The following is a 72,089-nucleotide window of genomic DNA, read 5'->3' as shown; positions in this document are numbered from 1 at the left end:
CTCCAGGATCCCCAGCCTCTGACCTGCTCTTGCAGCCACTGAACTTATACAGCTCACCCAGTTCAGTTTCCAGTCAATGGCAAACAGCACCATGAATCTGAAAATGTTCCAAATCTCAGCTCTAGCTCAGTGGGTAACACTCTCATTTCTGAAGTCACAAAGTCCCAGCTCAACGTTCAACTTCCAGAGAACTGAACAGATAAAAACCAGGTTGACAGTACTGAGGGAATAATGCTCCCAAGTATCCTTACTCCGAGAAAGTAACTAAGTCCCCAACTGAACTCTGAAATTAATGTGCACAACCATAATAATTATTATTATTTGAGAATGAAGTGAGTTCTCCAATAATTATTTGAGAATGAAGTGAGTTCTCCATGCTAGCCTGGAGCAATATTTATCTCCAATTAATAATCAAAACCTGCCTTCAGACAGAGCATGGAGGGGTTGGATGGTGTACCACACAGCCAATCATTTATCTCATTGCTATATCTTGCTGTGCATCAACTGGCTGCCATGTTTCTCTGAGCTATGGAGGGGAATGAACTTCTGACCTATGTTTGGAAGTGATCTGAAAGGTCCTTGACACTCCAAAGGTGCTTGTACCTTAGTCCCACACATGAGTTCCGTTCCATGTGATTCCAACTCTGACTGATCATTTTCTCTTTGCTTGCATCTTTTCACAGCCTCCACTCTGACCTGTTACACTTGTCTTAATCCAACCGGAAACTGTACAAGGCAGATCACATGCCGTCCAGGCCTGCAATGCACAACCTTCTTAGACACAGTAAGAATCGGTGAGCGTGCATCTGAATAATTAAAATTTCTAAGTCCGCAACATGTATAATTTGTAAATTAGAAGTCTATAATATAACATAAGACTCCAATGAAATACTGTCATATTTTTGTCTTTAAGTCTTTCCAAGAATGTAAGAGGATTGTGGTCAGTGTACATGACAGTCTCCGACACATTTATCATCACATAAACATTAAAATGTTGTAAAGCCAGAATCAAACTCAATAATTCTTTGTCAATGTTAAAAGTATTTTCTCTGGTTGGTGTTGAGTTTCTTTGAAAAGTAGCCAATATGCCGCTCAATTCCACCATCATCCTCTGCAGCAGTATAGCTCCAACTCCTATATTGGCAGCATAGTTTGCAACTTTGAAGGATTTAAAAACATTTGATATAGCTAAAACTGGTGTGGTGGTTAATACTGCTTTTAAATTCTCAAACGCCTCCGTCCAAAGTTTTGTGTTCTTCTTTAGTAAATCTGTTTGTGGCATGACCTCGCTGCTGAAGTTTGGAGCAAACTTCCGCTAGAATCCACTTAGTCCCAAAAATCAAAGCACATCTTTCTGAGTATGCATGAATATATATTGTGTATTTCATTGTTTTGTCTTTCTGTTGTAAGTCCATTCACCTGTCAGGACTAAACACTTCTGCCTGAACCTCTACCTGTTCAGGTTTTCCTGCACCATCACGTCAAACACCGTGTCAGCTAATTGTACTTCTACTCCATCTTTCTCCTTAGCATTTGCTTCTTGCTGTGACTAATGACAGCGGGAGCTTGTTACTATAGAATCTGGAAAAATTCCAGGGTATTTTTCTTTTAACTCCTCAATTCGCTGGCCTCCCTTTGGCTTTTCAACAAAAAGGGGATTCGTTCCCATCTTGGCTCCTGCTAAACTGTCCCCAAAAACAAACCATATTTCTGGAACTGACTCTGTTACTTCCTGAGTCTTGATTTGGTTCTCCAACCTGATCTTACACAGGGAAAAGCTAAATTTCTATTCCACGGATTACCATTCACTTGGATAACATGTCAGAAAGAGTGCAAATACATTTGTCTCTTACTATTTGTCTCTTACTATAGCTCCTGTGTCTCTCAAAATTTTAACTTCTTTCCCTTCTCCCCCTATTCTTCCTGAGTAAACTTTACCCACGGAGGTGAAGTTCTTATAGAGATCAGGCCATGACTCAATACTCAGCCCCTGCTTAGGCACTCTCCTGCAACTCTGACTTTTTTCGGAGTTTCCTTTACTACTTAGCCACTTTTAATGCACCTTTTTCCACAGTGCCTTTCTACAACGACCAGTATTGTGATTTTGCTCTTGCAGTAAAATCACTTTTTCCCAGGTCCTTTCTTAATCCATCGGCATGGTAATTTTCTGTATCCCACTCTATTCCAGTGAAAACACATTGAGACCTTTCACCTTTTTCCCACCCTCTTGGGTTTCCTTTTTCACCTGTGATACACTATTCCCAGTGTGATCTACTCTTTGTTTTGTAGTGCAGGATTTCCTCTTTGCCTAACTTCCAGCCCTCACAGGGTGATATTCCTGCCATAAGCTAAATTTCGTCTTAGGCACCAATGCATATTCATTTGCCATCTCTGCTTCTCTTCTCACTTCTTGAACTTTGTTCATCCACTTGAATTCTTATCATCTCAGGAAGTAGGTTTTTAAACTCCTCCAGCAGAATAACCTCTCTTAGAGTCTCATAGGTTTTGTCTATTTTTAAGCCCGCACCCATCTATCAAAATTACTATGTTTAATTCTTTCAAACTCAGCATAAGTCTGACCTGGTTCCTTCTTTATGCTTCTGATACCAATTCGCAAGCACTCAAAATAGCTTTTTTGACATCTGGATAATCTCTTGACTCCTCATCCGATAGCGCTGCAAATACCTCACTAGCTCTGCCTACCAGGTTAGTCAGAATTAGCATTACCTACAAGTTCTCTGGTCACTCCAAGTTCCTAGCCAATTTTTCAAATGAAATAAAAAGGGCTTTGACATCTTTCTCATCAAAAGGTGGCAATGTTTAACTTTCTCTCTTCATCTCCATCCTGTTAACTTGACTTTGCTGATTAATTCACAACTTGTGAAGTTCAAATTGCCTCTCCTTTTCATTTTCCTCTCTCTCTTTGCTCAGCTAAAAAAAACCTTCTTTCCCCTTCTTTTTCCTCTCTCTTTCTCCTCTCTTTTTACTCAGCTAAGAATCTTCTCTCCTTTTCTATAAGAAGTACAGTTGGTAAGTTTGCAGATGACACCAAAATTGGAGATGTAGTGGACAGCGAAGAGGGTTACCTCAGATTACAACAGGGTCTTGACCAGATGGGCCAATGGGCTGAGAAGTGGCAGGTGGAGTTTAATTAAGATAAATGTGAGGTGCTGCATTTTGGGAAAGCAAATCTTAGCAGGACTTATACATTTGATGGTAAGGTCCTAGGGAGTGTTGCTGATCAAAGAGACCTTGGAGTGCAGGTTCATAGCTCCTTGAAAGTGGAGTTGCAGGTAGATGGGATAGTGAAGAAGGCATTTGGTATGCTTTCCTTTATTGGTCAGAGTATTGAGTACAGGAGTTGGGAAGTCATGTTGTACAGGTCATTGGTTAGGCCACTGTTGGAATATTGTGTGCAAATGTAGTCTCCTTCCTATTGGAAAGATGTCGTGAAACTTGAAAGGGTTCACAAAAGATTTACAAGGCTGTTGCCAGGATTGGAGGATTTGAGCTACTGGGAGAGGCTGAACAGGTTGGGGCTGTTTTCCCTGGAGCATCAGAGGCTGAGCAGTGACCTTATCGAGGTTTACAAAATTGTGAGGGGCATGGATAGGGTAAATAGACAAAGTCTTTTCCCTCGGATTGGGGAGTCCAGAACTAGAGGGAATAGGTTTAGGATGAGAGGGGAAAGATATAAAAGAGACCTAAGGGGCAACTTTTCCACACAGAGGGTGGTACGTGTATGGAATGAGCTGCTAGAGGAGGTGGTGGAGGCTGGTACAATTGCAACATTTAAGAGGCATTTGGATGGTATATGAATAGGAAGGGTTTGGAGGGATATGGGCTGGGTGCTGGCAGGTGGGACTAGATTTGGTTAGGATACCTGGTTGGCATGGACGGGTTAGACTGAAGAGTCTGTTTCCATGCTGTGGATCTCTATGACTCTAACGTGGCTCTTCTTTCCCTTTCTTTATCTTCTAACTCCATTTCCCTCAACTGCAATTTACATTTTTCTAACTTTATTGTACTTGTCTGTTTCTCTGATACACCTGAGTGCTGACCAACCTCATTACAATTTCAGCTTTTCTTTTGTTCCTGGTTAAAACAATTCTAACTTATTTGTTAATTCTAAAAATAGGTGTTTCCTCCGACTTTCTAAACTTCCTTGACAAATCTGGGAAGCATCTTCACACCCCAATCTCAACAACCAATGCCCTCACTTCTAATTTAACTAACCGCAAGTAACTGAATTAAACAAACTTTCTCACCCATGTTCTATTTAAAGAGCTGGGGTACTAATTGGCAAGTATTTAAATCTGCAGGGATCTTTTCTACTCCAAATCTGTTCAAAACTTCAGACTGAATCTGTCTGAACCTGTCCAAATCTCCGACCCACACCCCCAAACTGTCACAACTAGAAGATGAACCCCTCTGTTAGTTAAACCAGACAGCTAGAAAAACTCACCTCGCCTCCTAATCTGTTAAAACATTTAGGACAGAGAACTCCCAAATTCCACTATTTAAAGAAAATAGCATTTTTTTAAAAAACTCTAGAAGTAAACATTAAAGAAATATTCACAATTCAAAGCCCCTCTTCCTCTTACCCGCTTATTATCTGCCTCCAAGTCTTAAACTATATACTATTCCAGCAAAACACCTTTTAAAATCACACCAACTTAATTTCAAAAGCTGCTGTCATCTTCTGTGTCTCTTTTCTTCCAGCTGAAAATCTCCCTGGCTCACCTTCTTCATTTTTACTGCGCATGAAAAGGTACCCTTGATACAGAGTGTTTCCTAATTTTTTTTGGAGAGCAAGATATTAGCCTTCCCTGCATTTCTGGCTCAGTGGTAGTTGCTCTCTGACCAATTTTCAAAATGCTGCATCTCTATACCTTCAACAGTGGATCGTCTCATTAGTTCGATGTTGGTAAAACAATAAGTTCAAACTTGATTGAGCACAATTTAAACTGTTTGGTTAAATTTGAATTGCTGGCAAAATAGCAACCAGAACTCAGGTATCTCTTTTATGGCCAAATGTTACATCTTTTCAGTTTTCCAGTACTCTCTGGGACTGCCATCTAGTCATATACACAGGGGCTTGTAATCTCTCACTTTAGAACAGCATTCACTCTCCCTTAAAGGTACAGTACACGCCTTCAACTTCATAACACTTGTCAATCTTTATTGCACCCTTTCCAGTTTAATAACTATCCGCTAACAGGGCGACCAGATTATATACAATACTCCAAATATGAGTCCTACTCGCTGCTGAGCATGTCTATTTGAAAACATACACTTTGATAAAATGATAGACAAACATGTATGTATGGAATAACAGAGGAAGTGATTGTTTGTACTGAATCAAGGACAGTCAATCTCTGTGTGTTTATAGGTTCAACAACATCCAGCTACATTGCTAAAGGTTGTGGATTCTGCAACGATGCTTTTTCCTTCAACTTTGGTTCAATCGCTCTTTTCCAGGGATCCCGTTGCTGTAATTCTGACTTATGTAACAATGTCAATTATCAAGGTAAGGTCAGAAACATGTGGAACCAAGCAGCACCTTCGAGTGAATGACTCACTCAAAAAGGAACAAGTTGCAAGGCTGTCGGGGAAATGCTCACAGAGGAACGATGGGCTGAAATGCCTCATTCTGTTCTGTGTGACTGATTAATGACAAGGGTAACTCTGTTTCTCCCTCCCCATGGCAGTCCCATTGTAATCCTTAATGTTCGATATTATTCTTTCAGTACAACAGAACACATCAGTGAATGGTCTCGAGTGCTATGGGTGCTACAGTAATTCTGTCAGTGAGTGTGTCAACAGCTTAACCGTTGTGAAATGTACAGGGATCGAGAATCGCTGTGGATATACTGACATTCAGCTGCCCATTGGTAAGTTTCTGAACTGATATCCCAAGAGACGAAATGTCACTCAGTGCCTCACTGAGGAAAACACTCTCAGGGAGGGAAGAATGAAAATGAAATTCAAACATGAAATCAGGTTATGCCATGCAATGTTATTTCAGGAATATTCCTGCTGATGGTGTGAATCCTACAATCACAACCCACTCTGCGATTCTTCTCCAAACAGCCATCAAATGAACAATGACCGTCTTCCCTTCCACGTAATTCAAGCAGACAAAAAGGGAATTAGTGTCTTCAAGGAGCAGAGAGATGGAGAGAGAGAGACAGATAGGGACAGGCAGAACTGAAAATTGCAATTTCGGATGATCATCACGTAGAAAGGAGGAGTAAAGAAATCTTGAGTGGTTGTAGGGGCAGGAGGAGCTTATGGTGATAGAGATGGATATAGAGGCTGAGGAGGTTGCAGAGATAGGGAGGGGTGTAAGGGCTGGAAGTGGTTACAGAGATGCTGGGTCTGGAGGTGGTTACAAAGATATGTAGGTGTGCTGGGGCTGGAGCAGTTTACAGAGGTAGGGAGGGGTGTCAGGGCTGGAGGAGGTGACAGAGGTGAGAGAGGTGGCGGGGCTGGAGAAGATTACAGAGCTAGGGAGGAGTTAGGGGCTGGGATGGGAGATGAAAGTGGTTTAAGGCAGGCTACAAAGATAGGGAGTACTGTCAGGTGTGGAGGCAGTTACAGAGATAGGGAGGCATGATGGGGCTAGCAGAGATTACAGAGTTAGAGTACGGTATACAGACGGGGGGAATTTACAAAGGTAGGGAGGGGTACAGGGGCTGGAGGAGTTACGTAAATAAGGATGGCTGTAGACACGAGGAGGTTGAAGGAAATAAGGAGATGTAGGGATGGAGCAGGTTTGAGACAGTGAAGGGCACAGATGCTGGAGGAAATTACGGAGATAGGGAGGCAGCTGACAAGATTACAGCGATGGGGAGGGTTTTGGCAGTTGGAGGAGATTACAGTGATAAGGCTGGATGCAAACACAGATCTAGGGAATGTTGCAGGAAGTGAGGAAGTGACACCGACATGGACAGGTGGAGGAGAAATCTCACGTGTGGATTCAAATTTCTCCTGAAGTCTCGTCCCAATCTTTGCAACTTGTTTTGTTTTATCTTTAGAAGAATATAAATGCATGTTTGAGTCTAAAGACCTTTTTCCAGGATTGCTGCTGGTTGTGATTTTGCTTCAGGAACAAGCAAGTGGAATGAACAGGTTATTATACAATTGCTCAATTGAAAAAACCTGGAACTTTCTATCACCAACAGTTGGAGGACACAGTTCGGTTATCGTCAAGGGATGTGTATCTGAGAGTGCCCGTCAGCTAGTCAAATCATCATCGGTTTTCGGAGTACAAACGGTTTCTGACATCCAGTTTTGTGAAGGGAATCTGTGTAACAATGAAAGAACTCTCCCAGGTACGAATACAGCATGGGTAGGTGGGAAACTGAAATCTACATTCATTCCGTCTAATATTCTGTCTTCATTCCCTGTGAAGGACGAAAATGTCAATCCTGTGACAGTGCGTCTGGAAGCTGTGAACCCACTCCAATACAATGCATCTCTTCAGACTGTAAAGCAATCTTGATCAAAGAAGACAGTAGTAAGTAACCCAGGAACAAAGTCTGCTTCAAATAGCTGAAGATTCTTTCAGTCTAAATCATTGATACTTTATATGTTTGACTCTGGGATACATCACTTTTTAAAATTAATTCATTCATTTGTGGGACGCGATTGTCACTGACTGGCCCAGCATTTACTGCCCATCCCTGGTCGTGATGTACTGCCTTCTTGAACCGTTTGTAGTCCACATGCTGTGGGTTGACCCACAATTCAATAGGGAGAAATTCCAGGATTTTGACCAAATGACAGTGAAGAAACAGCGATATACTTTCAAGTCAGAATAGTGAGTGGCTTAGAGGATAACTTGAATAAATGTCTTGAAGCAATCAAGGAGTGTGCCAACACCAATCTCTTGCATTTATAAAACACCTTTAACATAGTGCAACACCTTGAAGGAATTTGACATGATTACATAATACTTGGTTTGACACCAAGTAAGAAATGGAGATATTACAACTGGCCACAGAAAGCAATGTGGAAAATGAAGGACCTTTGGAGCATCTTAAATGAGATAAAGGTGAGAGAAAGAGGGAGGTGCAGCGATAGAGTAAGAGACAGAGGTAGGGAGGAAGGTGCAGAGGTTTTTGGTGGGAATCCTAGACCTTGGGACCCCAGGCAGCTGAAGAGATGGCTACCACAAGTGGAGCGATGGGAATTGGGGACAAGGTAAAAGGAAAGAACTGGAGGGTCTGAGGGACCTCTGAGGCTTGCTGGGGCTGGAGGTAAAGATCTAGACCCCCATGAGTGGTTTGGAGGGGTGGGGGGGGGGGGTTCATCTGTTCCGTGATCGGTCAATAAGCACTCACAATCAGTCCAGGTCTTTAAGACTTCATTCTTTATTTCTTCATACGGCTGTGAAACACAAAAGTTGTGTACTTCCGTATTCCTCAGAGGAGCGGCACACATGGCTTAACACAAAGACATTTCTCTACTTTTCTTAATGAAGGGTACAGGCCATGATCACATAGTATATTCAAACAATTACCAATCACTACACGATACTGCTTTATTTGACAGTTACTTCCTGGGAACCAACTATATTTTCCAACACTCAGACCACCCTTATCTCACTAACCGCGCCATTTCACCTGCATCTGAAGGTCAGTTAGGATGGCCAATAGAGTTATTTCTATGCCTTAAAAGGCACATTGTCTGCTAATCTCTATTGAAGCAGACTGAGGTTAATCACTTATGCAGCTATAGCAGAATTAGCAGTTAGTAACTGAAAAGCCATTTTATGCAGCTTTAGCAGAATTGTCAGTTTGCAGCCTAGAAGCCATTTTGTTACATTATTTGTTTTGAGAAGCCATCTTGTTGCCACCTAGGTTATTGACAGCATCTGTTAAATGGTTACCCCTGATAACAACTAGTCACCTCCACCTGTATTCAGGTTTCAGACCTTCAGAGGAAGTTACAGGGATAGAGAGAAGTTTAGGGGCTGGAGGAAGTAACAGATAGGGAGGAGTCTAGAGACTGGGGAAGTTACAGAAATAGGGAGGCATGTAGTGCCTGAATGAGGTTACACAGGTATGGAGGGGTAGAGAGGCTGCGGGAGTTTACAGAGATCAGGATGAGTGGTGGGACTCGTGGAGGGAAGCCTTTAATATTGGAAGTACAATATTCCAGGAATGAACTTCAGCCAGAACAATAGGGCAGCCATCTGCCTGCATGATCCTTCCTCTGGGTTTTGTCTCAGTTAAATGCCTGACTCTGTTTGTACAGGTGGGACGATCAGACAGTTTGGCGTTCGTGGTTGTGGGAACTGTACTGGCAATCTGTCCTTTAATGCTGGGACATTCTCAGTGGAAACATCTGAGTCCTGCTGCCAATCAGAGCTCTGCAATGACACAGTAATCACAGGTAGGTCATAAACACACACACACATACATACACACACACACACACACACATACATACACACACACACATACATACACACACACACACACACACACACATACACACACAAAGGTAGCATGCTATGTCCATGTCAAAATGTGAAAGTATCTGTAGCAAAGATAGAGGCCATTCAGTCCATCTGCTGCACGCTGGTGCTTTCATGCTCCACATGGACATCCTCCATCCCCCCCTACACCCTCCCCCCACCTCAGCTCACCCCATTGCTATAGTCTTAGATTCTTTTCTCCCCCATGGATTTAATGGAGCTTCCAACTTAAACTGACATGATACCACTTTCAAAGGTGACAAGCCCACAGTCTCCTAGTCCCTCAATAAGGACGATTCTCCTAAATTCCTGCTTGGATTATTGTGTCTCTTATATTGATGGCCCTTGGGTCTGGTGTCTCCCACACCTTCTCTACCCTATCAACACCTTTCATTGATGTGAGAAAATAAACAGAATTCCCTCTTAGCTTGCTCCCTTTTAGAAAGAAGAGAACCAGATTTCTACAGATAAATCCAATAGCTTCTGAAGGCAATCTTCGAAATCTCAAGTTCACCTTCTCCCATGCCTCTACATGCTTTGATGACGGAGACCAGAACTTTTCACAATGATGCTGTTGTGGCTAATGCAAATATGGCTACATCATCTGACCTTATCCACCTGAGTGCTCCCCTTAGCCTTCACCTCTATTTGGACAGCTATTATCCAATATGAATATGACTTCCTTATTATTCCAACAAAGGATGCTCCCTTAGGATTTTTGACACAAGGACGCATTGAGGAAATTGCACAGTGAAACTGACATGTGCCTTTCTTTTCTGTTGCTCAGGAAAAATAAACACCACCTTTAATGGGCTGGAGTGTTACGGATGCATGCCATTTAGGAACACGAGCTGCGTAGATCGCAGGAACTTGGTGAAATGTGTCGGGCATCAGACACGCTGTCTTCACTACTCAGCTACAGGTGAGTCTTGGGTTTTACCGTATCAATTGTCTCCCAACGTAACACTGACGCAGCATCAACGTATCATTCGCCTCACACCGACTTTACCTCTTTTCAGATTTCCCAGAGCACAATGTAATCGTTAAAGGCTGTGCATCTGAGAGCTTCTGCAGAAACTCAGACGTCATGAAGTTTTACAACCTGCAGCCAAAACAAGACTTCTACTGTTGCCAAGACAACGGCTGCAACCTTAGGAATTCAGGTGGCAGCACAGTACAGACAGCAATGCCCACAGATTCAGGGGGCAGCACAGTACAGACGGCAATGCCCACAGATTCAGGGGGCAGCACAGTACAGACAGCAATGCCCACAGATTCAGGGGGCAGCACAGTACAGACAGCAATGCCCACAGATTCAGGGGGCAGCACAGTACAGACAGCAATGCCCACAGATTCAGGGGGCAGCACAGTACAGACAGCAATGCCCGCAGATTCAGGGGGCAGCACAGTACAGACAGTGACCTTTCTGCTCCTGCCATTAGTTGTCCTTGTACAGGACTTGTTTTAGTCAGGGGTGTGAGAGAATTCTGCTGCGTTGTGGGAGATTAGCAGATGATCCTGTCAGAGAGGGGAAGAATTTGGTTTTCCTGAGTTGTTGTGTAACTGGAACATGCTGCCTGAAAGGGCAAGGGATGCAGATTCAACTTGACACAGGGAGAATTGGAGAAACATTTTATCATGAAAAATTCACAGGGTTTGGGATGAGTGGGACTTGCTGCATAGCACACTTGAGCTAGCACAGTTATGGCTGCTTGAAGACTCAATGAATCATCTGTTGGAATCACTAATATAACATGGGGATGTCTTTCTTCTCTCGTTTCAAACAAAATTTTATTTTTGGGTCTCCATCTTTCAGTTGATTGGAATCCCTGCAGATTCTCTGTACTTAGCCTTCCATAATGTTTGTACCTTGGCTTTAATCCAGGTCAGTCATTCCTCTGTTCCTCTGACAATATTTACAGACATTCTCCTGTGTTGATCATGGTTCAGTTGGTGACTGAAGCCTCTGATTCAGTGGATGGTGGGTTTGAGTAGCACTGCAGGAAGTTGAATAGAATATGTCGGCTGATACCAACAGTGAAGAACAGCACACTGTAAGAGGAACAGTGTGGAGAAAATGTCGCATCATCAGAGAGTCAGCACAGAGAGAGTGCCACACTGTCAGAGGGACAGTACTGACACAGGGCTGTAAATATTGGAGGTTCATGCAAGGAATTGAGGTGTGGATTGGGGGCAGGGAGGGAAAGTTGGTGGTGTAGTGGTGGTGCGTTCATTCTCTGAACTGTGTACCAGCTCTGTTTATCATTCCCATAGGAGATTGCCTGGAGATTTACAGTTCAGGATAATTTCAAGATGTTAAAGTAACACAATTATTGAATGCAAATCACATTCAGAAAGCTGATCGTTAAACTTCGCTGGACTCTAATTGAATATTCCGCAATAAACTGATCAATGCTGAATTTCATTCAGAAGACATGAGAGTGGTTGTACAAATGGGCCATGTGATTATTTATCTCAGGCAAGATTTGAAAGCACAAACAAACAATTCACAGACACGCATTTGCATCTTGGCAATATTCCATAAACAATGAGTTCTGCAAATGAGCCTGAATATGCATCATTTTTCCATACCCCTGTAGGTTACAGTGAGGCAGGAGGTTACTCTGCAGGCGTCCTGCAGTGAGGAATTCACCTCCTGACTCCCCAAAGCCTGTCCACCATCAACAAGGCACAAGTCAGGAATGTGATGGAATACTCCACTTTTGCTTGGACGAGTGCCGCTCCAACAACACTCAAGAAGCCTGATACCATTCAGGACAGAACAGCCCACTTGCTTGGCACCAAACTCACAAACATCCACCGCCTCCAATACCGACACTCAGTAGCAGCAGTGTGTACTATCGACATGATGCATTCCCGAAATTCGTCAAAGATTCTTAGACAGCAAAAGACAAAGGACAACAGGGACTTGAGAACATCATTCCTTTCAAGTTCCCCTCCAAGCCACTCACCACCCCATGTGTAGCCTTCTGTGTTGTTGGATCAGAAAATGAAAATTCCCTTCCAAAGGGCATTGTGGGTCTACCTGCAGCACATGGACTGCAGTGATTCAAACTGGCAGCTCACCACCACCTTGTCAATGGGGCAATTAGGAATGGACAATAAATGCTGGACCAGACAGCAATGCCCACAGCCAACCAATCAATATAAGGATATAGAAATGCACCAGCAGAAGCTGAAAGAGAAGTGTGTGTCACAGATTATAGTGATTGAAGCAAAAAGATAAGGACAAATGGAGAATGTGAGTTAGTGCAATGTTGCAGAGACAGAGTGAGTGAGAGAGATTAATGTCAGTGGCAGATAAAGACATTCCTAATTTTGAACTGAAATCTCAAGGAATATAATAAACCCATCAGATTTGAGAGAAAAGGGGTAATTCAGATATCCGATGGAGGGCTAGCCAAGTTAGTAGCCAAGTTGGTGTGACATTGACACAGGATTGTTACTTGCGGAGGAGATGCAGAACAGCTACAAAGCTGTTTCTAAAAATAGAGAAAGTTCATTTATCCCACAGGTTCCTAATTCACCAACTGCTGCCCCCTCTCTCCTGAAGACTCAGCTCCCATACAATCAAGTCCTTTACCTCTCCTGAGGGCCCAGATTGGAGTCCCAGCTGACCCCTGGGGGTGACACTGACTGAGCTCCCTGCTGACCCCTGGGGGGTGACCCTGACTGAGCTCCCTGCTGACCCCGGGGGGTGACCCTGACTCTGACTGAGCTCCCTGCTGACCCCTGGGGGTGACCCTGAGCTCCCTGCTGACCCCGAGCTCCCTGCTGACCCCGGGGGGGTGACCCTGACTGAGCTCCCTGCTGACCCCTGGGGGGTGACCCTGACTCTGACTGAGCTCCCAGCTGACCCCTGGGGGTGACCCTGAGCTCCCTGCTGACCCGAGCTCCCTGCTGACCCTGGGGGGTGACCCTGACTGAGCTCCCTGCTGACCCCTGGGGGGATGGCCCTGACTCTGACTGAGCTCCCAGCTGACTCCTGGGGGTGACCCTGAGCTCTTTGCTAACCCTTGGAGGTGACCCAGATTGAGCTCCCTGCTGACCCTGGGGGGTGACCCTGACTGAGCTCCCTGCTGACCCCTGGGGGGGTGACTCTGACTCTGACTGAGCTCCCAGCTGACCCCTGAGGGTGACCCTGAGCTCCCTGCTGATCCCGAGCTCCCTGCTGACCCCGGGGGGTGACCCTGAGCTCCCTGCTGATCCCGAGCTCCCTGCTGACCCCGGGGGGTGACCCTGACTGAGCTCCCAGCTGACTCCTGGGGGTGACCCTGAGCTCTTTGCTAACCCTTGGGGGTGACCCAGGCTGAGCTCCCTGCTGACGCCTGGAGCTGACCCTGATCTTGGACCCTGCTGACCCAGGGAGTGACTCTAACTGAGCTCCCTGCTGACTCCTGGGGGTGACACTGACTGAAGGCCTGACTGACTCCTGGGGGTGACCTTGACTGATCTTGGTGTAACGATAGCCAACCTATCCCCAGAAATAGAAGCAGAGATGTCGAGAAAGGGAAGGGAGGAGTCAGAGGTGGAACAGGAGAGGGTTAGGTAGGATGGAAAGTGTAACCAAAATTGATCATCTTTGCCAATTCCAGGCGAGAAAGGGAAGTAGTGCCAACAATGTCATCAATGTCTCAGAGAAAGAGATGTGGGTAAGGGCCAGAATACTACTGGAGCAAGGAATGTTCCACACACCCCACAAAGTGAGAGGAAAAAACCTGGACCAGGAGTCCGTGGCCATCCCTCTGACCTGAAGAAAGTGAAAGGAGTGAAAGAGAATTTTTTTCAGGATAAAGCCTTTTTTTTCCAGGAAGAAGCGGAGATCTCTGAGGCCATCCTGATGGACGACGGACATGCAAAAGGATTGCATGCTCATGGTAAAAAGGAGGCAGCCTGGAGTCAGACAAGTGAAAATTCTGAAAGTGACATCAGAGGAATTGTGGATGGAAGTGGGAAGGGACTGAACAAGGGGAGAATAAGTCCGGTTGAGTTAGAAAGAGATGAGTTCTGTGGGGCAGGAACAAGCATAGGCAATGACTTTGCCCAAACAGCCCTGTTTGTGGATTTTGGGAAGGTGAAAGAACTGACTTGGTTGGGTGGGCTCTGAGCTGGGAGGCAATTGGGGAGGAGATTACCAGATAAAATGAGATTAGTGACCACTGAGGACACAATACATTGATGTTCTACATTGGGGTCATTGTCAAAGGGGAAATGGAGAGAGGTGTCTGAGAACTGGTATTTAGCTCTTGCAATGTAAAGGTCAGTGAGCCAGTCAACAACAGCACCACCCTTGTGGGTCAACACAATTAGAAAGCCAGGGTTGGATCTGAGAACACAGTCAGTTCAGGGTTAAATAGGATTGAATGGGTGAGTTGGCTGGAAGGGAAATTAAAGTGACCAATATCATGTCGACAGTTCTCAATGAACAGGTCAAATGTAGGTAAGAGGCCAGAGGGAAAGGTCCCAGTGGATGGGGAGTGCTGGAGGAAGGTGAAGATGTCTGTTGGACACTGGAAAGCACTCCTGTCTTACTTTAAACTGTTCAGCTGGTGAAGCTCCAAGAACTTTATATGTTTCAATGTCATCACCCCACATTGTTCTAAACTCCCAGAGAATACAGGCCCAGTCTACTCAATGTCTTCTAATATGGCAACCTGCTCATCCCAGTTATCAGTCTTGTGACCTTTCAATGCATCATGCTCTCAGGTAGGTAAAGAGATTCAGATAAGGATGTCAAAACAGTACACTGTACTTTAGGTGTGTGCTCACCAAGTCCCTGTAGAGTTAAGACAAACGTATGTACTTCTATATGCCAGCTGCCTTGGAAGGGACGCTGAGTGAGAGTGTGAGAGGGAGAGCGAGCGAGAGCGAGAGCATGAGAGCGAGAGCTTGTATACAACATGTACACAACGTGTATGTTGAATTTACTGCTTTTGGCGAAATGTTGCCAAAATGAAGTTCTTCTGTCATCGTGTGTAATGCCATTGCTTGATGCAAGATGTCACACAATTAATCTTGAGGCCCCTGCTGTAAACGATGGAGGTTACAGAGTGTGGAAATTGGCCATTCAGACCAACTGGCCCACACTTCTTGTGTGTCTTCACCCACAACTCTACCACATCGTCAGACCCTTATTTAAAGATTGTTGGGTAGGACAGGCATAATCATTGCTCAATAGTTGCATAAATGCTGAAGCATTCTATCCTGCATTCATCAGCTCTAGGATGCAAGAAACCGGAATGTGGATTTAGATAACACGCTGTTTACACCGAACATGAGTTGTCAGAGCACAGCATGGGAATGATTTTCTCACAGTCATTTTGATTTTTGCAATGATGACATGCCATCGGCCATGTGGCAAAGATGATTCGTCGATTTGATGGTTGACCATTTGGACCGAGAATGATATCCGTTTGAGAATTCTACATATTCAGCTTTTTGTTTTCCTGCCTTTTCCACTCAGGGAGAAAAGGGGAAAAGAGCGAGAGAGTGCTTCTTTCCCTCTGGTGCTGTCCTGGCCCTGGGAACATGTAAGCACTCTGCAGCTTAAACAGAGGGATGTTTTCAGGCAGAATTGTCTGAACTCAAAGACTCATGGTGAAAATCATCCCTGAATTCTCCTTCTTTCCGCTACAAAAAGTGACATTGTACCACACAGCTCAACAGAGAACACGATGTTCAAGTTATAAAATGCTCCTTTTTTCAGCTTTGAAGTCCAACATCTCTTTCAATTCATAGTTCCAAACAAAGTGTGGCATTTTACACTCAAGAGCACACAAGCAAAGTTCTTTTTGCCAGATACTGGATAAATTTTATGATCGATCGCAGATGGAACTTTGTGACTGATTCTATGTCCAACTTCTGGAAGGATATCATGTCCTTAGAGAGGTTGGAAAGATGTTTGAACAGAATGGTACCAGGGATGGGGGAAGTTTGGTTCATGTGGAGAGATAGGGGATGTTAGAATTATTCTCCTTAGTGCACAGGTTGTTAAAAGGTGAGATCGTTGACATTTTTGAAATCATGGCAGATCTTAACAGAGAAAACAAGGAGCTATTTCCAGAGGAAGGAAAGTCAGAAACCAAAAAAAAAACACATTTTGAAGATGGCCAGCAGAACAGCCAAATGATATGAGGGGGAAAATTATTTAATGCAGGGATTTGTTGTCATCTGGAATGCAATAACAAAAACAGCTAGGAGGAAGATTCAACAAGAATTTCAAAAGACAGTTGCATACTTACATGAAGGGGAATAAACATGCAGGTCCTGGGCCTCCTCCACCGCCGTTCCCTCACCACCCGGCGCCTGGAGGAAGAACGCCTCATCTTCCGCCTCAGAACACTTCAACCCCAGGGCATCAATGTGGATTTCACCAGTTCCCTCATTTCCCCTTCCCCCACCTCACCCCAGCTCCAGCCTTCCAGCTCAGCACCATCCTCATGACCTGTCCTACCTGCCTATCTTCTTTTCCACCTATCCACTTCACCCTCCTCTCTGACCTTTCACCTTCATCCTACATTCACCCATTGTACACTTTGCTACCTTTCCCCACCCTCCTCTCTGACTTATCACCTCCATCCCCACCCCCACTCACCTTTTTTCTCTATACTACTTTCTCCCCACCCCCACCCCTCTCTCATTTATCTCTCCACTCTGCAGGCACCCTGCCTCTACCCCTGATGAAGGGCTTTTGCCCGAAACGTCAATTCTCCTGCTCCTCAGATGCTGCTGTTCTTTTCCAGCACCACTCTATCTACAGTCTGGTTTCCAGCATCTGCAGTCTTTGTTTTTACCTTGAGGAAAGAAAAGATGAGGGTGTGAGGAGAGGACTTTCAATGAGACAGCAAAGGAATGAAGGGGGAACAATGCCCATCTTCTCTGCTGTATCATTGTACAGGAATCTTCTCGCTACAAAAGCCAACGTTCCATTTGCCTCTGCACCACCTGCTGCAACCTGTAATGGTTACTCACAGTGACTGGTGTACAGGCACACCCAGGTCTCATTGCATCTTCCCCTTTTCCAATCTATCGCCATTCAGATCAATATCTGCCTTTTTATTTTTGCTCCCAAGACAGATATCTTCACAGTTATGCACACAAAACAGTATTTGAGTCTGCAACACTCCCTCAGAACTCACTGTCTGTCAGTGCAGCACTGCATCAGTACTGACCCTCCATAATGCACCACCCATCAGTACTGAACCTGCAACCATGCATCACTATCTCAGTCTGCCAATCATAGAGTCACAGATTTGTACAGCACGGAAACAGATTGTTTGGTCCAACTCATCCATGCTGACTAGACATCTTAAATTAATCTATCCCCATTTGCCAGCATTTGGCCACTAAACCTTTCCTATTCACGTACCCATCCAGATGCTTTTTAAATGTAATTATACCAACCTCCATCACTTCCTCTGGCAGCTCATTCTATACATATACCACCCTCTGAGGAATTAAGTTGCCCCTTAGGTCCCTTTTACATCTTCCCTCTCTCACCTTAAAACTGGTTTTGGACTCCCTGACCTTGGGGAAAAAGGACCTTGGCTATTCACCATATTTTTGACCCTCATGAATTTATAAACCTCCATGAAGTCACCCTTCAGTTTCTGATGCTCCAGGGAAATAGCCACACCCTATTCAGCTTCCCCCTCTAGCTCAAATCCTCCAACCCCAGCCATATCCATATAAATCTTTTCTGCACCCTTTCAAGTTTCACAACATCCTTCCGCTAGCAGGGAGACCAAAAGTGGATGCAGTATTCCAAAAGTGGCCAAAATAATGCCCTGTTCTGCCTTCAAGGAATTGTGAACCTGCACCCTACGGTCTCTTTGGCTGGCAACACTGTCCAGGATCCCACTACTAAATGTAGAAGTCCTGCCCTCATTTGCCTAGTCAAAATGCAACACTTCACATTCACCTAATTTAAACTCCTTCTGCCAGTCCTCAGCCTATCGGATCAAGGTACCATTTTACTCTGAAATAATCTTCAGTGTCCACTACGCCTTCAATTTTAGTGTCATCTGCAAATGTATTAACCGTACCTCTTATATTCACAACCAAATAATTTATATAAGTGATAAAAAGAATGGACCTAGCACCTATCCTTGAAGCACACCGCAGGTCACAGGCCTCCAGTCTGATAAACAACCCTGTACCACCACCCTCTGTCTTAATTAGATTAGATTCCCTAAAGTGTGGAAACAGGCCCTTCAGCCCAACCAGTCCACACCAACCCTCTGAAGAGTTACCCACCCAGACCCATTTCCCTCTGACTAAAGCACCTAATACTATGGGCAATTTAGCATGGCCAATTCATCTGACCTGCACATCTTTGACTGCGGGAGAAAACTGGAGCACCCAGACAAAACCCACGCAGACACGGGGAGAATGTGCAAACTCCACACAGACAGTCTCCCGAGGCCAGAATCGAACCTGGGACCCTGGTGCTGTGAGGCAGCAGTGCTATCCAATGAGCCGTGTCTTCTACCTTACAGCCAGTTTTGAATCCAAATGGCTAGCTCTCTATGGATTCCATATGATTCCAACTTTGCTAATCAGCCTACTGTGTGTAACTTTGTCGAACACTTTACTGAAGGCCACATGTCCACCCCTCTGCTGTTATGAATCTGCTTCAAAAAACTCAATTGAGTTAGTGAGGCACAATTTCGCACGCACAAAGCTATCCTCATTGTCCCTAATCAGTCCTTGCCTTTTCATATATAATGTCTGTCAGAAGCACTTCCAACAACTTACTCACCACTGATGTCAGGCTCAGCAGTCTATAGTTCCCTGGCTTTTCCTTACCATGTTTCTTAACCGATGGCACCACATTAGCCACTCTCCAGTCTTCAAGCCATTGACGATACAAATATCTAAGCAAGGGACCCAGCAATCACTTCCCTAACTTGCCGGAAAACTCTGGGAAATACATGATCAAGTCATACAGTCATAGAGATACAGAACATAGAATGTCACAGCGTTCAGCCCTCGATGTTGTGCCAACCTATGAAATTAATCTGATGGCCATCTAACCTACACCGTTCCATTATTATCCATAGGTATGTCCAATGACCATTTAGATGCCCTTAACATCAGCGAGTCTACTACTGTTGCAGGCGGGCTGTACCATGCCCTTACTACTGAGTAAAGAAACTACCCTGATATCTGTCCTGAATCTATCACCCCTCAATTTAAAGCTATATCTCCTCATGTTAACTTTCACCATCTAAGGAAAAAGACTCTCACTATCCACCCTATCTAACCCTCTGATTATTTCATATCCCAATTAAGTCACCTCTCAACTTTCTCTCCAACGAAAACAGCCTCAGTTTCCTCAGGTTTTCCTCATAAGACCTTCCTTCCATACCAGGCAACATCCTAGTAAATCTCCTATGAATCCTTTCCAAAGCTTCCACATCCTTCCTGTATTGTGGTGACCAGAACTGTACGCAATACTCCAGGTGCAGCCTTAACATTGTCTTGTCCAGCTGAAGCATAACCTTGTGGCTCTGAAACACAAATGTCCTACCAATAAATGCCAACACAGGATATGCCTTCTTAACAACCCTATCAATCTGGGTAGCAACTTTCAGTGATTTATGCACATTGACACCAAGATCTCTCTATTCATCTTCACTGCCAAGAATTTTACCATTACCCCAACACTGTGCATTCCTGTTACTCCTTCCAAAGTGAATAATTACACTTTTACATATTAAACTCCATCTGCCACCTCTCAGCCCAACTCTGCAGCTTATCTATGTATATCCGTAACCTACATTATCCTTTATCACTATCCACAACTCTACCGACCTTAATGTCTTTGCAAATTTACGAACCCATCCTTCTACGCCTACATCCAAATAATTTACAAAAATGACAATCAGCACTGGCCCCAAAACAGATCTTTGCGACACACCACTGAACTCCACGATGAACATTTTCCATCTACTACCACCCTCTGTCTTCTTTCAGCTAGTCAGTTTCTGATCCAAACTGCTAAAGCACCTTCAATCCCGAAACTCGGTATTTTGTGCATTAGTCTACCCTGTGGAACCACATCAATCGCTTTACCTTCATCCACCTTTTTTATCACCTTCTTGAAGAACTTAATGGATTGTGAGGCACGACTTACCCTTCACAAAACTGTGTTGACTATCCCTAATCAAATTATTCCTTTCCAGATGATTATAATTACTATCTCTTATAACCTTTTCCAATAGTTCACCCACAACCGAAGTAAGGCTCACTGGTCTATAATTACCAGGGTTGTCCCGACTCCCCTTCTTAAACAGGGGAACAACATTTGCTATCCTCCAGTCTTCTGGCCCTACTCCTATCGACAATGACGATATAAAGATCAAAGCAAAAGGCCCTGTAATCGCTTCCCTGGCTTCCCAGAGAATCCAAGGTCAAATCCCACCTGGCCTAGGGGTCGCATCTATTTTCAGATCTTCCAAAATTGTTAAAACCGCCTCTTTGTCAAACACAATCCCATCCAATCTAGTAGCCTGCATCTCCGTATTCTCACTAACATTGCCCTTTTCCAATGTGAATACTGATGAAAAGTATTCATTAAGCACTTCCCCGATGTCCTCAGAATCCACACACAGCTCCCCACCTCTACCTTTGATTGGCTCTCATCTTACTGTAGGGAAAAAGTGAGGACTGCAGATGCTGTAGATCAGAGCTGAAAATGTGTTGCTGAAAAAGCGCAGCAGGTCCGGCAGCATCCAAGGAGCAGGAGAATCGACGTTTCGGGCATGAGCTCTTCTTCAGGAATCAAGTTTCCTGAAGAAGGGCTCATGCCCGAAACATCGATTCTCCTGCTCCTTGGATGCTGCCTGACCTGCTGCGCTTTTCCAGCAACACATTTCCAGCTCTCATCTTACTGTAGTCATTCTTTTATTCCTGATACATCTGTGATCCTATCAGCCAACAATTTCTCATATCCCTTCCTCTTCTTAGCCCTCTCTTTCGATCTTTTCTAGCTAACTTATAACTCTTAAGCCCCCTAACTGAGCCTTCATGCCTCGTACTCAACATAAGCCTCTTCTTCCTCTTGACAAGAGCTTCAAATTTCTTTCGTAAACCATTACCCCTCTCTCGATAACTATCTCCCTGCCTGGTAATTGCATACTTATCAAGGACCCGCAGTAGCTGTTCTTTGAGTAAGCTCTACATTTCAAGCGTGTCCATCCCTGCAGTTTCCTCCCCCATTCTATGCATCCTAACTCTCGCCTAATCACATCATAATTGCCTTTCTCTCAGATATACCTCTTTCCCTGCGGTATATACCTATCCCTGCCCATTGCTATTGTAAACATAACCAAATTGTGGTCACTATCGCCAAAGTGTTCACCTACCTCCAAATCTATCACCTGACCAGGTTCATTCCCCAGTACCAAACCCAATATAGAATCGCCCCTTGTTGGCCTGTCTACATTCTGTGTCAGAAAACCCTCCTGCGCATATTGAACAAAAACTGACCCATCTAAATGACTTGTACTATAATATTCCCAGTCAATATTGGGAAGTTAAAGTCACCCATAACAACTACCCTGTTACTCTTGCTCCTATCAAGAATCATCTTTGCTATCATTTCCTCTACATCCCTGGAACAATTCAGACACCTCTGGAAAACTCCCAACATTGTGACCTCTCCTTTCCGGTTTCTAACCTCAGTGGATGAGTCTCGGCTGCTGTAATACTACCCTTGATTATCAAGGCCACACCTCCCCTGCCTTTACCATCTTCTCTGTTCTTACTGAAACATCTAAATTCCAGAATCTGCAACAACCATTCCTGTCCCTCCTCTAGCCATGTCTCTGAAGTGGCCACAATATCGAAATCCCAGGTACCACCCATGCTGCAAGTCCACCCACCTTATTCCAGATGCTCCTGGCCTTGGAGTACACACATTTGAAACCAACATCCTAAAGGCCGGTTTTGACAAGATTTGTAGCTCAGTTTGAGGTTCTGGATGTAAGTTTGGGCGCTGAACTAAGAGGTTCATTTTCAGATGTTTCATCACCATACCACGTAACATCATCAGTGAGCTGCCGGTGATGCACTGTTGGTACGGCCCGCTTTTTATTTACGTGTTTAGGTTTCCTTGGGTTGGTGATGCCATTTCCTGTAGTGATGTCATTTCCTATTCCTTTTCTCAAGGTTGTAAATGGGATCCAAGTCAATGTGTTTGTTGATGGGAGTTTTGGTTGGAGTGCCATGCTTCTAGGAATTCTAGTGCATGTCTCTGTTTGACTTCTCCTATGATGGATTTGTTGGCCCAGTCAAAGTGGTATCCTTCCTCTCTATATCTGAAGATAGTAATGAGAGTGGGTCATTTTTTTTGTGGCTAATTGAAATTCATATGTCCCGGTGGCTAGTTTTCTGTCTGTTTGTCCAATGTAGTTCTTGCAAAGTATTTTGCAAATTACATTACTTTTGTTTGTTGTATGCATTGGGTCTTTCAAGTTCATCAGCTACTGTTTTAGGGTGTTGGTAGGTTTTGTAGTAGTTCCTCGCTTCAATAGTGCATGGCATGGGCAACAAACCAGAGATAACAACTCTATGTGTTTTAGCTCTAAGCTTCCACCATACCTCTCTGAATTCCTGCCTTAGATCCCCACCTTTCTTCCTATCTATGTCGTTGGTGCTTATGTAGACCACGACTTGCGGCTGCTCCCCTTCTCCCTCAAGGATCCCAAAAACACTAGACACATCACGAACCCTGGCACTTGGGAGTAACACAACACAGAAACAGACGCTTCAATCCAACTTGTCCATGCCGACCATATAGCATAACTTAATCTAGTCCCATTTGCCAGCAATTAGTCGATATCCCTCTAAACCCTTCCTAACCATGTACCCATCCAGATGCCATTTAAATGTTGTAATTGTACTGGGGATTAATCCATCTTTGTGGGTTTCAAGACATCAAGCACCACCTCCACTGTAATATGAACGCTTTTCAAGATATCACTTTATTTCTCGAAGTTCTCTAGTTTTGATACCACATTCTACAGAGGGTTCATTGAGAGTACCCAGAGCTGATGCATCACTGTTAGTTCGTGAACTGCACCATCTGGATCGTAAGACCCGACAATGAATAGTAGGACAGGTCGCCATACTATAGGAAGGATGTGGAGGCACTGGAACGGGTGCAGAGGAGGTTTACCAGGATGTTGCCTGGTATGGTAGGAAGATCGTATGAGGAAAGGCTGAGGCACTTGGGGCTGTTTTCATTGGAGAAAAGAAGGTTTAGGGGTGACTTGATAGAGGTGTACTTGATAGGGGTTTAGATAGGGTTGACAGTGAGAATATTTTTCCTCGTATGGAGTCAGCTATTACAAGGGGGCATAGCTTTAAATTAAGGGGGGGTAGGTATAGGACAGATGTTAGGGGTAGGTTCTTTACTCAGCGAGTCATGCGTTCATGGAATGCCCTGCCAGTAGCAGTGGTGGACTCTCCCTCATTATGGGCATTTAAGCGGGCATTGGATAGGCATATGGAGGATAGTGGGCTAGTGTAGGTTAGGTGGGCTTGGATCGGTGCAACATCGAGGGCCGAAGGGCCTGTACTGCGCTGTATTCTTCTATGTTCTATGTAAATGTCACCAATACACATGCCATTTTTTATTACTTCAGAAATAGACTTTATTCACAAAAAAATTTAATATACAGCTAAACTCACAAATGCAGTTCAGTTCTACATGTCTAATAAACAAACAAACATTTGAGTTAGACTCTATCTCAATAAACTAACAGCATCTTTTGCACATACAAGACTATATTTACATGCACTGAGGCCCTAAGAAGATCCAATAACTGAATAGACCCCCAATTAACTTCAGCAGGAAGACCTCAGTGATCATAGCTGAAAATGTGTTGCTGGAAAAGCGCAGCAGGTCAGGCAGCATCCAGGGAACAGGAGAATCGACGTTTTGGGCATAAGCCCTTCTTCAGGGGCTCCCTCATTATGGGCATTTAAGCGGGCATTGGATAGGCATATGGAGGATAGTGGGCTAGTGTAGGTTAGGTGGGCTTGGATCGGTGCAATATCGAGGGCCGAAGGGCCTGTACTGCGCTGTATTCTTCTATGATCTATGAAGAAGGGCTTATGCCCGAAACGTCGATTCTCCTGTTCCCTGGATGCTGCCTGACCTGCTGCGCTTTTCCAGCAACACATTTTCAGCTCTGATCTCCAGCATCTGCAGTCCTCACTTTCTCCTCAGTGATCATATGCCACTGCGCCTTGCCTAAGGTTCTCCCAGGATGCATAAAAGCTTGGGACATCTGCTGCCAAGGTACAGTGGGGAAAGACCACTGACTGAGGTCTTCATGAAATTAACTGGGGGTGCTTTCAGTTATCAAACCCTCCTAGTGCCTCAACATCTGAATATAATCTTGTGCATGAAAGAGTTGCCTTTGGTTTGGTTTGTTGAGATAAAGTCAAACTCATACATTTGTTTGTTTACTTGATATCCTACTGTACAGAACCAAACTGAATTTGTGACAATGTTTATATGCATAGGATTTTTTTTATGAAAGCTCTGGTTTCCTCCCACAGTCTAAAGATGTGCAGGTTAGGTGAATTGGCCAGGCTAAATTGCCCGTAGTGTTAGACGAAGGGGTAAATGTAGGGGAATAGGTCTGGGTGGGTTGCTTTTCAGAGGGTCGGTGTGGAATTGTTGGGCCGAAGGGCCTAGTTCCACATTGTAAGTAAGCTAATCTAATCTAATATTTTTGAAATTAAAAATACAGTTTTAAAATCTAAACTTCAAAATGATAACAAAATGCAAAGGAGAGAGGGAGGAAAGCTTCACAAATCCAAACCGGAAGGACTTGACCCAGAAGTCTTACCTGCATTCGCAGTCTCATTCAGCAAAAGCCCATCCCCGGCTAATACTTGGCTGAAAAGAACTGGAGGAGAAAGTGAGGTCTGCAGATGCTGGAGATCAGAGCTGGAAATGTGTTGCTGGAAAAGCGCAGCAGGTCAGGCAGCATCCAGGGAACAGGAGAATCGACGTTTCGGGCATAAGCCCTTCTTCAGGAATGGAAAGAACTGGAGTCTTGCTGAAACAAGTGACATGGCGTCAGGTTTTTCATCTTGCACTCATCAGGACAGATGCAGGAATACCAAGTTTCAAAGGGAACAACAATTTATACTGTATGAAAATATAGGGACCAATTGGTTAGCAATGTGTTGAAATGTTGCCATGGAGAATACACCAGGGAACAGCTGCCTTTTTACCTTATCCTTTTGTTTAAAGAATGTGTCACCTCCTTCCCTCTCAGACACATCCCAACAAAAAGCACCCATCGCTCACAAAGCTTACACCTCACCACACCTTTCTCCTCACCCCCACCGCAAACACCACACAGCACCCTCCTCAACAGTACTAGTCCTTTCACAGACACCATTGTGAGAAACAAAGCTCACTCACGTCAATAATTTCAGTCCGAGACAAGATCTGAATCAGTAGTGTCATTTACTCTTGCAAGAGGGTGTGGAGTCCACTGTCTGCAAGGCAGGGACACACACACTGAATTCAACTAGTACACAACATTTATGTAATTTGGTTCCTATTCTCTCCTCCCATTGCTCCCCTGTTTACATCCCGCACCTCTCTAAGACCAGCGCCCATTACTCTTGTTCATCTCTTGCCTTATCCAGCCTTGTCTGTGACAAAATGCTTATTTCTGGCATCATGAGGCCGTTTGACCACATCCTGCTGTGGGCCATCGTTAGGTATATCCTCCCTTACTTGTATGACCTTATGACCTCATGACCTCTTGATTGTGGTTTGTTCTTGCTTTTGCAGAAGCGGGAGACAGATGCTTATACCTACTGTTTGTACAGGCGTATCTAGCTTAACCCCCTCCCCTCACAGTACCTTATCTATTTGTCTGTAACATCTATCATTCTTTATAGGCACATTTCAACTAATACAAAAACAATTATGTATTTCCTTCACATAGTTTCCAATCTTGTTGACTCAGCTCTTGGCTGAAACAATTATACACTGGTGCGAGTTCATTTACCTTGCATAAGTAAATATGATTGCAGAAGTAACATTACCTATATCCCACAATTTCCCCCTTTTTCTTTAATTATCATTTGTTACCTTCTGCATTTTTCTGATGTCACTTCTTACACAAAATTTCATTTATTTTGGAAATCTCCCTGAGGTCACTTATTCTTTCATTGTTTAACAGGTAGAGCCCTTCTCTCCGAATGCTCTTTAGGGACATTTGTTTCATTAAGGTTGTCACAATCAGTCTCTGGGTTAGCCCTTGTAAATAGGGTATGATACAACAGCCAATGGCTACCAATACCCCTGCTACTACTCTCAGGGAAGTAAGGACGGAAACCACCACCCCCTTCAATTTTCCAAACCGTGATTCAAGCCATCCTGTGAGAGATGTGTCTACTCCTGACTTCTCAGCCAGTTCCTCTGCTCAGGAAGTTAATCCCCTTAAGGCCTAAGTAATTGAACCATCAGGCACAGTGCTATTAGGAATAAAGGTACAACAGCTTCTTCCTAACATCACACACACACACACACCCTTTTCCCCCTAGAATTATATCAAGGGCCATTCTGTTTTCCCATGCCATCCTACTTGTCACATCAAGCTGTTCTGATATTCCTTTAACCGCATCTCTTGTATAATTTATAAATCACTGTTGATTATAGAAAATGGAATGTATCCAATCTACATTTTTATTAATTGTTACCCACCAGAAGAGAGCTGACGCAAAGCCTGCTGCAGTCTGGTTGAGAACCTTGAACTCATTAGGTAACCCCCCAGGGACTCCTATAGAGTCTAGATAAATCCTGCCATCGAAAGAGGTGTCTAACAGTGATCTCTTACTCCTTCCATTTTTCTCTCCTATCTTTTCCTTCTCAAATGCCAGGGTAAATGGAATTGCCAATTGCACATATCCCTCTCCAATCCGGAGGGAGGGTGGGTCTCTATATTTTGCCTCCACAGTACCACCACAGATCCGCTCGGGGAACCTTTAGTGCTGAGTAGTTCCCTCCCTTCTCCGTTTTGGTGACATTCTTAATCTCTGTACACAATTTCAGCTCCCCCAAATCTCTAGACCGATTTGTACCTCGTCTATGCACACATGACGTGTGATTTCCAACTGTGGCTGAAAACGTGGGGGGGGCTTTTAAGTCTTTTTTCTCCAAGGGAGGGAACATCAGAGATAGGGAGGTACAGTTCCTGTCATACCATGCAGCCTCATCCTGATACAGGGCTATCATACATTTCATGCCCTTCCTGTCTCGCTTCCACCCGAGCGGAAAGGGAACCACCTGGGCCACTGGCCTACCGGAGGCACATGCATAGCAATGGCACTTGTTCAGACTTTTTACAGTATACTTTACCCATTCAACCTAGGCATTTGCATCCCCGTACCCAGTTTCTATTTTGATGGTCTGTTTCAAGTCCTTTACCTCTATAATTTTGACTACTTTAGGGTCATCGGGAGGGGTGAAACGTTGTACCTTATTATCAAGTAGTTCTACCCATTTTCCCTGTCCTACACTAATTCAAAAACAACAGCCTGAGAAATCATTCCCGTTTGCTTTCATTTCTATCCCAAATGTTTCATCTAATTGTATCTCATAGGTGCCCCCCCAGAATTGCTTCATGCCATGTGGTTTTCTTTATCGTTAGGTATATTGGGTTACGCTCTTTATCGGGACAATCGCGAGCTGGTCGGAAGGGGGCCCGGTGTACTGTGACGAGACCATTATATCAAGTACCATCCCCAAGGCCTTCCCCATAGGACGTAAGATGTATCTCTGAGCTTAGTGCTGTCTGTGATGATCTACATCCCCACAATTTACTAAGTTACATGCATCAGTGTCTATTACTTGTGGATTATCAGACTCAGGAACACATATGGAAATAATGTTTGACAATATCCCAATATTAGGAGAGCTTGTATCATAACCCTAAGCATCCCCAGCATTCTAAAAAAAAGTGCTGACGCACAAAAAGACTTAATATACAATCCTACAGAAATAATCCCACGTTCATGTCGCCACTGTATAATCAGTTACTCAAAGTCTCTTTAGCCTGAGTTTCAGTGGTTCTTGCATTAATTTGGCTGTCCAGACTTCTTCCTCAACTGGAGATTCCACTGGCCCTTTGATCAGAGTGTCCAGGGCCAGCCACTCCCCCCGGCGATGGAAGAACATCCTGGACGAGCCCCCAATTGTGAGAAACAAAGCTCACTCACGTCAATAATTTCAGTCCGAGACAAGATCTGAATCAGTCGTGTCATTTACTTTACTCTTGCAAGAGGGTGTGGTGTCCACTGTCCACAAGGCAGAGACACACACACACTGAATTCAACTAGTACACAACATTTATGTAATTTGGTTCCTATTCTCTCCTCCCATTGCTCCTCTGTTTACATCTCCCACCTCTCTACAACCGGCGCCCATTACTCTTGTTCATCTCTTGCCTTATCCAGCCTTGTCTGTGGCAAAATGCTTATGTCTGGCCTCACAAGGCCGTTTGACCACATCCTGCTGTGGGCCATCGTTAGGTATATCCTCCCTTACTTGTTATAACCTTATGACCTCATGACTTCTGGATTGTAGTTTGTTCTTGCTTTTGCAGAAGCGGGAAACAGATGCTTATACCTACTGTTTGCACAGGCATATCTAGCTTAACCCCCTCCCCTCACAGCACCTTATCTATTTGTCTGTAACATCTATCATTCTTTATAGGCACATTTCAGCTAATACAAAAACAATTATGTATTTTCTTCACATAGTTTCCATTCTTGTTGACTCAGCTCTTGGCTGAAACAATTATACACTGGTGCGAGTTCATTTACCTTGCATAAGTAAGTATGATTGCAGAAGTAACACTACTGTACCTATATCCCACACCATCCACATGGCACCCTCCTCCTTCCCGCTCTCTGACATTCCCTCTGTCCTCCCCCTCAGGTACCTCCCTCCTCACTTCCCTCATCCTCAGTGCTTTCCCCTCCCCCTCTGTTCCACCCTTCATGCTCACCTTCCCCTCCATGATGCTCCCTCCCTCACATCTCCAACGCATCCATTCCATCCTCGACTCCCTCATGGTCGTCATCCTCACATCCCGCCCCTCGCCTACACCCATCCTCAGGTCCCTCTCTTTCCCTCACATCCTCCTCCCTCGCTCACATCGAAATGAACACATGCATACCTTTGAGGGTCAAAGTGTGCTCAATTCCAATCACCTGCCGATTTTCAAACAAACTCCTCCTGACGTTTAAAAGTTTCACAATCGGCTGCGCAAACCCTCTCTGCCCTCATTCCTCAGCAAACTCCGAATGAGGGTCAACCCAATCCCAATAGAGATTGAAAAGCCAAAATGTGCCTCCATCCACTCACCCTCCTCAGTTATCAGCATGTTGAAGATTGGGGGGTGTTGCCATTGATCGGTGGGTGAGAAATGCCCAGTTGTGGGGGGGCATGGCTCTGAGGTCAGTCACAATCAGTGACTAATGGGAATGCCAGGAGAGCTTGGAGTTGGCAGGAGAGCTTGGAGTTGGCAGGAGTCAATGGTTGGTTCAAAGTGCAAAAGTCAGCGGATTTCACCTGCAGCAACATGGCCAGCTGGAATTGGCAAACATTACCAGTTGGATGGGATGGTGAGACCAATGGACTTTTATCCTTAAGGCCCAACCCGTTCCTTCCAGGGGAGAGAGCTCTGTCGGCACTTAAGGGAAACTTGAAATGATTCAGGAAGGGGAGCTGAATGGATTCAGTGTAAGTTCCAATAAAGATGGAGAAAATAACCAGACTGAAGCTGGTAAACTATTCTGGATCTAATGATGTCCAGTTTAGGATTCCATGAGAACTCAATGAGGAAATTGTGAACGTTTATCTTTCGAATGTTCATTATTCAGGAATGGCTGCACTGAGTGACAAAAATGAACAAGGCCATTGCAACGTTTAAGGGAACGGTCTGGTCATGGGTGGGTCACCCATAACCAGAGTTCGAGTTCTCATCTTCTCTGGCTTTCATCAAACCTCCCTCAGTCCACGCCTCAATGTTATCCAACCATCTGATTTTTTTTCTGCTCTTACTTCTGCTTTTATTCCGAGGTCTCTTTCAGTTGTTAGTCTTGTTGTTTCCTGAACTTACACCCTTGCTTTAAGAGTACAGAGGGATCACTTTGAAATTATTAACCTGGTCATGAACAGCTTCTCTGGAGACATGACACGAAACAATTACTGAGTGACTGGGAACTTTGGGGGAATCTGAGATGATCAGTGAGGATTCATAAAAGGTAGGTCTTAGCCAATGAATATCGTTGAATGTTTTGAGCAGGATTATTAAAGTGGATGACAAAGGATAGCGTATGACTTTTACAATTATTGACTTCAAGAAGTCACTGCATTTGGATCCACAAGAGAGACTGATAGCAAAAGTGAAAGCCCAATGAATTGGAGATAACCTCCTGATGTATGTAGGGAGGAGACAGAGAGCGGGAGTAATGTGTGTGCGTGTTGGATGACAGGCTGTGATGAGGTGGTGGCAAGAAAGACTGGCAGCCGCCATCTCTATCAAGATAGCACACTCAACATCAAGGCCCTAATCACCCAGATAACTACAACAATATCTCCACTGGCAACCCGATTCCCACCAGAGATCCCCAGATGAACAGTGGAAACACTGATGGAGCTGTGGGTGGATAAATCTCAAGGTCCTGATGGATTTTATTCCAGGGTCTTAAAGGCAGTAGTGAATGAGATAGTAATGTGATGGTGTCAATTTCCAAAATTGCTAGATTCTGGAAAGGTTTGTTTTGGAACAAACCAAACCCCCTCAAAATATATTAAGAAGATAGTCTTTGCTGTATTTTTTTTTCTTATTTAAAGGCAAGTGTCAGGTGTTGTATTCCGGAACCAATTCAATTGGTCAAACTACCGGTCATGAAGCACAACACACTTTATTCATATACTCTAGTCAAAATACAACAAAATAAAGACGAAATCGGAATAACAACTCTATTGGACAACTTAACAGATAATAGATTATTTAAATATTAAACAGTAATGTTCCAATATAGTAACATCCCATAAACTTAGGCAGTAAAATGGACTGTCTTCCATGCAGTTCTCCTGTCCAGGAGGAAAAACATCAACAGAAAATTCTCAGGGAGAATGCAGCAGGAAGCGAAGTCTGACATCTAAACCCAGCTTCAACACTCCAGAAAATGCTGCTGCTGAAAAACTAAAACTAAAAATCTGTGGGAACTTGACCAAACCATTCAGGCTATTTCTGTTGTTCCAATTTTTCTTACTAAAAAACCCCCAAGGCCTCACAAATTGTTTCTTTATTGGCTCTGAGTAGACTGATTGGCACCTCTGCCTCAACCTTTCTTCATTTTAAAATAAAGGACAAAATATATCTCTTAAGGCAAAATATCATCACAGGTTCTACTTGACTGGTAAGTTGCAAATATAACTGCAGTGTTCAAGAAGAGAGGGAGGCTGAAAACAGGGGACTGCAGGCTAGATAGATTAAAATCTCTAATGAGGAAGGGGTTTCAATCGGTCATTGAGCAAGTTATAACTGGTCATGTGGAAATTTCAGAGTGATCATAAACATTCAGCATGGTTTTGTGGAGCGGAAATTGTGTTTAAACAATTTATTGTTGTTCTTTGAAGGAACTGTAGATAAAGGTGAGCTTGTTAATGAACTGAACTTGGACTTCCACAAGGCATGTGACAAGGTGTCATACAAAATGTTAACTTACATGCACCCCCCCACACACAAACGCAATAAAGACAGAGTCCCCATTGTCCTCACCTACCACCCCACCAGGCACTACATCATGCTTAAACACTTCCGCCAACTCCAACTAGACCCCACTACCAAGGACGCCTTCCCCTCCCCACCCCTCTCTGCCTTCCGCAAAGACCATTCCCTTTGCCAATCCTTGGTTTGTGCCCCTCTCCCCATCAACAACCCTGAAATCCCAGGTACCTTCCCCTGCAACTGGAAAAGATGCAAAATCTGCTGCATACCACCCCCTTCATCTCCATCCGGGGCCCCAAACAGTCCTTCTAGGTGAGACAGAAGTTCATCTACCTCTCCTCCAACATAGTTTACTGTATCTGGTTATCCTGATGTGATCTTCTCTACATTGTGAGACCAAACGTAAACTTAGGGAATGGTTCGCTGAGCATCTCAGCTGGACCAGGGGCTGACTGAACCTCTCAGTCACCATCCATTTTAATTCCCCTTCCTACTCCCTTTCTGACTTGACCATCCTTGGTCTCCTCCATTGCCACAACAAGTCAAACCACAAATTGGAAGAACAACACCTCATCTTCCGCCTGGGGAGCCTGCAATCCGGAGGACTCAACATTGAGTTCTCAAATTTCAAAAAAACCTCCCTTCCCCTCCCTTCCATTTCTCTCAGCCACCTATCTGATTCATCCCTCACATCGACCAACCAGATTGCACCCTGCACCTGTCTCCACCTCACCAACCTGTCCCCTCATCCCCTTTATCTGCAGCTCCCCTTACACCCACCCCCAGTCCTCAAGAAGGGTTACATCTGAAACAGTGACTTCTGTACTTCCTGATGCTGCCTCACTTGCTGAATTCTCCCAGCTTCCTGTTTGTCTACCGTACACACAGAATTATGGCAAAAAGTCAAAGCATATGATGTAGGATTTGTATATTAGCATGAATAACATAAAGTTAAAGTCATTATAATTTTAGCAGACCAAAAGGCTGCTCTTGCTTAGCTCATTGGCTGATCAGTTGATTAGAATGGATAAAAGACTGGCTGGCCAGTTGAAATCAGAGTTTGCATAAAAAGGTCCTTTAAAAATTGACAGGATGTGATGCATGGAGTTTGTTGGAGACTGTGCTGATGCCTCAACTTTTTGCATTCTATATAAATGATTTAGATGAGGGGACCCAAGGCATGGTAGCTGAATTTGAGAGTGGCAAAAAGACAGGTCAGAAAGTATAATGTGGAATGGTCATGAGGAGGTTTCAGGCTGATTATAGATCAGCTGAGCGAGTGGCAAAGGGCTGGCAAATGAACTACAATGTAGGAAAAATGTAAATTAGTTTCCTTTGGCAGGAAGAATAAACAAAAGTAGCTTAAACAGAGAACAACTGCAGAATTCTGGAGTGCAGAGGGATCTCAGTGTTATGATGCCTGACTCAAAAAGTATGAATATGCAAGTGCAGCATGAAATTTGGGAGGCTAATGAAACACTGTCCTGTATTATGAGAAGACTTGAAAGCAAAGTTAAGAATATTATGCTTCAATTATACAGAGCATTGGTGAGACCGCATCTCAATGTAGAGAGTATAGACTGAGTGAATGCTACACTACTGAGGATCATTACTAAGACAGTGGTGCGTTGTTGGTGGGTCAGTACTGCTATTGGCTTAACTCTTTTTTATCTTCAATTTATCCATTGTGACTTCAAAATTATTAAATACAAAATTGCAAACTTGATCTGAATGCATTGCTACGAGTAGTCCGTAATGAGAATGTTCTTCAGAGCTTAAGACTTATAGCAGAAATTAGGCCATTCAGCCCATCGAGTTTGCTCCACCATTCAATCATGGCGGATAAGTTGCTTAATCCATTCTCCCACTTTCTCACCATAACCCTTGATCCTTTTGATATTCAAGAACCTATCTGTTTCAGCCTTGAACATACTCAATGACCTGCCTTCCACAGCTTTCTGTAGCAATGAATTCACGACTCTCTGGCTGAAGAAGTTTTTCCTCATCTTTGTTTTAAAAGGTCTTTCCTTTACTCTATGGCTATGCTCTCGCATCCTAATCTCTCCTACTAATGGAAGCAACCCCCAACATCTACTCTGTCCAGGCCATTCAGTATTCTGTCAGTTTCAATTAGAACCCCTCATCTTTCTAAACTCCATTGAATATAAACCCAGAGTCGTCAAATTTTCCTCATACGTTAAGCTCTTCATTCCTGGGACCATTCACATGAACTTCCTTTGAACACCCCCCAGGGCCACTACATCGTTCCTGAGATATGGGGCCCAAAACTGCGCACAGTACTCCAAATGTGGTCTGATCATATTTAATTTATTCATTACTATTTCAACTGAGATTGTCCTCAAAAGGATGGCCTTGGGAAGTGATTTATAGAATCATAGAGTTATACAGAATGGAAGCAGACCCTTTGGTCCAACTCGTGCATCCCAACTAGATATCTGAAACTGATCTCATCTCATTTACCCTTATTCCCTTCAACCTTCTTATTCATGTATCCATCCAGATACCTCTTAAATGTTGTAATTGTACCTGCTTCTGTGTCTTCTGGCAGCTTCTTCCATACACACACCACCCTCTGTCTGAAAAAGTTGCCCCCTCGGTTCCTTTTGAATCTTTCTCCTCTCAACTTAAACTTATGCCCTCTATTTTTGGACTTCCCTGCCCTGCCCTGGGAAAAAGACCTTGGCTACTTAACCTGTCCATGCCCCTCATGATTGTTTATACCTCTAACAGGTCACCCCTCAGCCATAGTCATAATAATAAGAAAATGCTGGTGTCTTGTTTTCCTTTTTAAAAAATTAATTCACAGGATGAAGATGTTGCTGGCTAGATAGATGGTTTCAACGTCATCATTAGATTCCTAATTCCAGATTTTATTCAAATTCAAATTGCACCATCCACCTGGCAGGATTTGAACCTGGGTCCGCAAATATTATCGGGATTAATAGGCCAGTGATAGTACCACTAGGCCACCATGTCCCTGACTGATTTGGTAATAAGCTGGAAATGTGTTGCTGGAAAAGCACAGCAGGTCAGGCAGCATCCAGGGAACAGGAGAATCGACGTTTCAGGCATAAGCCCTTCTTCAGGAAGATCTGGTAATGATTTGGTAATGATCCTGTCTATTTATTAACATCTGACTGAATGGTTCTGTGATATCTGGTATGCGTATTGAAAATGCTGATTTGATTACATGTTGAGGTTCACCCACAATGTGGCAAGGATGGTATGATTTTAAAAAAGTGCACCACATCATTGTGAATGCCCATCCAGTAAAAATGAGGGCTTATCAATGTTTGAGATTTCCATGTTCTTTACCTCATATCAGAGAAATTTGATCTGCTGCCAACAAGATCTCTTGATGGTGTCCAGATGGTATCAGTATCTGAGGGACAACCGTCCATTCTTCTTTTCGAAGTCTGTGAGGAAGTCTCCACTGACTAATGTTGAACTCAAGAGAGAGAGATTGACTACAAACCATAAAGGCTTACTTCCACTGAATCAGTGGTTTTTGAATTGAAAAGCAAGATTACAAAGAGTTGCTGGACAATTATTAATATAGAGTAAAAAAGGAAAGGACAGGTAGATAAGAGTTTAGGTTATTGGAGAATCTTGAAGGAGGAGAGGGAGAAGCAGGAGTTTTAAGGAGGTGAAGAGTTGATGTTTAGAGGAGAAGGGAGTGAATAGGAGACTTAAAAGAGAAAGGACCAGTTCCTGAACAGAGAACAAACACACTGTTGACTGGAATGAGAGCCAGGAGGTTATGTTGGGTGATCAATGGTTTAGTGGGAACTGAATCGAAGGAAGTGGAGCAGGCTTTCATTGACGGTGAGCTCAGAGAGGACTTGAGAGACCATAGGAGGGAAATAGTGAGAAAGGAGAGTTCTGGGTGAGGGGAATAGTCACAGATCATTGATCCAGTGGATGAGTGAAAGGGAGGGAACCAGCACAGAGTCTGTCTAATCCTGATAGAAGTTTGATAAAATTCAAAAGACATTGACAATCATAATGGAGAGACAGGACCTTGCTGTTGGAAACAAAGTTGTTTAAAATTAAATCCAGACAGAAATATCTAAGATGCCAACACGCAACTCTGTGAAATGACATCACCTCTAAGAAACTCCAGTATATGATCTCGAGAGATTTCAAACTATTTCTTGGGAGTGATTTCGGCAGATTTTAGGAAGATAAGTTGGAGTTTTAAATGGTTCCCTCGATCTGTGTTGCCCCACATGAGTGTTATTTAGTTTTGCTCTAAATATTCCCATACACAGCCTCCTCATGAAAATTCCAGTTCGCGTAGATTTCATTGTCCTGACTTGCATTGATATGATGATTCGTTTTCATTTCCTCAACTTGCCTCTGAAATAGAAACCGAGAGGAGAGAAGCAACAACCAGAATGATCAGTGTTCAATATTATTGACCGCAATAAATATTAATTATCAATACTGAATGAGGGTGAATATCGATACTAAATGGTGGGGGGGTGTTGATTATTGATACTGAATGGTGTGCAGTTTGATTATCGACACTAAATGGCGTGAGGTTTGATTATCGATACTGAACGGTGTGGGCTTTGATGAGCGATTCTGAACAGTGTGGATTTTATTATCAATACTGAATGGTATCGGGTTTGATGATCGATACTGCACAGTCTGGGATTTGATTATCCATACCGAATGGGGTATGATTACCAATATTGAACAATGTGTCTGATGGGTGCTCCTGAACACGTGTGGCAATAAACTAATGAGTGGGAGAATGAATTTTGATACTGAATAGTGTGGGAATGATTATTGATACTGAATGATTATCGATTATCGATGTTGATCATTGTGAGATTTACCAATACTGAATTAGGTTTAATTCTTGATACTGAAACAGGTTTGATTATCGATACTGAATGATGTGGCCTTGACTATTTATAAAGGCTGGTATCTGGTTAGAATGTTCATGCTGTATGGTCTGGGTTTTGATTATTGGTAAATAATGGTTTGGGGTTTGATTATTGTATGGAACAGTGTGGGTTTGATTATTTATACTGAATAGGGTTTGTTGATTGATACTGAATGGGCTTTGATTTTCACTGAATGGAATGGGGTGTGATTATCAGTACTGAACTGTATGGGATTCAGTTATCGCTACAGAATGCGGTTCCTTTATTGATACTGAATAAGCTTTGATTAGCGTTACTGAATGGTGTGGAGATGATTATTGATACTGATCAGAGTAGGGTTTGTTAACCAATATTGAATGGTGTTCAATTATTGTCACTGATCGAACTTTGATGATCAATACTGAACGGCATGGGATTTGCTTATTGGTACTGAATGGCTTGATTATCAATACTGAACAGTATGGCATTTGATTATCGATACTGAACAGTGTGGGGTTTGATTATCGATACTGAACAGTGTGGGGTTTGATTATCAATACTGAACAGTATGGTATTTGATTATCAATACTGAACAGTGTGGGGTTTGATTATCGATACTGAACAGTGTGGGGTTTGATTATTTATATTGAATAGTGTATGATTATTGATAGAAAACAGCATGGGGTTTGATTGTCGATAGTGAATCGGGTTTAATTATCGATACTGAACAATGTGGCTTTGAATATTCATAAAGATCAGGTTGGTGTATAAATATCACTGCTGTACAGTGTGGATTTTCATTATTGATAAATGACAGTGTGGGATTTGATTATTAATAATGACAGTCTGAGGTTTAATTATTGAAACAGAACAACATGGAGTTTAATTAATGATACTGAATGGTATGGAGTTTGATTATCGATACTGAATGATGTGGGGAGTGATTTTCAATACTGATTGGATTTGATTATTGATACTGAATGAACTTGATTATCAAACTGTGTAGAGATGATTATCAATTCTAAATGGGATATGATTATCGATATTGAACGGGTTGGGGTCCGATGCGCGCTCCTGAACATGTGTGGGATTAGATTAACGATACTCAGTGGGAGGATTATTATCAACACTGAATGGTTTGGGGTTTGGTTATTAATGCTGAACAGTTTGAGGTTTGGTTATCAACACTGAATGGTTTGAGGTTTGATTATCAACACTGAATGGTGTGGGATTTGATTATCGATACTAAATCAGGTTTGATTATCTGTACTGAAAGATGTGGCCTTGACTGTTAGTGCATAAAGATCCGTATGCACTTTGAATATTAATATTGTATGGTCTGGTAATTATTGATAAATAATGGTGTGGAGTTTGATTGTCAATACTGAACAGTATTAGGGTTTAATTATCTATATTGAATGGAGTTTGTTGACTGAACCTTGAATATTATGGTTTTAATTATCGACACTGAATGGACTTTGGTTTTCAATACTGGGTGGGTGAAGCTGTTGATACTGAACAATATTGGATTTGACTGTCAACACTGAGCAGTGTTGGGTTTGACTATCAATACTGAGCAGTTGAGTTTGATTATCGCTACTGACAGTGATGGGTTGGATTATCAACACTGGATGGGGTGGGGTGTGATTATCAACACTGGATGGGGTGGAGTTTGATTATTGATACGGAACAGTGTGGCCTTTGATTATCAGTACAGAACAAGGTGGGGTTTGATTATTGATTCTGAATAGTGTACATTCCGCATTTTGTTTTGAGTTAGAGTTTAGCTGTGCCATTGATTCCAGACACACGACTAGACCAGACACTTCAATATCAGACCCAGAAGTGGAGGTAAGTGACTCGGTCCTGTAGTACGTGACTCACCTTCTGACTCTCCAAAGCCCAATCCATCTCACAGTTTTCAGAAGTAATTCCTTGATATTCATGTGTACAACGCCTACCTTTAGATTCTTGTTTCATCATCCTTCTCTCCTGTATTAGAAACAGAATGGACACAGCAAAAATGAGCAGGATCTGGATCTGCTCTAGTTATTGTTAGAAGAAGTTACAGATTATCTAACTCCCCTTCTTGTAAAGAAATGCTTCCTGACATCGCACCTGTAGGCCCTGGCTGTGAGTTTTAAGGATTCTGTTCTTGATCCAGACTTTTCCCTAGACCTCTTCATCGGATGGGATAGGCTCTGCACTCTGGAGTCCTTAAGTAATTGGAAGCATTTTGATCACAAGGAAACCTGTCCATGAAATTTGAATGGAATGATGTTCTGCTGGATAAACTTGAACTCTATACCCAGATCACATGAATAACTAGAAACCTTTGACGGCATCCATCATTGGAAATTGCCTTTGCAAGTCACAACATCAACAAAGGAAAATCTTGATCAAGGCAATGAATTCCAATAATTATATTACTTACCCTTGACCTGTCTGACTGTTCTCCTGGGGTGTTTCTGCTAACATCCTTGGTGTGGGCTGAATGATCTCTTCCTGTAGTTCTCATTCTGTGTATTGAATTGAAAACAGTAGATGTTTCATTCTGGGTCAGATCAGGAAGTTGGGAAGGAAGTGAAATGCTTTTTGCTGATATGCAGGACCTTTATCTTTTATTTTTTGTAAAATGTTAATCCTTGCATCCTGACTCTGTGATGATATTGCAGTGCACAATGTACAACTTACAGATTGGCCAAGGACCAAAGACTAAAATACTTAGTAGAAGACTCACTTCACCCAAGAATTCCTAAAGACCATCAAAGACACTAAAATAGAAGAGGATGAAATAATGGTCTCCTTTGATGTAACAGCTCTGTTCACATCAATCAACATCAACCTGGCCAAGGAAACACTGACGACACTATTCAAAGACCCAAAGACACATACACCAAACACCACCAACTTCATCAGCAAGGACAGTTTAGTCAAGCTAGTGGACCTATGCCTTACCACCCACTTCACCTTCAACAACAAAACATACAGACAAATCAACAAAACACCCATGGGATCTCCACTATCTGGGTTCTTAGCAGAGACAGTAATGCAGAGACTCAAACAAATGCTCTGCCAACTGTCAAACCCAAACTTTGTGTCCACTACGTAGATGACACCTTTGTCATCACTAAATGAAACAAATTAGAGGAAACCTTCAAGACCATCAATAATACCCTTAGTGGCATAAAATTCACTAAAGAGGAGGAAAACAACAACAAACTGCCATTCCTAGATGTCACAGTAGAGTGAACAGCCAATGGGGAAACTTCAAACCAGCATCTACAGGAAAACTACACATGCGGACCAAATATTGAACAACAGGAGCAATCGCCCCAACATCCACAAGGGAGGCTCCATCAGAACATTATTCCAATGAGCCACCACATACTGCAACACAGAGCAGAGGAAAATCACCTACGCAGAGTATTCAAAAAGAATGGGTAACCAATGGACACAGTCCACCAATTTCTCAGCAGCAAACCCAAACAAGCAGACAAAACATGTCCAGAAACACTAGCCACTCTCTCCTACATCAAAGACATCTTGGAAATTACTGCCAGACTACTCAGACCCCTTAGCATCATGGTAGCCCACAAACCCACCAACACACTAAAGGAGCAGCTAATGAATTTGAAAGACCCTATACAGACAAGCAAAACTAATGTCATTTACAAAATACCACGCAAGGAGTGTAACAAACACTACATTGAACAAACAGGCAGAAAACTAGCCACCGGGATACATGAACATCAACTAGCCACAAAATAACCTGACCCTCTCTCACTAGCATCCTTACATACAGATGAGGAAGGACACCACTTCGACTGGGACAACACATCCATCCTCGGACAAGCACGCGAATTCTTAGAAGCATAGCATTCCAACCGAAACTCTATCAACAAACACACTGATTTGGACCCAATTTTCTACCCCCTGAGAAAAAGAACAGGACATGACGTCACTATAGGAAATGACATCACCACAGGAAATGACATCACCAATCCAAATAAACCCAAACCTATAAATAGAAAGCAGGAATCATCAGCAATGCTTCGTCTGGAGGCTCACTGAAGATGTTACCTAATATGATGACAAAATGTCTGAAAATAAACCTTCTAGCTCAGTGAGCAAACCTACATCCATTGCAGCGTAAGGCTAGACAGTCATTGACATTGAGTTTAAGAAGTAAAAATCACACAATCAGATAGTTAGCTAATGAAGGAGAAGTGCTGTGAAAACTTGGACTTCCAAATAAAGCTGTCAGACTATAATCTGATGTTGTGTGATGTTTAACGTTGTCTACCCCAGTCCAACACTGGCACCTCCACATCACTGAGTTTCAGTTCATTGCTCGCTCCAGAGGGTGAAGAGGAAATTTCCCAAAGATCAGATGTTACATAGTGCTGTTTAACACAGTGAGAAACTGGACAATGTACAAGAGGATGAGGGAGAGAGAGAGAGAGAGAGAAAGAGGAAGAGGGAGAGACAGAAAGCAGCAGTAGAAAAAGGAAGTTGAATGAATCAGAGATAATGGAAAAGGATGTATCCAGTTAAGAAAGAGAGGCTTGCATTTATATCATTCCTTTCACAACTTCATGATGTTATAAGACATTTTATAATCTGGCTGGCTGACTTGGGAAGTTACAGTACTGAGGGTGGGCTGCATTGTTGGATAAGCTGTGAAACCAACCCCCAAGTGTTGTTGTGAATGATCTTGTGACCACAATTTGAACAAAGTGCAGTGGATTGTCTCCTGACTCTGCAGCAATATTGCTATGTAAGGCTGGGCAGATACTGACATTGAGTTATAGTTCACAGCCCCCTCCAGAGGGTGAAGAAAGATCAGAAACCAAAATATATCCATTTACCAGCATCACTAGAAACTGACTACCTGGATCATTGTCACTTCACTATTTTTGGGAGGTTGCTGCATGTAAATTGACTGCTATGTTTCCTCTAACACAACACTTGAGAAAAACTTCATGGACTGAGAGATGCTTTGGGATAAAGCTGTAGAATTGCAAATTCAAAAACAGCAAATTGAAGCTTGGCACTTACTTTCTCACACACTTGTAGATGAAGAATCCACTCAGTCCAATACTCAAAGTGATTCCAGCTACTAAAAATCCTGCTTTCCATTCACGAAAATCTCTACCTGGAAAAGCAGGCAGCGAGTGACTCCAGAACAGTTTTAAAATGATGCTCAGTCTTACATGTAATTGTTCTATTGTGCCTTACTATTCACAAATGTTAAAAGTTAAAAAAAAAGTAAAATCCCAAACCACCTATTTTCAGACTGTGGGATATAGGTAAATTAATGTTACTTCTGCAATTCTGCAATTATAATTGATTATATAAAAATAAATGAACTCACATCAGTGTGTAATTGTTTCAGCCAGGAGCTGAGTCAACAAGAATAGAAATGATGTGGAGGAAATGCATAATTGTTTTTTTTTAAGCTAAAATTGTATGCCAGAATGAAACGTGACAGCAAAACAATGGTAGATATTACGGGCAAATAGATAAGATGTTGTGAGGGGATGAAGTTAAGCTAGATACGCCTGTACAAACAGTAGGTATAAACATCTGTTTCCCACTTTTACAGAAACACAGGAACAAACCCCAATTAAAAGGGCTTAGTGATAAGATGCTGTGAGGGGCAGCACAGATGGAGGGAGTAGATAATGGTAAGCAAAGGATGGGATGAGGTCAAACGGCCTTGTGAGGTCAGAATAAAGCATTTTGTCACAGACAAGGCCGGATAAGACAAGAGATAAACAGGAGTAATGGGTACCGGTCTTAGGGAAGTGGAGGATGTAAACAGGGGGGGAAACAATGAAATAAGAAAAAATATGTAGGAACCAAATTATATAAATATCGAGTATTTGTTGAATTCAGTGTGTTTTGTCCCTGCCCTGTGGACATCACACCCACTTGCAAATGTAAAATAAATGACACTACTGATGCAGATCTTGTCTTGGACTGAAATTATTGAAGTGAGTGAGCTTTGTTTCTCACAATTGGGGGCTCGTCCGGGATGTTCTTCCATCGCCCGGGGGAGTGGCTGGCCCTGGACACTGGGAAGACGCGTCCCGTTCCCCATTGAGGAGCGGTCTCGTGTCCCGGTTTGGTCTGCTCCTTTGGGTGACTGGTACGAATCCCATTAGAAAGACATCTGAATCAGACAGTGATAGGAGCTTGATAGAAAATGTGGCAAAAAGGGGCCAGACAACTCTGTGCACAGACCAAGGTAAGAAAATTGACTTTTAAGTACTGCCTTGGTGGCTGGGATTGAGTTTTAGTAGTTAATAAGGGACTAACGAAGGAACTCAATATGGGCTGTGCCGTGGGTAAGGAAAAAGCCTCCCGGAAAACAAAAGACGAAAAAGGCAATGGAAATGGAGGCGGGGTCCCTTACAACATTCCTCCGGAAAGCCCTTTGGGCAGGATGTTGTGGAATTGGCAAAATAATACTTGTACAAGGGAAAAAGATGATTAAATATTGTTGCTTCGTATGGACTAAGGAATCCATTCTTCGTCCCGCCATCTTCTGGCCAAAGTACAGGTCGGACGAAGACTGGGTTTGTAAATATCTGAATTTATTTGTCAATGAGTGAGAGAGAGAGAGAATGAAAAGAGCTGTACAGCTGGTAGAAAGTTTAACCCTTTGTGATTTGGTTTGAATGCACATCTGTTTGTTGGTGATTGAATGTTTGCATTTTATTCCCTGGAGCTTGAGTTCCAGGACTGTTTTGAATCTGATTTCTATTATGGAAACATAACATGATTTCTTTTAAGGTTAAGGATTCTATCGAGATTATGAAAAAGAAATGGTGATAACGCCTGTTCTTTTTACAGATCATGACTGCCTTACTATCAGTTTCTAACTAATCTCTTTTATCTTTACATAAAAGCGATTTATGGAGGACAGTTGAAATTTCAGTTCAACATTAGATTGTAGTAAAAACAAAACTCCTATGGTTAATATCTGTGACCTTGCATTCAGCCATGGTTCATGCATTAGAAGTACTTTTTTAAACTTGAATAGACAAATTCTTTTAAGGCAGCTCTGATTATTTCACGACCTATAGTATTGTAATTGAGCAATGATTGGTCAGGACTACTTAAGAAAACTAATTTTGGATTTAAATTAAGGGACTAAAACTGGGTAATTACAGTGAATTTCAAAATTGGGAACTGTATGCATTTTACATTTTAAATATTAAATACTGAATAAATGAATGTATAGTATATAAATATATTTACAAGTTTGGAACAGGCTTTAAAGTTAGTCAAGCATGAATTGATGAATTGGTGTTTGAAGTTATGGGAGCTAGAAATATTGCAATATTTCTTTAAGAAAGAAAAAGGGGAAGAATATAAAGACTTATCCCCTTCGGGATGTACCAATAGGGGACAAAGAGATTGGGTTTGTAAGTGTCCCCTTCAGCAGTGGGGAGGTCAGAACATTTAAAAAGGAAATGAAGGTCCTGGTTGAGGATCCGGTGGGGTTGTTTGAACAAATTGATCAATTTTTGGGGCTCAGTCTGTATATGTGGGCTGAGTTAATGTCTATTTTGAATATACTATTTACTGGGGAGGAAAGGGGACTTATACGGGGAGCAGCCATTAAAATATGGGACAGGGAACACCCGATTGGAGATGGGGATGCTGGAGAGGGAAAGATGAAGTTTCCCCTCAGAGACCCCCAGTGGGAAAATCAAAACCCGGAGCATAGAGAAGAAATGAGGGAATTGAAAGACCTGATTCTAAAAGGAATAAGAGAGGCAGTTCCGAAGTCGCAGTATCTGACTAAAGCCTTTGAAGTTAGACAGGAGAAAGATAAGACTCCTTCATCTTTCTTGCAAAGATTAAGAGATTCAATATGGAAATATTCTGGAATGAACCCTGAGGACCCAGTGGGACAGAGTCTTTTGAAAGTACATTTTGTGACAAAGGCATGGCCAGATATACAGAGAAAGATACAGAAGATAGAAGGGTGGAGTGAAAAACCATTAGATGAATTGTTAAGAGAGGCACAGAAAGTGTTTGTAAAGAGAGAGGATGAGAGACAAAAACAGAAGGTGAAAAGGATGGTAGCTACGGTTGATGAGGTCGTTAAGAGGAGAATGGAACCGATAGTGAGCAACCGGAGCGGCGGGTGGCAGCATGTAGGACAGAAAGGGAGAGGGTAAAGGGAGATAGACCCTATTGTATGGGCTAGGGAAAGGAATCATGGAAAACTACAGATCCCTCCCCTTCTAATAAATTTAAAAAGGAAAGGGAACATTGTCTGTGAGCGACAATATCCCATTTCCATAGAAGGTACACGAGGACTGCAGCCAGTAATTGAGGGACTGATTAGAGATTAAGTAAGATCCCCCATGACCACAAATGGTTTAGTGTGATAGATTTAAAGGATGCCTTTTGGGCTTGTCCCTTGGCGGAGGAAAGATTTAGGACTATCCCCCTATGAAATCTTATTTGGATTACCTTATCTGGGAACGAATGGAGAATTTCCAATTCCCGAAACTAAAGATTTGTTCTTAAAGAAGTATATACTGGGCTTGTCCTCCTCTCTGTCTTTCCTCAGGAAACAGAGTTTATTGGCACAGACACCACCCCTTGAATTCACTGTTCATCCCATCTGGCCGGGCGATTGGGTCTTAGTAAAATCATGGACAGAGACTAAATTGCAGCCGGACTGGGAAGGGCTGTACCAGGCTCTTTTGACCACTCAAACAGCGATAAGGACGGCGGAAAAAGGCTGGACTCACTACACTCGGATCAAAGGGCCTGTGGAATCTCCAGTTGAGGAAGAGGTCTGGACGGCCGAAGCAACGCAAGACCCGCTGAAACTCAGACTAAAGAGACTTTGAGTAACTGATTATACAGTGGCGACGCGAACGCGGGTATTATTTCTGTAGGATTGTATATTAAGTCATTTTGTGCTTCAGCATGATGTTTAAAGTACTGGGAATGCTTAGAGTTATGATGCTAGCCCTCTTAGTATTGGGATTTTGTCAAATATCATTTTTATATGTATTATTAACAGTTCCTGAGTCTGATAATCCACAAGTAATAGACACTGATGCATGCAGCTTAGTAAATTGTGGGGATGTAGATCATCAGAGACACTACTACAGCTCAGAGATACATCTTACGTCCTATGGGGAAGGCCTTGGGGATGGTACTTGGTATAATGGTCTCGTCACAGTACACTGGGCCCCCTTCCGACCAGCTCGCGATTGTCCCGATAAAAAGTGTAACCCAATATACTTGACAATAAGGAAAACCACATGGCATGAAGCAATTTTGGAGGTGGGGGCACCTATGAGATACAACTAAATGAAACATTTGGGATAAAAATGAAAGCAAATGGGAAGGATTTCTTGGGCTGTTGTTTTCGAATTAGCGTAGGACAGGGAAAATGGGCGGAATTACTGGGTAATGAGATACAACCTTTCACCCCTCCTGATGATCCTAAAGTAGTAAAAATTATAGAGGTAAAGGACTTGAAACAGACCATCGAGATAGAGACTGGGTACGGGGATGCAAATGCCTGGGTTGAATGGGTAAAGTATACTGTAAAAAGTCTGAACAAGAGCCTCCGGTAGGCCAGTGGCCCAGGTGGTTCCCTTTCCGCTCGGGTGGAAGCGAGACAGGAAGGGCATGAAATGTATGATAGCCCTGTACCAGGATGAGACTGCATGGAATGATAGGAACTGTACCTCCCTATCTCTGATGTTCCCTCCCTTGGAGAAGAAAAATGTACAAGTTCTCCCCACATTTTCCGCCGCAGTTGGAAATCACACGTCATGTGTGCATAGACGAGATACAAGCCGGGCTAGAGATTTGGGGGAGCTGAAATTATGTACAGAGATTAAGAACGTTACCGAAACGGAGAAAGGAGGGAACTACTCAGCATTAAAGGTTCCCCGAGCGGATCTGTGGTGGTACTGTGGAGGCAAAATATTGAGACCCACCCTCCCTCCGGATTGGAGAGGGATATGTGCAATTGTACAATTGGCAATTCCATTTACCCTGGCATTTGAGAAGGAAAAGATAGTAGGGAAAAAGGGAAGGGGTAAGAGATCACTGTTAGACATCTTTTGATGACAGGATTTATCTCGATTCGGTAGGAGTCCCAAGGGGCGGGGGGGGGGGTACCTGATGAATTCAAAGCTCGTAACCAGACTGCAGCAGGCTTTGCGTCAGCTCTCTTTTGGTGGGTAACAATTAATAAAAATGTAGATTGGATAAATTACATTTTCTATAATCAACAGCGATTTATAAATTATACAAGAGAGGCGGTTAAAGGAATATCAGAACAGCTTGATGCGACAAGTAGGATGGCATGGGAAAACAGAATGGCCCTTGATATGATTTTAGCAGAAAAAAGGGGGTGTGTGTGTGTGATGTTAGGAGGAAGCAGTTGCACCTTTAACACTGCACCTGATGGTTCAATTACTCGGGCCTTAAGGGGATTGACTACCTTAGCAGAGGAACTGGCTGAGAATTCAGGAGTAGACACATCTCTCACGGGATGGCTTGAATCCTGGTTTGGAAGGTAGAAGGGGGTGGTGATTTCTATCTTTACTTCCCTGATAGTAGTAGTCGGGGTATTGGTGGCCATTGGCTGTTGTGTCATACCCTGTATACGACGGCTCACCCAAAGACTGATTGAAACAGCCTTGATGAAACAGACGCCCCTAAGAGGGAATCAGACAGAGGAACTTTATCGGCTAAATAATGAGGAGATGAGTGAGACCAAGATGGATGAAATCTCCGGAATGATGCTTGCGAATTTCGGGGGTGATGCTTAAAAGAAAAGTGCAGAAGATAACAAATGGTAATTAAAGAAAAAGAGGAAATTGTGGGATATAGGTAAATTAATGTTACTTCTGCAATTCTGCAATTATAATTGATTATATAAAAATAAATGAACTCACATCAGTGTGTAATTGTTTCAGCCAGGAGCTGAGTCAACAAGAATGGAAACGATGTGGAGGAAATGCATAATTGTTTTTTTGTATTAGCTAAAATTGTATGCCAGAATGAAATGTGACAGCAAAACAATGGTAGATATTACGGGCAAATAGATAAGATGTTGTGATGGGATGAAGTTAAGCTAGATACGCCTGTACAAACAGTAGGTATAAACATCTGTTTCCCACTTTTACAGAAACACAGGAACAAACCCCAATTAAAAGGGCTTAGTGATAAGATGCTGTGAGGGGCAGCACAGATGGAGGGAGTAGATAATGGTAAGCAAAGGATGGGATGAGGTCAAACGGCCTTGTGAGGTCAGAAATAAGCATTTTGTCACAGACAAGGCCGGATAAGACAAGAGATAAACAGGAGTAATGGGTACCGGTCTTAGGGAAGTGGAGGATGTAAACAGGGGGGGAAACAATGAAATAAGAAAAAATATGTAGGAACCAAATTATATAAATATCGAGTATTTGTTGAATTCAGTGTGTTTTGTCCCTGCCTTGTGGACATCACAACCACTTGCAAGTGTAAAATAAATGACACTACTGATTCAGATCTTGTCTCGGACTGAAATTATTGAAGTGAGTGAGCTTTGTTTCTCACAAGACCCAGGTTGATAGAAAGCAGGGACCAGGTTTTTGTATTTCACAAGAATCACTATTCCCTACAAGTCATTCTATTCTGGGAACAGGTAAACAATCTAATTAAATTCAGTAACCTCGATAAATTAAAACTCTAACATCTGTTTATAAACCCCTCATTACCCAAATGAAAAAAAAACACATGGGTGGAAGGATAACATGAAAAACAGTTCTGTAGTCTTTATTCTCAAGACCTATTGTGTTGGTTCTTACTGATCTGAAGGTTCTTCCTCATCCCTCCTTTCTTCTGAATGTTTCCACTGCTTTGCAGGAGGCACACTTATGAATTATTGCTGACTTATCTAATTCAAAGTCACAACTTTCAGCATCTGCTTTTGGAGCTCCGCTCCTTCCCCAGGCGTGGTATGATAGGGAGGTATGAGACACTAATGAAGAAGGGCTAATGCCCGAAACGTCGATTCTCCTGTTCCCTGGATGCTGCCTGACCTGCTGCGCTTTTCCAGCAACACATTTCCAGGTATGAGACACTATACTTAAAAGTAAAATGCGAGCATCTTTAAAACTAGCTCTCCTTGTCGAATCTTTAAACAGGAGGTAAACTAATGATTGAAGGGCAAAATTCAGATTCCTTTCAAGTCTTTGTCCCTAGATAATTAAATGTTTTAACAATGTACAAGGGATGATATCTCAGGTTAGACAATGCACTTTAGGTGTGAGGTGCCACTTCAATTCTCTCTCTCTCTGTCTCTCTCTGTATAAAATCTTCATTATCTCGGGGCAAAGGCTTGAAAAGTATCTGGATTTTGCAATTTAATCAGCAGTCCACCTCCGAACTGATTAAAGGACCCAACAAGGACAGGTAGCTTTAAAGTTAAGTTTTTGCTTATAAATATTATGTCTTACATCTCCCTATCATTACCATGCCCGAGGAAGGAGCGGAGCTCTGAAAGCTTGCAATTTCAAATAAACCTGGTGTCGTTTGATTTTTGACACCGCCCTCTTGACCTGACTTAGCTATCTATCTTCCTTCCCATCCATCCACTCCATCTTCCCCACCAACCTAGCACAATCACCTCCTACTTACATCCACTTATCTCCATCTCACCTATCTTCTTCGCCCCTCCCCCAACCTTTCCCTCACCCATCTACTTATCTCTCAGCCCCTTTCCTCCTTCACATTCCTGATTTTTGCCCGAAAATCTCCTGCTCCTCAAATGCTGCCTGACCTGCTGAGCTTTTTCCATGGCCACACTTTTTGACTCTAATCTAAAGTTAGAACAGTAACACAATCGACAATATATGTGCAATGTACATCCAAATTTCCAAAATCCCATAGATTTCTCAGCAACACTTCAAAATATTAATGGTCCTATGGATTGTAAAATCTCATTCAAACTTTACATGGGGTTCCAGTTCCCCACTTTCTGAATTATTAATAAAGCATAAACCTCTTCTGAACACCCAATATAGCATCAAAGCCTGAGTCCTAACTGCGTCATTTAGCCTCGTCTACTAGCTTCCAGAACCTTGTTTGGTTCATTACTTCATTTAGCTTTAAAACTGCTCCTGGAATTAACCCTAAACTTCAACCAGACAGAATCAGGATCCTTCCATAACTTTCTCAGCAGCACAGCTAACGATCCTTTTCTTGCATGGAGCCAGCTCCTGTTTCTCACAGTCTCACTTTCTCCCCCATTAACTGTTGAACTGATTCAAACTTACACAGATTCAGACCTTTGAACTGATCTGAGTGAGATATTAAAAATGTTGCAACAAACCTTGCCTTTACTTCTCAGCATTATTGTAAGTAGCAGCCATTGAAATTCTTATTCCACTGACACAAATCAAATCTCATCACAAATAAATGTAGAACCCAGGGGGCAGGTACCTGCAAGTTCCACGTAGCATTTTCTTAACAAATAGTTTCCATTCTATCCACATTGAATTAAAGCTCATATTTATAGTTCAGTGCACCAGAGAGAGAGGACCAATCACTTTCGTCTACAGGGAAATACATATGTATTCATATGTGTGTGAGCAATTTTGAAGTCTTGTGTATACTCACATTCCACAGCGATAGTTAAGGATCCCTCCATTTTCCCATGTTCATTCTCTGCCACACACTGATAGTCTCCTGTCTCCATGCATGTAATGGAAGAAATCTCCAACCACAGCTCATTGTTGGAACTTGTTCTGTTCATTGTGACATTAAGATGTCTCCACGTCAGGTTAGAAGCTGGGAAGCTCTCAACAGAGCAGATTATCACTGCAGAATTCCCCTCAATTATGTTGATTGATGAAGCTTTAATCACAGCAGGAGAAGTAATTGAGAGATTCCGTGGTGAGTCTAAAACAAGGGAAGAGAATATTGTGAGCAAAGTGCGCAGCAAGACCCCATATCTATCTAGTAATTGAGAGATCCTGCAGTGCATCTGAAAGCAAAGAGAGATCAGTTCACACATTTTCAGTGTAAGGAACTTTGAGAGACTCTGAGAACAAGAAAAAAAGTGACATTAGCGTCAGTTACTTCATGCATGTAATGCAGACAGACACTTTAGTTCAGTAACAGAGGTTCAATACTGAAGGAGTGCCACATTGTCAGAAGGTCAGTACTGAGACAGCACTGCCCTGTCGGAAAGTCAGTACTGAGGGACTGCTGCGCTGTCTGATGGTCAGTTCTGAGGGGATGGCATATTGTCAGAGGGTTATTGTTGAGGGAGTGCTGCACAGCTGGAAATAACATCTTAGTCATCAATCATAGTCCCAGATGCTTTCTTAAGAAATTTAACTGATCCTTTGGCACCATTCAGTCCTGAGTTCTTAATGTAAAACTGAGAATAGAGTGCCAGATGCTCTGAAGAGTGGCAATCTCATACAGAATGCCATTCTATTCTTTCTTTACAGAAGGAGAATGTATTTGTGACAAGAGATTCTGATCAACACTGCTTCAGAAATGAGACCAAACTGCCATTCTGACTGCCTATGAAGATCAGATTCAGAGATGAGGAAGGAAGCAGCGGGTTTGGTGTGGGTGAAATATGGTGTCAGGTCCTGAGTGAGGGAATGGGGGAGCAGGGCAAAGAGTGAGAGGTGAAAGAGAGATGTCAGATCAGGATTGGGGCTGGGAGCGAGCGCGGGTGACTGGTCAGGGACTGGGACTGGCGATAAGTGTATTTGTTGATGGGGGAGGTGGGTAAGTACAGAGTCAGTTGAATTGTTCCTCAGGAAAAAGGTCAGTAAATAATCTAACTTTCCCTCAATAACTATTTTACTTAATTCCATCAGAATCTTTGACTTCTCCAATGTAAATAGGTAAGTTCAAAGGTTACGTGAAAAGGCAAATTACTGAGTCAAATCTTGAATTTCCAAGACAGTACTGTTGGAGTCTTCTCCCTATGAGCAATGTCCATCTGTGCTGCAGTAATAACTGTCTGGCCAGCAGCTATCCAAGCCTTAGTGTACAGCATTAAATATGGCTCCACTGATGGACAATATTAAAGCAATAATCTTGACTGAGCTAACAACTACATAGGAAATAAATTTGGAATAGGTTTGCTCACATGCTGTGGTCACATGATCAACTCAAATGGGCACAACATTTTCAATTAGAAAGATTTGTGGAAATAGACAATCTTTGCTGAATCCCATGGGAACGCGCTGAGCAATCAGAGTCATTTTAACCAGTGCTCAATGTTATCTGTTAAATGAGACATTTAACGGTTCCGGCTGCCAGGACATAGTCTGTGCAAACCACCATTCTCCACTCAGCAGCCCTTTCACTCGCTTTGTGAATTGTTTTTTCCTTGATAGAGTATTTTCTTGTGTTTCGGTCCTAATGAGTGCAAGAGGCAAGACTTCAAATAGATGCCTCTTTTCAGCAATTATTACAGTTCTCTATGATCAGTTTTTATTCGTAAAAAACTAGAGTGCTGCTTGTGGGACCTTGCTTTGCCTATTTAGCTTGTTGTTCCATTGTAGAATGAATGAAGTCCATACTTACATTGTACTGTCAGTGTGAGGGTCTCCTCTGAAGAAACAGTTGGATAACTCACTCTGCAGGTGAGAGTTTGTCCCTGGTGTCTGGGTGATGGGATCAGGCTCAGAACAGAAGTATAGGTCAGAGTGACACCATGCTGAGTTACAGTGTTTGAGACTGATCCATGAGTGTCCCAGGTTAAGACAGGAGTTGTTCTAATGCATGTTGTGTTGAATGTGCAGCTTAGATTCACTTGCTTTCCTGCGATAATTTCCTCAGGGACTATCATGGGTTTATCTGTGAAATCTAACACAATAGATCCTTTTAGGTAAATATAACATGAAGAAATCACAGTCCTATGCGAGAAAGCACTTTTCCCAGCATGACCTAAGAACTGAGTACAATTAATACAAATAAAGACTTCCTTTATTTCTGACTTGAAGTGTATCTCACTCGGTTAAACACATTTTCACTCTGACACCCATGATTGAACAGTACTGGGTGAGGTGGGGGAGCAGCTCAGAGCCCATGGACAACAGGCTCCTCCCATTCTTCAAAATCTGTCATATTCCAATTAAATCCTGTGTGCAGCAGGGCAGCACCTATTTGTAACAATCTCAGCCAGAAAAATGGAACATGCAATCAGATTTTTGTCAAAATTCTGGTTTTGGAGCTTGCTGTGCAATATTTGGCTGCTGTGAATTCTTCATGGCAGCAGCAACTCCAATTAAAGAATTAATTTATTGTCTATGAAACTCTTTGGAATACCCTGAGATGGTGAAAGGCGTGACAGAAATGTGAGTCTATTTTGTCTTTTTAATACCTTTAAACAGGATTTGAGAGATAAGTAAGAGTGGATCACCTTATTGCATTGATGGACTGAGTCAATGCATTGAATCATTAATCTTCAAGTCAGTATCAGAGGTTTATCCAGGACTGAACTGGAAGCTACCTCCCGGTTACTGAAAATCAGACATGGCGTTATCACACACTGTGTTTTGTGTTACTATCACATGTCACAATTTATGTTGTTTCCCGTTGAGCGTTGGATGTGAACTATTGAGCAATTATAACACAGCACTTACTGGAAACATGAAGCTGGGTTACAGGATAATAGTTAAAACTGGGGCCATTTTCAAATTCTACTCTGAAAAAATAAGGTCCTGCATCTTCTCGTTTGACGTTGGTTATAATCAGGGAACAGTCTCCATCTTTGAGGTTTCCAGCCAGCCGGGTCCGATTGCGTAACCGTGGCAACTCGTGTTTGTGATCCTTGGAGTGAAAGGCTATGGGATCCCAGGGCTTCTGGTTCTCACTGTTAAACCAGACTCCATTGCGTGGTTCATTTTCCAGACATGATGGATAATTGTAATGGCAAGGAATCTGTGCACAGGAACCTTCCTGCACTGTCATCTCTTGAGGACAATCGTGTTTCCACTCTTGTGACAGTCCAGTTGGGGAGAGAAACATTCGTATTTAGCATCAAGTGACTTGTAGACTCCAAATTTACAGATGAGATTGGATTGAGGGATGGTCAGTGCTGAGGTGGATTAGAACAAATTATTAGAAGGCACGATAAACTTGCAGATCACGCTTGTAATTAGCAAAATGTGTTCCAACATTGTATTTATATGACACACTCAATTTACAAAATATAGAACATAGAACCGTTCTGAGGAAAGGTCACCAGGACCGAAAGTTAACTGATTTCTCTGCACAGGTGCTGCCAGATCTGCTGAGCTTTTCCAGCAATTTCTCTTTTTGTATCGAACAGGAAGCACAAGAACAGGCTCTTCATCCCACAATGTTGTACTGAACATGACATCAAATTGCACTAGCCCCTTCTGTCTGTCCTTGGTCCATATCCCTTCATTTCTTGTATATTTATGTGCTATCTAAAAGTCCCTTAAACACCCCGATTGCATCTGCTCCACCACCATACCTGGCAACGCATTCCAGATTCTTATCACTCAATGTGTAAAACACTTGCCTCTCACATCTCTTTTGAACTTTGCCCACCTCACCGTTAAATTCATGCTCCCTGGTATTAGATATTTCAACTCTGGGAAAAAGCATTCTTACCATCAATCCGATCTATGCATCTTATAAATTCATAGAATTCTGTCAAGACTCCCCTCAGCCTCCGCTGCTCCAGAAAAAGCAAACTGAATTTTTCTGGCCTCTCCTAATAGCTCACACCCTCGCATCTAGGCTGCATCCTGATAAACCTCTTGAGCATACTCTCCAAAGCCTCTGTATCCTTCTTGTGATCTGGCGATTAGAATTGAACACAATACTCCATGTGTGGCCGAAACAAAGTCTTACAAAGCTGCATCATGTACTCAATTCCCAAGGGCCTGTGCCCGAAACGTCGAATCTCCTGTTCCCTGGATGCTGCCTGACCTGCTGTGCTGTTCCAGCAATAAAGTTTCAACTTTGATCTCCAGCATCTGCAGACCTCACTTTCTCCCCAACAAATAAAGGCAAGCATGCCATATGCCTTCTTCACCACCCTATCCATTTGCGTGGCCACTTTCAGGGAGTTAAGGACTTGAACCTCAAGATCCCTCTCTACCTTACTGCTGTTCAGAGTCCTGCCATTAACTGTATGCTTTTCCTTAACATTTAATCTCTGAAAATGCAGTACCTTACACTTACTCAGATTAAACGCCATCTTCTATTTCTCCATCCATATCTGCAATTGATCTGTATCCTGCTGTATCCTTTGACCACCTTCTACGCTGTCCACAACTCCACTGAACTTTGTGCCTTCTGAAAACTTAGTAACCGCCCCTCCACATTCAATATTTTTATCCAAGTCATTTTATATAAATTACAAACAGCAGAGGATCTTGTACCGATCCTTGCTGACTTCCAGCCAGAAAAACACCCTTCCACCACTATCCTCTGCCTTCTATGGCCAAGCTAATTCTCAGTCCAAGCAGCCAAGATACCATGTATCCCATGAATCTTAATCTTCTAGGTGAGCCTACCATGAGGGGCCCTGCTGAAAGCAATGTAGACAACATCCACTCCTCCACCCTCTTTGATCAACTTCATCACCCCCTTGAAAAATTCAGTCAAGTGAGTAAGGCAAGACCTGCTCGGCACAAAGCCATGCTGACTGTCCCTAATTAGGCCATGTTTTTCCAAATGCGCGTAAATCCCATTCTTAAGAAATCTCTCCAATAGTTTCTCAACCACAGATATGAAACTCACCAGTCTATAGTTTCCTAGATTATCCCCCAAGAAGGGATTCTTGAACAGAGGAACAATATTAGCTACTCGTCAGCCCTCTGACCTCTCCAGTGACTAGTGAGGATGCAAAGATCTTGGTCAAGACCCCAGCAGTCTCCTCTCTTAGCTTTCACAATAACTTGAGGGAAGGTATCGTTGGGCCCTGGGGACATATCCATGGTAATGTTCTTCAAGAGAACTAACACCACGTCTTTCTTGTGTCCTGGAGTACTGAGCATGCTCCACACTAATCTTCCTGTCCCAAGTTATTTTAAAAAAACCATAGTCAGGAAAAGTATACCAAGTCACATGAAGTGATATTAGGGCAACTGATGAAAAGCCAAGGTGGTATTGGTGGAAAGGCAGATTACGAGAGAGATGCATACAGTTTGCATAGGGTTATTGATTTGTTAAGTCAGTGGACGAAAGTTTGGCAAATGGAATATGTTGTGGGAAAATGCAAAATTGTTCACTCTGGAAGAGAGAACTGAAGAACAGAGTATTTTTAAATTGATAAAAATTGCAGAAAACTGTAACACAAAGGGTCGTATGGATACTTGTGCACAAAACGCAGAAAGCTAACAGACATGGGCAGCAAAGGATCAGGAAGGCAAATGGAATGTTGGTCCTTATTTTAAGGGGGTAGGAGGATAATTGTACAAAGTGTTGGTGAGATCACATCTGGAGTACTGCAAGCAGATTAGATTCTCTGATGTAAGGAAATATATCATTTCATTAGAGGTAGTTGAGAGAAGGTTCACTCGGATGATCCTCGGTATGGCGAGGTTGTTTTTGGAGCAAAGGCTGAACCGTTTGGGACTCTACTCACTGTAGTTTTCAAAAAAAGAGAAGTCATCTCATTGAAACAAATAAGAAAGGACTTCTCAGGTAATGTTTCCTCTCATAAGAAAGTCTGAGACAAGAGGGCCTAGTTGCAGAATAAAAAGTCACCTATTTAAGACTCAGATAAGGAGGAATTTCTAATGTTGGACAGTTGGAGGTTTTTTGACCTCCTTGCTACAGAGAGGTGTGGGGTAGTGCCTTGTACATATTTAAGGCCGAAATGTGTAGATTTTTGATTAGTTGAGGAATCAAGGCTTACAGAGAAAATTCAGGAAGTAGACATGAGGAATATTGGATCCGCCATGATCTTCCTGAATGGCAGAGCAGGCTCAATGGGCAGAATGGCCTACTCCTGTTCCAATTTCTTATGGTCTTAAGGTCTTAAGCAGGATATCAGAAGAGAATGGCAGGGAGGTGAGGGAGGGAATTCCTGAACTCCAGGCTCCAGGTAGCTAGAATGTCAATCCACCAATGGTGGGACGAGTAAAGACAAGTCTCTACCCAAGGACAGAACTCCGGATCTCCCATGGAGCTGAAGGAGATGACAAGAAGAGGGAAGTAACAAGGATGTAAATTAGGGAGCATAATTTAAGCTGAGAGGAGAAAGATTCAATAGGGGCCAGAGGGGTGACTTTTTCACACAGTGGGTGGTTTGTATGTGGAATGAACTGCCAGAGGAAACAACAGTTACCACAATAAAAAGGCTTTTGGACAGGTACATAAATTGGAAAAGTTTAGAGGGATATGGGCCAAATGCAGGCAAATGGGGCTAGTGTTTATGAAATTTGGTCAGTATGGACGAGTTGGACTGAAAGATCTTTTCCTGCAGTATGACTCTGTGATTCTATGCTTGATGAGGAATGAATGTAGGACAGCAAATGCAGTGGATGGTAGCAGGTCAGGACTTGGTGTAAAATGAGATTTGGGTGGCCTGGACTTTCTAGAGGGTAGAATGTGGAAGACCAGCCAGAAGTGTGTTAGAGCAGTGACGCATGATGAGCTGACACGGAGTTTGACATTTCTGAGGATGGGAAGTCTTTTGTTGCAGATGCTGAGGGAGGGAAGCAGTGAAGATATCCTGGTGAGAGCAATCTTATGGCATTCTTATGATGATGGAAAAGGACTTTGAAATAAAGGTGAAAGCGCTTAAATATTCAAAGGAGGAGAACGTTCCAGAGGAGGCGGTCAGGTCGCAGTGCAGCAAAGAACAAAGAAGATTACAGCACAGAAACAGGCCCTTTGGCCCTCTAAGCCTGCACCCATCCAGAGCCTCTGTCTAAACCTGTTGCCTACTTTCTAAGGGTCTGTATCCCTTTGCTCCCTACCCATTCATGTATCTGTCAAGAAATGATGCTATCATCTGCCACCTCTGCTGGCAACACATTATAGGCATCCTCTACCTTCTGTGTAAAGAACGCCATGCATATCTTCCTTAAACTTTTCCCCTCTCACCTTGAACTCGTGACTCCTAGTAATCAAGACCCCACTCTGGGAAAAAGCTTCTTGCTATCCACCTGTCTATACCTCTCATGACGTGCTAGGCCTCAATCAGGCCCCCCCTCAATTTCCATCTTTCCAATGAAACTAATTCTAACCTACTCAACCTCCCTTCATAGCTAGCTCCTTCCATACCTGGCAACATCCTAGTGAACCTCCTCTGCACCCTCTCCAAAGCATTCACATCTATTTGGTAATGTTGCGACCAGTATTCCAAATGTGGCCGAATCAAAGTCCTATACAACTGTAACATGACCTGCCAACTCGTTACGCAATGCTCCATCCAATGGAGGAAAGCATGCCATATGCCTTCTTGACCACTATCGACCTGCGTTGCCACCTTCAGGGAACAATGGGCCTGAACACTCAGATCTCTCTGTACATCAACTTTCCCCAGGATTTTTCCATTTACTGTACAGTTCACTCCAGAATTGGATCTTCCAAAATGCATCATCTTGCATTTGCCTGGATTGAACTCCATCTGTCATTTCTCTGCCTAACTCTCCAATCTATCTATATTTTGCTGTATTCTGTGACAGTCCCCTTCATTTTCTGCTATCCACCAATCTTTGCGTCATCTACAAACTTGCTAATCAAACCACCTATACCTTCCTTGAAATCATTTATGTATATCACAAACAACAGTAGTTCCAGCATGAATCCCCGTGGAAACCACTGGTCACAGGTCTCCATTTTGAGAAACTCTCTTCCACTACTATTCTGTCTCCTGTTGCCCAGCCAGTTCTCTATCCATCCAGCTAGTACACCCTGGACCCCATGTGACTTCACCTTCTCCATCAGCCTACCAGGCTGATCTGATGATAAATGCCACATGGTCACCACACGAGTCTCTGGGGATGGTGTTGCTGGATGACGCAAGGAAGGGAGGATGCATTAAAATTCATTGTCTGCAGCTCAGTTTCGGTTTAGGTTCTGATGTGGATGCTATCACCTGTCCTAAGTTTGTGGATTTGGGAGAACAAATAGGTGAAATCCTGAAAGCTGCGTCACCTGATTAACACAGCTATGAAACTAACAATTCTGACCTGACGGTGTGTCCTTTCCCTTTGAATGTACAATAGGGTTGTCAAGTAATTATAACTTAGCACTTACCAGAAACGTGAAGCCGGGTTACAGGAAAGTAGTTGTAACTATTCACTCTGTCAAATTCTATCCTGAAGTAATAAGGTCCTGCATCTTCCAGTGTGATGTCTTTTATAATCAAGGAACAATCTCCATCTTTCAGATCTCCAGACAACCAGGTTCGATGACGGAACCGTGCCAACTCGTGACTATGGTCCTTGGAGTGAAAGGCTGTTGATGATGTTTTCCCATTTTCATTGTTAAACCAGATTCCAATGCGCGGTTGGTTTGTCAGATGAGAAGGGTAAGTATAATGACATGGAATTTGTGCACAGGAACCTTTGTGTACCATCACCTTACCTGGAATGCGGACTTTCCACTCTTGTGCCAGTCCAGCTGCGGGGAGAAATATCAGTATTTAGCGCTGGATGCCCTGTAGATCCACCAGACTCACGTCTTCCATCACTGGTACAGAGTGCCTGCAGTGTGGACCATCTACAGGATACACAAAAATCTGACCAAGGTTATGCAGTTGATTGAGGGAACCCTGGACACAGGAGTGGACAACTTCATTCTACATTGGCTCAAAGTTCTCATGCCCCTGTTTAGTAATGCCAGTTTTCCATCCAACAGAGTGTCTAAAACATGTGCCAATGGAGATACATTCTATGCTGATTTACAGGGCAGCACAATGAATGAGGAACCCTCAGAAGCCACAACTTATCACCATGATGAGTCGCTAATTTGTCACAGCTCTCAGATACCTTTTAAATGTTGTAATTGTATCAGTCTCCTCCACTTCTTCTAGCAGCTCATTCCATACTCATACCAACCTCTGTATGGAAAAGTTGCCCCTTTGGTCCCTTTTATATCTTTCTCCTCTCACCCTGAACCTATGCCCTCTAGTCCTGGACTCCCCCACCACAGGGGAAAGACCTTGTCTGTGTATCCTATCCATGCCCCTCATGATTTTATAAATCTCTATAAGGTCACCCCTCAGTCTCCGATGCTCCAGAGAAAACAGCCCCAGCCTATTCAAACTCTCCCTACAGCTAAAATCCTCCAACCCTGGCAACATCCTTGTAAATCTTTTCTAAACCTTTTCAAGTTTCACAAGTTTCTGTTAGGAAGGAGACCAGAATTCCAAAAGTGTCCTAGCCAATGCTTTGTTCAGCCACAATATGATCTCCCAATTCCTATACTCAATGCTCTGACTAATAAAGGAAAGAATGCCAAATGCCTTCTTCACTATCCTTTCTACCTGTTACTCTGCTTTTAAGGAACCAAGAACCTGTGCTACAAGGTCTCTTTATTCAGCAACACTCCCTAGGACCTTACCATTAAGTGTACAAGTCCTGCTCTGATTTGATTTTCCAGAATGCAGTACTTCGGATTTATTTAAATTAAACTCCATCTGCCACTCCTCAGCCCATCAGACCATCTGATCAAGATTCCCTTATAATCTGAGGTATCCTTCTTTGCTGTCCTCTACATCTCCAATTTTGGTGTCATCTCCAAACTTACTAACTATGTCTCTTTTGTTCACACCCAAATCATTTATATGAATGAACAACAGCAATGGACCCAGCACCGATCCTTGTGATACACCACTGGTCACAGGCCTCCAGTCTGAAAAACAACCCTCCACCACCACCCTTTGTCTTCTACCTTTGAGCCGGTTCTGTATCCAAATGGCTAGTTCTCCCTGTATTCCATGAGATCTAACCTTGCTAACCAGTCTCCCATGGGGAACCTTGTTGAATGCCTTACTCATGACCTAAGGCAGTGATTCTTAAACCGTTTTGTTTGAAGAACTCCTTTTTAGATGGCTTCACATCTAAATCAGACTCTCAATCACATTTTATGATACAGTTTCATATTCCTAACATAAGTGTACTGTCTTGAAGACAGTTTTAATTGTGGGATTTAGGAAGCCAGCAATCACTTGGAGGACTATTTGAGGACAATGTAATTGATGTAAACAATGACGAGACAGAACAGAGAGACCAAGAATTGCAGATAATTGTGAGTCCATTGGATTAGATATAACAGCTATCTGATGAAGGAGCAGCGTTCCAAAACCTACCAGGTGGAAGGGTCTGGAAGGTGGTGTCTGAGAATCTTTGGTGAATTTCTGCAGTGCATCTTGCAGATAGTACACACTGCTGCTACTGAGCATTGGGGATGGATGGAGTGTCTTCAAGACTGAAATAATGAAGAATTTTGAATGTTTGGACATATCTGCACCTGAGAATGGTGATAGATGGATCATTCAATATATTCAGTGCTAAGACAGGAAAAGCTTTGATTGACAAGAAAGACATGCGGGGGGGGGGGGGGGGGGTAGAGGCGGGGGGGCAGGCAGGAAAGTGGAGTGCATTTCACAATATTGGCTTATTTCTCAGGCTGGAGGGGCTTTTATTTCCAAATAAACCTATTGGACTATAACCTGATGTTGTATGATTTTTAACTTCATCCACCCCAGTTCAACACTGGCACCTCCACATCATGGCTTCCATCTAGAAGTACAAGGGCAGCAGGTACATGAGAACACCACCACCTTCATGTTCCCCTCCAAAGTTACTCACTTTCATGCCTTGATAATATATCGCCATTCCTTCAGTGTCACTTGTGTCAACATTCTGGAATTCCCTCCCTAAGGGCGTTGTAGATCTACCTACAGCACATGGACTGCAGCAGCTCAAGAAGGCAGCTCACCCACACCTTCTGAAGGAGCAGTGAGGAGTGGGCAATAAATACTGGACTCAGCCAGCAATGCCCATGTCTCATGAGTTATTGAAAAAATTGCTGATTTGGAAGCTCTCGTTCTTGATTGACGTATCCAAACTGAGTGCTCCCCTCGTCCCCAAGTATCTCAGCTGTCAGCCTCCTAGTGTACCGCATCACCACCACTCAACTGAAAGGAAATCAGAGGTTGGTTGCTGAAAACCATGATAACTGAGAGATTCTGTCATCTTGAAAAGGGGCAAGTGTTGGGGAGTTCTGGGAGAGGATATCTTCTGAGCTACACTTCCATTAGTTAATCCAAAATTAAGTTTTTCATTTCTTCAACTCCCACTTTCTTGTTTCGCACTCACTCTCAGTTTCTCCAATTCTCGCTCCCAGTGATAGAATGAATCTACTGAGGACCCCTTGGAAAGTATTGCCCTCAATTTGATCATATTGCCTGTTTGTAACCGCTTTGGATTCTCATTGACTGAGGGATTTCTCTGAGTCTTCATTATCTGAGGAATGTATTTGGAACTCCATATACTAAGGGATCTCTTAATCCTCATTGTCTGGGGGAATCTTTTTGGCTTATTACTATTTAAGGGATCCCTTTGGATTCCCTTTGTCTGAGAAATTTCTTTCGGTCTTCATTGACTACTTACTCTCTTCGGATCCTCATTATGTCTGTGGGATCTCTTTGGATCCTCATTGCCTAAGGGATTATTTCTGATCCAACCTCCATATTGTTGTATTGTTGATTTCGATATGACTTTGGAGACTGACTGTTCCCCAAGCTCAGCACTGGTAAGGAACTTAAATCACTGGATTTCAGAATTATATGGCATAGATGGAGACCATTCCATCCAATTTCCCTGAGTCAGATCTTTGAAAGGCCTCTCAAATTAATCCCCATGATATCCTCTTCCCCCCACAGCCCTGAAAATGTATTCTTTTTGCAATATTCTTTTAATTCCTGCTCTTCAAACTTCCTCTCCACTCTGATTCCACTGCTCTCTCAGGCAGCAACTAATTGATCTCCTCTGGAGCTGCAATGTTTTCAGAGTCTGCAAATTTACACAGTGCAGCAGATCAGAGACAATCAGGATAACTTCTCTCTTGTCTATCCTAGGAGTTGCTGGAGATCATTCAGAATGAAATTGGCAAAAGACACAAACTTCAGGCAGAGTTAACAGAGTTCTGGCTTCAAGATCCACATTACCCTTCAGTTTTTATCCAATTGTCCCTGTCACCCCACATGGACTGATCTACATTTGTACTTTGTCTGTCAACACCTCAGTTTTATGATTATCTCCATCTATTTCCAAGTCCTCCACTATCCTATGCCCTATCTCTGTAACTTTCACCAACTGTTGGACTCTTTGAGATCTCTTTCCTCCTCTATGCTGGTTCACTGCAAAATTTGTTCCCAACCAGAGCTCAATAAGAATGATCATTTTCAAAACTATTAACCACAAAGCTGTCTGCGCTGACAATGACATTACCTTGAAGAAGTAACAGCAGGAAGTAAGATTTCCCAATCATTGTGCACTCCCAGATATTTTATCAGCTTCTGAAAAAGAAAAAAATTAACAAGACCTTACCTATTGAGAGATCAGAACTGCTTTGAGACAATGTCTTCACAGACTTGAGCCATATCCCCTGATGTTACTCAAAGTAAAAATGTTTCAAAGGCATCAATCACTCGAATCTGTTCTTAAATTAGGACCGCAAGAAAGAGGAGCACGAGTAGGCTTTTTGCCCACTTCAGTCTGCTCCATCATTTAATTTGATAATGGCTAATCCAACATTTCTCACATTCACTTCCCCATGTTTTGTCTGTCACCCTTGATTCCCTGAATGATGAAGAATTTGTTTCAGCCTTTGATATACAGAAGGACTCTACCAGCTCAGCTCACTGTGGCAAGGAGTTCCAAAGACCCTCAACCTTCTGAAAGAAGAAATTTCTCCTTATCAGAGTTTAAATTTGTATCCATTTATTCTGAGACTGTGCCCTCTGGTCCTAGACTCATAAGAGGGGAAACATCCACACACCCTGCCAAACCCATTAAAAACCTATTTGTTTCAATCAGATCTCTTCTCATTCTTCTGAACTACAGTGAGTACAGTCCTAACTTTTTTTTTAGATTACATTACAGTGTGAAAACAGGCCCTTCGGCCCAACAAGTCCACACCGACCCGCCGAAGCGAAACCCACCCATACCCCTACATTTACCCCTTACCTAACACTACGGGCAATTTAGCATGGCCAATTCACCTGACCCTGCACATCTTTTGGACTGTGGGAGGAAACTGGAGCACCCGGAGGAAACCCACGCAGACACGGGGAGAACGTGCAAACTCCACACAGTCAGTCGCCTGAGGCGGGAATTGAACCCGGGTCTCAGGCGCTGTGAGGCAGCAGTGCTAACCACTGTGCCACCGTGCCGCCCACCTTGTTTAGCCTTTGCTCATAAGACAATCCCTTCATACCAGAAATTATCCTGGTGAACCTTCTCTGAACTGCCTCCAGTAAAACAATACATTTAAAGCTTGACAGTATCAAAAAAGGATGATGGTGGTTGTGGAAGAGAATTCCAACAATTGTGTTACTTGCCTGACAGTTTGTCTGGGGAGTAAGTGCCGAGATGCTCTGCTCGGGCTGAGTGTCACTTTCCTGTGCTGTTCCATTTGTGTTTTTAATTAGAAAAGGATGACACACCAATTCAAAATGAGGAAGTAAGAAGCCAGTGATAAGGAAATTGGAGTCGAGAGTGTGGTACTGGAAAAGCACAGCTGGTCAGGCAGCATTACTTTCGCCTAGTATAAGGAAATTGTTGAACATTTGAATCAAACTCTGAGTTGGGCAATTGGTCATATGTCGTATCTACCCCATGTGGAAATTCAATTGGTACAGTCCTCAGTTCAGAGTCTGTATCTGCCATGAACCAGGTTGACAATCCACACAGTTGAAACTTTATTGCTGGAACAGCGCAGCAGGTCAGGCAGCATCCAGGGAACAGGAGATTCGACGTTTCGGGCACAGGCCCTTCTTCAGGAATGAGCTCATTCCCTGTTCCCTGGATGCTGCCTGACCTGCTGTGCTGTTCCAGCAATAAAGTTTCAACTTTGATCTCCAGCATCTGCAGACCTCACTTTCTCCTCGAAGATGACAATCCACACAGACTATTTGAATATTTATTCCACAGTGTGTAATCGTCACTGTCTGTCCTAACTGCCCCATGAAGGTGCTGTCTATGTCGCTGTAGCTAAACCTACAATTCTGTTAGAGAAGGACCTCCAGGATTTTGAGAGTGACACTGAAGGTACAGCAATTTATTTCCAAGTCCAAATGGAGAATGACCCTTTCACCATAAGAATTAAGAACAGGAGTAGGTCTTTTGGTCCCTTGAGTCAGCTCAGTTGTTCAAAAAGAACATGGCTGATTAGACATTCCTCAGATCTACTTTACTACCATTTCCCTGAGTGTACAGGAAAGAAACATAGAGGATGGTGTCCCCATGTATCTGTTTCCAAGGTCCTTCCAGATGAAAGTGATCGTGGGTTTCAGCGAAGCTGTATAAGGAGTCTTGGTGTAGGATGCACCAGAGCTGTGGAAACATTATATTTTTGGTGGATCAGTACTGAGAGAGTGTTGCACTGTCAGAGGGTCAGTAGTGAGAGAGTGCCACACTGTTGGAGGGTCACAATTAAGTCGTGACAATTGTGTTAAAATATAATATAGATTTATCTGCTTTCCCAAAAACCTTTTCAGCATTGCTATGTTCATGAACAACTGCCAACTAAATGCTACAATCTAGTGAGAGGTCAGCAACTTTTGCTTTACAGGAGTAAGAGTCTCATAGCTAAAGACATGCAAAAAATACAAAATACAACACATCACGGTTTTAGACAAGTAAAAATAAACATTATATTGCAACATTTGATAAGTAGTACAATAAACAATACATGTAAAATATGAATTCTAACTGTGTGTTAAAAAGATGTGATAAGCAAATCATCAATGTGATTATGACACTCATGTTTCTGAATTTATACTCGTATACTTTATTGACATGCTGGATCAGTGCATCTCATTTATCTCGAAATAGATTGCAATTCTTCACTTTTCCTAACCTTACCTTGAAATGTCCTACAGAGACACTGCATCATGCTGTACGTGATTTGATTTGATTTATTTATTGTCACGTACCGAATTGCACTGCAAAACTTTGTTTACAAGCAATACAGGCAGGCAATAGTAAACAAGGATGTACGGAGGAATACAGGTTTCATTGCACAGGGAGTGCACCATGTGAGAGCAACGTGAGCAAGGTCAACATTATTTGAGGCCAGAGAGTTTATTCATCAGTCTAATAATGGCCGGGAAGAAGTTGTTCCTGAACCTGCTGGTGCTTGTGATCTGTACCTTCTGCCTGATGGAAGAGGTGGTAGGAGATCATTAATGGGGTGTGATGGTCCTTGATCATGTCAGTCACCTTTCTGCATCAATGAGCCATGTAAATGTAGTCCAATGGCTTCTGTGATGGTCTGGGCTGTGCACACCATCTTCGGTAGTTTTACAGTCCTTGGCAGGACAGTTGCCATACTAGACCATTATGCACCTGCACAGTATGCTTTCAATGGTGCATCTGTAGAATTTTCTGAGCCACCTGAGGAAGAAGAGGTGTTGTTGTGCCTCCTTGACTGTTGCACATGCGTGGGAAGTCCAGGACAGATTGCCAGTTACCATCACTCTGAGAAGTTTGATGCTCTCCACCCTTTCAACGTCAGTTCCATTTATGTACATAGAACATAGAAGAATACAGCGCAGTACAGGCCCTTTGGCCCTCGATGTTGCGCCGATCCAAGCCCACCTAACCTATACTAACCCACTATCCTCCATATACCTATCCAATGCCCGCTTAAATGCCCATAAAGAGGGAGAGTCCACCACTGCTACTGGCAGGGCGTTCCATGATGTAGATGGGAGCATGTTCTCCTTTCTTTCTGAAATCAATGATCCGTTTGTTATTTTTGCTGACATTGAGAAAGGGGTTGTTCTCATTGCACCACGTCACTAAGTCCTCTCTTTCTCTTCTGTATTTTGACTTATTGTTGTTAGATATCTATCAACTATGGTGGTGTCATCTGCGAGCTTATACATGGCATTCATTTGGAATTTGACAATGCAGTAATGGATGTACAGGGAGTACAATAGGAAGCTGAGGACATATCCTTGGGGGCTCAATGAATGTTCACATTTGAATTGACTACCATGCTTTTCTAGATCTTCCTTCAGAATAATCTGTAAATGATATTGCTGTGCTCCTTCACAGGTACAAAACACCAAGGATTTTCCCTGATCTCTTTTCTTGCTCAATTGCATCAAGAAAATGATCCTTGTTCTTTTTGACCCACTTTCTCTTGCGCTGAACTATAAGTCGCACAGAATCCCTCTGATCTCCTCGAGCTTGATGGGTTTTCAGGAACCCCAATACCATCCTTGAGCTGCCAGGCAACTCCTCAAACTTCTTGCCTGAGTTCTAATGCCTGACTGCCTTTGGACCTTCTCTTTGTGTTTGATACACAGAAACTCAACATTTCAGTTGTCATCCTGGAAGGACAACTAAATTCAATACATAGTAATGCACTCAACAACTTCCAGCCTCACCACCTTCCATCTCTAAACTCCCTTTCCAAATCCTGTCCTGAATAAACCAGAGGAAAGCTTGCAACTAGACCAGCTCCCAATTCTGGGTAAAATTACACGTAACTGATATTTTAGAGCAGCCTAAAGTAACAATCACTTGGGACTGAGTCTGACCTGAGTGTTATAATCCCACAGAATGCTGACCCCCACAGCTCAAGGAATGAATGCTAAAAATAAATATTCAGTACCAACATGCTTAGCCAGTTTCACATTTATCACTTTATTAGCATCTGATTCTTGGTATCATTGACCTCCTTGCATAATCACTTTAACACCTCATTGGCTACTTCATCATCTTTGTTTTCATTGTTAACATGTGATCATCAATGAAAGGAACAGCATTTCTTGTTCATGCAGATTTGCTCTTGAGACAGTAGTAGCGAACGAGCTTCTTTAACCAGTGCATCTGTCTGGGGTTGATACTATTCCCAATATCTGGACAAACAAGACCCACTTTCCCTCCATTCCCCTCAAATTTCCTATTGTTTCATTTCCTTGATGCCCTATAATGTTATTTGCATGTTAGTGTGTACGTGTTTGTTTATGTACATCCATGCATCATTGAATTTGGGAATCTGTTTATTTTACCATTTTACATTTTAAGTTGGAATAAACTCAGTGCTGTCATTCTGATAAACTCAAGGAAATCTGTGTGGCATGCTCTTCAGGACTTTAATGCCGATCCAAGTGCAAAATCGAATTAGCCTTTAAACGCCTTTAATATAAAATGCAAACTCCATTTTTTGACCAGAGGAACTTTCTCACTCCTGCCGATTTGAGAATAATAATATTCCCCATTACAAATGGGGGTCTCAGGAGGTATCAAGCAGGATAGAAAAGGTGAAACAGGGGATGGAATGTGTTGAAATTTTCAGAAGGCGTGTCACAAAATGTCATGCTACTTAACAGGAAAGAGCCCACATGTTGGAGGTTGTACATGAACATGGATAGAGGTTGGGCTAATTATTAGAAGACAAAATGTTAGAATGATGGGTGCTTTTTCAGAATGGCAATCTTCAACTACTGGTGTCCTACAAGGGTCCATGCTGAAGTCATAATTATTGATAGCATATATTAATGACAAGGATGAGGTAAGTGAAAGTATCTTAACAGAGTACTTTCCTATTTGAACAAAATAGTTTTCTCACTACTGCAGATTTTGTTATAACAATATCACCAATGGCAAATTCTGTATCTTTACAGGACCTGTGGTTGGTTTCAATCATCTTTGCTCTCGCTTACTTGTGGTATTTTTTCATTTTGTCCTTGTTATATTTTTCCTATGTTTACTTACAAAGTGCAAAATAGCATTTTCTGTCAATGTAATCCCAGTACTGGTATACACCTCCCAAGGTCTTTCATTTCTTGGATTATCCAAGTGAAAATGTGAAGCATCCAAGAAAGTTAAGGGGAATTGTTTTGCTATGAAAGACTGTGTTGGTAGTTCTCTAACATAATGATCTCACGCTATCCCCTTTCTGGAAAGTGAATTTGCAAACTGACTTTATTAAAACATGTTAAAATGTTGCAAACCTTTATTTACTTCGTACTCATCACTACCTCACAGAGCTGGTATTGTGCTTTTAACTATTTTAAATGTGTCCTCTCACCCCCTCTGTATCCTTTAAATAAGGTTAGCAAAACTGTGCACAGCTGTCGAAGTTTCAAAGCTATTTTCACATAAGTTTATGACTTTTCATTTTCAAGGTATAGTTTTCCCTCAGCAAGTTGTGGTAGTGATGTGAAAGTTAGAAATCTGTGGAACATGGTTTGCCCAGCCAGTGATACCCACATTCTGTAAATGACTATGCAAGGGAGTAATGTTTAACTACCAAATATTGATGGCAATTGAAAATAACTATGAGCTACAGACAACTGCAAGTTTACTATCTGTATAAATTGTGAGAGGTAATTTCGGTTTAAACTTTAAGATGTGCCTGGACCACAGACTGATCTATAATAAAAGACAAAACTTTTGTTTCTTTTCTAACAACCATTTTATATACTCAAAAGTAGAATAGTTTAAATTGTGCAGAATGCTGACAATTTGTGAGCGATAGTAAAAACAAGCAGGCTCTTGATTGATGAAGCCATTAACACAGCAGGGAAGGATGAGTCCTTGACTGATAAGACTGCTAGCACAGACAGAGAAGAATAAGTCTTTGACTGATAAGACTACAGGGTGAGAAAAACAACAACTTTAGAGACTCTGAAGACATTTGTTGCAGACTTTGTGATAAGGGTACAAATCGAAGAATAATGATGTTTTTAAGAATGTGAACCTCATGGCTTGTTAGAGCCAAGGAGGGGAGGGACTTGTGCTGTATATAATGGGAGACTTTGTAAGCCTCAGCGCGCTTTTCTCAGAAGAGTGCCCAACTCTGCAGACTTGCTAATAAAACTTTGTTTTCCTGAATTTGTCTAGAGCGATTATTGAGAAGCGATTTTCGTTTCTAACAACTTGGGGGCTCGTCCGGGATCAACACTCCGGCCGCAAGGGGAGTTGAGGAAGGATATCGGAGAAGGTGCACCCTGCTGAGTTCAGCAGTCCCTGATTCCTTGCTTGTCACCCCGCGCAGCTTGAGCGAGTGATATCCGGGAGGCTCAGGAAAACAAAGGAGGGGTGTACCCGAGGCAGTGGGGACGGTTAACGATCGAGTAATTTCGGTGCACCGAACCCAGGTAAGAAAAAAACTTGAGGGGACCGTGTTTCCGGAGGACTGGGTACCTACGGGGTGCCTGTGGATTTTTTCTACAGAGACGTGGGACTCAGGAATCTAGAGACCGGGGCTCGCCTGTGAGGGATTTTGCAGAGACCGTGTTTGAGGAGGAACGTGTACCTACGGGGTGCCTGTGATTTGTGTCACAGAGACGTAGGACACAGGAATCCAAAGACCGGGGGTGCCTGCAAAGGAACCTGGGCGATCACGGGACTGAAGGTCCGGGAATTGGCTACATTGTGATAGATTATCACGGGAAAAATACGAAGTCCTCGGAAATGGGAAATAAGGGATCTAAGGCGATTAAGGGAAAGGTAGGCTTAAACAGAGACAATGACACATACCCCGGGGTACCTGACGATAGTCCATTAGGGGGAAAGCTAAATAATTGGGATCAGGGTGGAAGAAAGGGAAAATCTAAAAGGAAGATGGTAAAATACTGTCAAAAGTGGTCCCAGAAACCTATTCAGGGCGACTCAGTGTGGTGGCCTAGATTCGGTACTGACGAAGACTGGGTCCGGCAAGCCCTCATTTTATATGTCAATTCAAAACCTGATGTTAATCTGGAAGAAAGTGATTATGCCCTTTGTTGGCTACCGGTTACGATATCTTGCCAAATGCAGGTAACTAATAAAGACTCGAAAGGGCAGAAAGAATGGGACCCTTTAGATCACTTACCGCCGCCCTACGTGACCCCGTCTGCCCCACAAAATGTTCCTTCGGGTGACGACGATTCAGGGGGAGGGGAAGAAAATGGGGAGGAACCACAAACTACCTCAGGGGTACAGACCAGATCTCAAGCTAGAAAGGGTCACAGACAAAACCCTGTCTCGATTGCAAGAATGAATCCACTCCGGGAAGTGCCCATGGGGGGCGAGGAAGGAAGGACGGGATATGTGAACGTTCCCTTGACGAGTACTGAAGTACGGAATTTCAGGAGGGAGATGAAGGGTCTACTAGAGGACCCCATGGGACTTGCTGAACAATTGGATCAGTTCCTGGGTCCAAATACTTACACGTGGGAAGAGATGTGTTCCATCATGAAAACATTGTTCTCTAGCCAGGAGCATCAGATGATACGACAAGCTACGCTCTTGGTCTGGGAGAGAGAGGGGGGAGAAGGAGGGGAGCAGAAGTTTCCCCTCACCGACCCCGAGTGGGATAAGAACACGGAGGGAGGACGGCGCAACATGAGAGACATGTGGGAATATTGGATAAAAGGAATAAGACACGCAGCCCCGAAGGGGCACAATTTTACCAAGGCCTTTGGTAATCATCAAAACCCGGAGGAAACCCCTACGGACTTCCTAGACAGGATTGGGAAGAATTTGCAGCAGTTTGCTGGGGTGGACCCTGAGACGGACGTGGGGCAACAACTCATACGGGTAGAGTTTGTATCAAAGGCCTGGCCGGACATACGAAAGAAGTTAGAGAAAATGGATGATTGGGATAGTAAATCTTTAAGTGAATTACTACGGGAGGCGCAAAAGGTGTTTGTGAGAA

General features: G+C 42.9%; 2 protein-coding genes across 3 annotated transcripts in view; one reads left to right on the top strand and one right to left on the bottom strand.

The window, feature by feature from the left end:
* LOC122544185 (urokinase plasminogen activator surface receptor-like) overlaps window positions 1-11,926 on the top strand; it is a 16,523-nt gene extending 4,597 nt beyond the window's left edge. For both annotated transcript variants that reach the window (XM_043683235.2, XM_087981051.1), the window contains exons 3-10: window positions 684-794; window positions 5,393-5,530; window positions 5,751-5,894; window positions 7,188-7,337; window positions 7,418-7,522; window positions 9,265-9,402; window positions 10,275-10,409; window positions 10,507-11,926. In XM_043683235.2, coding sequence (XP_043539170.2) covers window positions 684-794; window positions 5,393-5,530; window positions 5,751-5,894; window positions 7,188-7,337; window positions 7,418-7,522; window positions 9,265-9,402; window positions 10,275-10,409; window positions 10,507-10,955 — 1,370 coding nt within the window. In that variant the 3' untranslated portion in view covers window positions 10,956-11,926. The remainder of the gene's footprint in view (window positions 1-683; window positions 795-5,392; window positions 5,531-5,750; window positions 5,895-7,187; window positions 7,338-7,417; window positions 7,523-9,264; window positions 9,403-10,274; window positions 10,410-10,506) is intronic.
* A 20,587-nt stretch (window positions 11,927-32,513) lies between these two features.
* LOC148139330 (sialic acid-binding Ig-like lectin 13) lies at window positions 32,514-63,698 on the bottom strand. The gene is made up of 9 exons (XM_087981049.1): window positions 63,659-63,698; window positions 59,457-59,822; window positions 53,852-54,220; window positions 52,791-53,072; window positions 50,856-51,137; window positions 42,252-42,348; window positions 39,625-39,709; window positions 39,075-39,182; window positions 32,514-36,675 (listed from the first exon to the last, which is right to left on the bottom strand). The coding sequence occupies exons 1-9, from the start codon at window positions 63,696-63,698 to the stop codon at window positions 36,568-36,570; spliced, it is 1,737 nt and encodes a 578-aa protein (XP_087837175.1). The 3' UTR covers window positions 32,514-36,567.
* Window positions 63,699-72,089: the final 8,391 nt, after the last annotated feature.

Source organism: Chiloscyllium plagiosum, unplaced genomic scaffold (genome assembly GCF_037043375.1).
Source record: "Chiloscyllium plagiosum isolate Xiang-an unplaced genomic scaffold, Cpla_swu_hap1 HiC_scaffold_38, whole genome shotgun sequence".
Classification (NCBI taxonomy): domain Eukaryota; kingdom Metazoa; phylum Chordata; class Chondrichthyes; order Orectolobiformes; family Hemiscylliidae; genus Chiloscyllium; species Chiloscyllium plagiosum.
The sequence above is the reverse complement of the archived record's forward strand: the minus strand, read 5'-3'. Positions and strand labels throughout refer to the sequence as shown.

Excerpts from the sequence above, each read along its gene's own strand:
- LOC148139330 (XM_087981049.1), bottom strand. The coding sequence starts at position 63,698 with ATGATTGGGAAATCTTACTTCCTGCTGTTACTTCTTCAAG. Across the intron at positions 54,221-59,456 it reads AACCCGGCTTCACGTTTCTG|CTGGACTGTCACAAGAGTGG; the intron begins GTAAGTGCTAAG and ends TTCTCTCCCCAA. Across the intron at positions 53,073-53,851 it reads AACCCAGCTTCATGTTTCCA|ATTTCACAGATAAACCCATG; the intron begins GTAAGTGCTGTG and ends CTATTGTGTTAG.